The sequence below is a fragment of the Hylobates moloch genome, unplaced genomic scaffold (genome assembly GCF_009828535.3).
Source record: "Hylobates moloch isolate HMO894 unplaced genomic scaffold, HMol_V3 SCAFFOLD_4, whole genome shotgun sequence".
Taxonomy (NCBI): domain Eukaryota; kingdom Metazoa; phylum Chordata; class Mammalia; order Primates; family Hylobatidae; genus Hylobates; species Hylobates moloch.
In genome coordinates, this window is record NW_026652279.1 from 95,651,878 (window position 1) to 95,723,357 (window position 71,480).

The following is a 71,480-nucleotide window of genomic DNA, read 5'->3' on the forward strand; positions in this document are numbered from 1 at the left end:
TGACTAAATATCTGGTGTCCTGGCCACATTGACGCATAAAATGCACCATCCCAAGGCCTTCCTCAGCATGAGAGGAGGCAGCCACCAGAGTTGATCTCCATCGCACAGGTCTACTGAAGCAGCTGGAACACAGGTGACAAACACCGCAGCAGTGCTTCTGTGACTCAAAGGCATTCTTAGCTGGAAACAAACCTGGTGCCTAAGTCAGGTGGATTTGCCAGTCACCTGAAGAAGCAGTGGAGGCAGGAAGAAGTCGAGGTGTTTGTTCACTGCTAACTAACATGCTTCTGTGTTGGGCTCTGCAAAGGTTTGTTCGGTGAACTTCACTCAGGGCTGCTGAAAACTGCCCCCAGCCTGAACACAAGCATGTGAGGAGACACAAGGAACATCTGGTGAAGAAGCGCATGACACCACAAAGGCGATCGTTTGTTTACTCTTCGCCTTGGGTGAGTGAGTTTGAAGGCAGAACTGTGGCACACTGTGGTGAATTAAGGATTCTTTGCCACTTCTATCACTGAGAGGTACAGGCGAGTTCCCCTCCCCTTGCATCTGCACTGGCCTCGTGACTCGCTTGGCTGATAGAATGTAGAATCACTGTGCCAGTTCTTGGGAAAGCCTGGAAGCTTCGTGCTTGTGGAACCCAGCCGCCATGGTGTAAGGAAGCCCAAACTCTTCTCCTGGAGACAGCAGTGACATGGGGGACCCTGGAGGATGAGACACTACATGGGGACAGAGGGACCTGGGGTGGGGAGCGAACCCATGATCTTCAGTGTAGAGCCAGCATCCAGCCCTCAGATGTGTGAGACACCTTCATGGTCCTTCTGGCCAGCCCAGCCCCAAGACAGACACATTGGTGTGAGCAATCCATGGGGCACCCATGAAGAGCCACCCATGCAGGTCACAGAACCATGGGAAATCATGAAGTGTTATTTTGAGTCACTGTTTCACGGTGATTTGTTATTCAGCAATAAGTCACTGAAACACATACACATTGAGTGGCAAGATGAAAGCAATTTATCCAGGAAAACATCCTGCTCTCAGGAGACAAAGGAGAATCAAGATTTGATACAAAGAAGTGACCAACTCATGACTTACTCTGATGGGAACTGTGCAAAGAATGCAAAAGAGTCTAATGATTAGAGAAACAGAACAATTTGGTGACACAAAGTTTCTGGGTGCTGGAGAGAATCCCATCTTTGTCATAGCTGGCTGCAGACTTTGGGCTATAACTTTTCTGACTTGGGGCTTGGAAGGCACCCCTGGAGGTGTGGCTCTCAGAGCTCTGATGGAGGACAGTTTGCCATGTGGGGGACATGCAGGAGGAATGGCGTTGGTGGAAACCTGGAGGAATGGCGTTGGTAGAAACCTGGAAGAACATCTGAAATGAGAGCCCAGCCCCTCGATCCTCGTGGGCCTCCGAGTAGTGGCAGCAGGAAGTTTTGATGAACTAGGAAAGGATGAAAACAAAGGTGTTCTGATTGAACTTCATGCTCCTAGTGTGATGACTTTAGCAACCTGGAGCCCAGGTATAAAGAACTCAGAGCAAGGCGTGGTGGCTCACACCTGTAATCCCAGCACTTTGGGAGGCCGAGGTGGATCACCTGGGGTCAGGAGTTCAAGACCAGCCTGGCCAACATGGCAAAACCCCGTCTCTACTAAAAATACAAAAATTAGCTGGGTGTGGTGGTGCACGCCTGTAATCACAGCTACTCAGGAGGCTGAGTTAGGAGAATTGCTTGAACCTGGGAGTCGGAAGTTGCAGTGATCTACAGAGATCACACCACTGCACCCCAGCCTGGGAGAGAGAGCGAGATTCTATCTTAAAAACAAACAAACAAACAACGACAAAAACAAAAAACTAGGAGGAAAGTAAACCCAGGTCTGGTTATTGTCAGAGCCACATGAAACCACAGCCAGTGATGTGCCCTCCTCACAGGCAGCCTGGGCTTCCTGACCAGCTACTTTCTTCCCATCAGTAAGAGGTTAAACTCAGAGTGATGAATGCAGATGGGAAACAAGTGAAGTTATTAGCTGCCTACAGTGAGAAGCTATACCTGCCCTGAATCAAAAACAAAAAATGCCCAGAAAGCTCACTAATGCCATAACCAAAGGAAGCACTTTGTAGCAGCAGGCCCTTCCAGCCAGGACAGGAAAACCAACAGACGCTCAGACTATGACAGCGGAGAGGTGCTCTTCCTTCAGGATCCAGAGAACAACATGAATGAGATCTGAATCCTGCTAAGTTTCTTAGCTGCCCTCTCTATGGGGACATGAAGACCAGTTGATGTTGATGGTTTCGGGGAAAAGTTATTTGTGTTGAAGCAAATGTTGTGGGGTTGGGGAGATTACATTTGGAACAGTGAAAATAAATGTTATAATATTATAATTTCAATGTATTATGTTTTAATGTTTCTCCATTTTTAAATGTTTAAAACATAAACATATTTTAAAGTGTTATACTTTTCATTTCATTTTATTTATGGTAATATTTACTGAATAGAAATTATTAATTTTTATATAATCAGACTTATTAATCTTTTCCTTTCCTCACTATACATTTTTAGTAGACTATTTTTTTAGAGTAGCTTTAGGGTCACAGCAAAATTGAGTTGAAGGTACAGAGAGTTCCCATATACCTCCTGCTGCTCTACCCCCCCCAAACCTCCCCTTACTGTCAATATCCCACAAGAAAATGGTACATTTGTTACCACCAATGAGCCTACATGGACACATCATTATCCCCTAGAGTCCATAGTTGACATTAGTTCACCCTTGGTATTGAACATTCTATGGGGCTGGACAAATGTACAGTGACATGTACCCACCATTATAGTATCATACAGAGTAGTTTCACTGTCCTACCAATCCTGGGCTCTACCTATTCATTCCTTCCTCCTCCCATTTTTTTATTGTTTCATAGTTGTGACTGTTCCAGAGTGTCATATAGCTGGAAATCATACATTATGCAGCTTTTTCAGATTGGCTTCTTTCACTTAGTAATATGCATTTAAGGTTCCTCCATGTTTTTTCATGGCTTGATAGTTTAGTTCATTTCTTTTTAATCCTGAATAATATTCCATTGTCTGGAGGGACCACAATTTATTTGTCCATTCACTTACTGAAGGACACTTTGGTTGCTTCCAAGTTTTAGCAGTTATGAATAGAGCTGCCATAAACATTTGTGTGCAAATTTTTGTGTGGACATAAATGTATTGCTTTTGGCTGGGCGCAGTGGCTCACGCCTGAATCCCAGCACTTTGGGAGGCCAAGGCAGGTGGATCAAGAGGTCAGGAGATCAAGACCATCCTGGCTAACACAGTGAAACCCCGTCTCTACTAAAATGCAAAAAATTAGCCAGGCACCATGGCAGGTGCCTGTAGTCCCAGCTACTAGGGAGGCTGAGGAAGGAGAATGGTGTGAACCCGGGAAGCAGAGCTTGCAGTGAGCTGAGATTGCACCACTGCACTTTAGCCTGGGTAACAGAGCAATGCTCCATCTCAAAATAAATAAATAAATAAATAAATAAATAAATAAATAAAATGTATTGCTTTTAATTCATTGGATAAATACTAAGAACTACAATTGCTGGATTGTATGTTAAAAATATGTTTAGTCTTGTAATAAACTGTCCAATTGTCTCCCAACCTGGCTTTACCATTTTTCATTCCCACCGGCAATGAATGAGAGTTCCTGTTGCTCCACATCCTTGTCAGCATTTAGTGTTGTCAGTATTCTGGATTTTAGCCATTCTAATAACTAGGTAGTGGCATCTCACCATTGTTTTAATTTGCATTTCCTTGATGACATATGATGTGGAGTATCTTTTCATATGCCTCTAGAGTAGCTGGGACTACAGGCGTGCATCATCATGCCTGGCCAATTTTTGTATGTTTTTGTAGAGATGGGGTTTTGCCATGTTTCCCAGGCTGGTCTTGAAATCCTGAGCTCAAGCGCTCTGCCCATCTTGGCCTCCCAAAGTCCTGGGATTACAGGCATGAGCCAACTCACCTGGCCATAAATATTTGTTGACCAAATAAATTAATGAATGTGGTTATCTCTTTGTCAATTAATTCACTCTGTTTTGTATGGATTTTTTAAAGATTATATTTGTTTTCTTTATGAGATTGCACAATTTAAAGGCAGAGATCATGCCTCATGTGAACTATGTCCATTCATATATTCATACATTGAACAAGTATTTATTGAGTGACTACTATATACTTTACTGGGCACTGTGCAAGGCATAAAGGATACAGATAGATTTGATCCCTATTCCTGTGAAAGTTTCAGCTCAGTCAGGAATGCAGACAACTAAATAAGGAATAAAATTAAATAGAGTGCTTATTTTACTAGGAGATCTCTATGTTAATTCTCTAAGATTAACATAGTGCCTGACATACAATTGTTTTTGAGTCAGATAGTTCTTCAATATGAGCTCTACTGATATTGATGTCATATTACTACTGAGAGCTTATAAAGAAATTAATTTCATGCTTGTTTTCACAATTGTTCCCAGTTCAACCTCAAAATTAATATGGAAGTAAAAAATGTTATTCTAGTGACACACTTAAACCAAGCTAATATAAATCTTAAATCAGCTTAAGTAGTAATAAGATTCAAGCATCTGTTGTCTCCAGAAGACATTGTTATGTGTTAGCTGCCCAAGAACAAGCACTTGTTCTCAGCTCAGCAAATGACTCTGCCCACGGTGAAGTACTATGTCTCTCTTTGAACTCCAACCCAATTCATCTCTCCAAGCTCAATTGCGTTCTCCTCTTCTCTGCCTAGAATCTCCCTTGTTGTGGATTTCAGACTTTGAGTGTACAGCTCCCCATCTGGACTCACGTGAAGGTTGTGGTAAACAACACACAGAGCATCTCTTTGTCACGGGCTCAGCTGACGCGTCTCCCTCCCTCACCACTGCCCCGCCAGCCTCTAGCAGCACATCTGCGGTGGACAATGAGTCTCATTTCACATTTTGGCTCTGCGGTAGGCATCATCATGGGGACAGAATACACACCACAGGATAATAAACAAGGGACTGTTCAAGAACAAATATCAAAATAAAGACAAAAGGAAAGAGGAGCTGTTTGTCTCTCTGTTCTTCCAGTTTCCCAGCATTTCTTCACAGGTCATGAAAACCTCCAGTTCCATCCACTGTAATGTTTTCCACCTTCAAAGGCTTCTCTGAAGAGCGACTGTAGTGTTTGTCTTGGGATAAAATTTGCTTTCTCCGGCATGTCTGTCCTGTTGAGCTTTATCCAATGGCCTGGGCAAGAGACAGCAGCGTATAGGGAGGACATTGCTGCTGGGGTCACCAGCAGGAGGAGCCCAGAGTGGCAGGGGAGGCTGGAGTGGGGTCCAAGCAGAGCTGCCTGCTGTTGGGGGAGTCAAGTGTTGTGGGGTGACGCTTGGGAATCAAGTGTTACGGGATGGTGGTGGGGAGTCCAGCAAGAGAGAGAAGGGAGAAGAGTCAAAGGGTGCTCCCGGGGGGTCCTCCCAAAGCACTGCCTCTCATGTGGGCAGCTCTCTTCTCCTCCCCACCCACAGGGCTTCTGGAAGGTCTCCTGCAGAGCCTACCTTTCCCTGAGTTGGTCCTTATTCACCTGAGTCTTAGGGACCCAGAGCTCAAGGTATGCATCTTGAGCATGTTACTGAACCATGTAACTCATTCTGCCTCCGTGTTCGTGGGGTGCACACAGAAAGGTCCACAAAAGCCATGTTTTCTCAGACAGAGGCCCCACAAACAGGACTGTGTGTGCTGTATTTTCTTTCTTTCTTTGTTTAGAGACAGAGTCTCACTCAAGTGACCCTCCTGCCTCAGCCTCCCAAAGCACCGATATTACAGGTGTGAGCCACCATGCCTGGCCCTGTGTACTGTAACTTCTTTTCCACATACACAGTAATACTATTTACTTTTTAATTAGTAGAATAACCAACTCTTCCCGGTTTGCCAAGAACTTTCCTGATTTTGAAGCTGAAAGTCCCATATCTTGGGAAATCCTTCCGTTTCAGCAAATTGAGATGGTTGGTCACATCTTATTAAGGAAATGTGTAAATTACAAATTTACTATCAAGAAAACTTGTAAAATGTCCATATGTCCTCTTAAAGTAGGGTCTGTATTTTGCTGATTTTTGTGTCCCCTGGCTGGAGCAGCCAGCCTTGGGCATGATAAATAGGTGTTCACCATTCACTTGAGAAGTTACTCCTCTCCGCTAGTAGAGGTGGAGTGTGCTGACTGTCCATGCACTCTCGGTGGTCGCTCTGAAATGAAAACCTTGCATTTAGTACTTAGCTGAGGTAGAGGTAAAGTGAGAGGCTGTAGGACAGAGATTTCTCCCGCATAAAAGAATCTGAGGGCCAGGTGCGGTGGCTCACACCTGTAATCCCAGCACTTTGAGAGGCCAAGGCCAGCGGATCACCTGAGGTCAGGAGTTCAAGACCAGCCTGGCCAACATGGTGGAACCCCATCTCTACTAAAATCACAAAAAACTGCCGGGTATGTTGGTGCATGCCTGTAACCCAGCTACTCGGGCGGGTGAGGCATGAGAATTGTTTGAACCTGGAGGGCAGAGGTTGCAGTGAGCAGAGATTGAGCACAATCTCCAGGCTGGGTGACAGCGTGAGACTCCGTCAAAAAAAAAAAAAGTAGCCTAATAGTTGGATTAATACGTAAAAGATTTGGTAGATAAATCAATAAACTCCAAAGGGGGTAAAAGTGACTTCATTTCAGTTATTTGAAAAGGAGATAGAAATATTTAATAAAGAACACTCTTGATGGGAAGAAAAATGGATGGATTAAAAAGAATGACCCTTTAGCTTCAGGGTTTTATAGGCTTTTCCAACATCATGAAGATGTACGTGTCTCACGGAAATAACATGGTATAGTTTGAAGGCTAACCAGTGAATTTTCCTCGTTTGTAGAATGCGAGGCTAAAGGAGGGAGACAAGACTCGCTCTGCACTTACCCAACCTTAGCCTCTTTAGGAGACATCTGTGTGGTAACATTTATTATTCATGAGTGTTCTTTAAAGCAAGAAAAATTGGAGGATCAAATAGGATCTTTCAAGGGTAGGAACCATTGGGCATGACTTGTTTATGGCAGTCAGTAAAGGATGGTGAAATAGAAGTGTGATTGATTGTAAAAGCACTACAATTTCGCTTCATTTTAAACATTGCATTTGGCTAAGGAAAATCAGTTCCTTTCCCAAGCTTTTAAAAAAGGATATAAAGATGTTGCCTGGCTTACATATCACCAAAAAAAAGTGAAAAACAAAAAACAACCAGCACACATTATTTTTTCTCAGCACACATATGCCACAAAGTCACAATTATCTATTTATTCTGGGATTAGACATAGGGCTGCACCAAGAACAGATTAAAATGCTCTGACTTCATTAGTTTAATTAGGGAGTTCCAAATTAGATTTTTGCAGCTAAATTCTTTGGCCATGCAGGGTGAACAGCTGTTGCCCAGACACTAGCCTCAAAGGTAGCGCTCCCAACCCCACAGTCTGTAGAGCGCTTGCTCTTCCCAGGCTGGCCTCGGTTAGCCACCGTCGGGGAAGCCCATGGGGCCACATCCTGCAGTCTCAGCTTGCAGGACCTATAGAGCTACTTCAAACATTATTTCCAAGAGAGACCCCATTGACCTCTTCTGTTATTATTCAGACATATGTTAAGCTCTGCAGCAGGACTGGCTAGATCATATGCAGTGCCCAGTGAAAATAAAAATTCAGGGCTCCTTGTTCAAAAAGTATTAAGAATTTCAAAACTCACCAGCAGGGCATTAGCCCAGCATGGGCCTGGTGCAACTGATGCCACATGCCATGAAGCCGCCCTGCTTTGCAGTCTGAATCATGTATATGATCTGAGCTGGGGTTCTTTCTCTCCATCCCTCTCTCCTCTCAGGTTCTGCCATACTCTTCTACACAGGAAGCCAGGCTGAGGTCAAGAGTCATTGTGTTCTGTACACAATGCATACATGGTGGATTATTTACCAGGTGAGGGCCTCTTTATTTGTACATCATGATATAATCCCTAAAAGCTGCTATTCATGAAAGGAAATGTGCTATTCCTGACTAAAGAATACCAAAATGTCCTCCAGCCTAAGATTCAAATATTGTTGAATGTCTTTGAGATCCTCAGTCAGGAAGACAAATACTATTTATAGAGATCTGAAAGACTCACAATGCAGAACTATGGTCTGATTAAAAAAAAAAAAAACCTGAAGATGAACAAGCTCTAATTGTACAACAGAGATTTTGTAAAAGATCTTTCTCAGCAACAGTATTCTGTTACTTGGGCATCATAATGTCCAGAAAAGTAGAGACATGCAAGCTGGAGGTCATTTGGAACACTAGCAAGCCAGCTACGATGTCAGGGTGGCACCAAGTTCCAAACAAATTAAAGGTCTACAGAGCAGAGCTATCAACTAACCTCTTGATCACTCCCCTGCTTAACCTTCTCCTTCTTGACCCCTAGCTGTGAGTTTTCTACAAGACGATTCCTTTACCCCCTTTTCTTTCCTCCTCTCTGGTTCTTCATTATTTTTTCTCGACAATTGCATGCACTCCCATTGCTTTGACTGCTGCCTCTAAGAAGAAGGCTCAGAGAATTATTCCAGTTGGTTTTCCCCAGTGTTAGCTGTGCGTCTCCATGTGCCTGCTGGCCACCTCGACCCTCCTGTGCCAGATGTACCTGAAATTCAGCTGGAGAAAAATGAATAGCAACCCCCAACCCCCCTAGTCATTAAACTTCAGCATCCTTTAGTTCTCTTTTCTCTCCTCTGTTCACCCTTCACATTCAGCCAGGTAATTACAATGTGGCTCTATGCCCACAGCGTTTCTAGAATCTACTCTTTCTTCCTGTCTAGCAGCAGATGGGCAACTGAGCTCCATGCTCATGTCCTGGTTTGCCCCCAGTAATCTGCCTTCCTACAGATAATGATAAACTCTCTCCTGCCCCAAAACTTCAATATTTCCCTCTGCCCACAGAATAAACCCTTTAATTTAGCATTTACAGCCTTCCTTAAACTAATTTTAATCTACCTTCAAGCTTCCCCTCCCAATAACTACTCCTTTGTGAATCGTACCCTCCAGCCCGAATCAGCATTCACACCTTTTGAGGACACTGCACACTTCCCTATCCCCAGCCATTCCTGTCCTGCCCCATAGGCCTCTGCTGTGTTAGGAAGGCCTCCCCTCCACATTTTCTCACCCACACCAGGGAAGCACTCCTGGTTACCCCTGTCAAGAGTCATTGTCCTCATTAGGAGAGTCTGAATCCCACTGAATTGTGCCTTTCAAATGGCACTTGTTCCACCTGGTCATAGGCAAAATTTCTGTCCTAGATTCTGTAAGCTACTTTAGGATAGGGCTTGTGTCTTATGTTGCTTTCCTGAGCTCAGTAAATAGCATTGAATATTATTGACTAGATGCAGATGTAGTTATCACAGCTGTCACATCCAGCTATATAAGTGGCTCTATCAACATCGTGTTTAATGTTAACATCATGTTTAATGTCACTGACAATGAGGTCTGAGAATGTGGTCTGTTAACACCATCCCCACCTCTTGCTGTCTCTGTTGCTACCACCTTAGCCCAAACCACCAGGGACCTTCCTAATTGGCCTCCCCATGCCACCTTGCCCCTAGATCCAAACTCCACATGGCAGCCAGGTGAGATTCTCACCAGCCCATGTTTAGAACCTTCTAGAATTTCTGTCGAGAAAAGGCTCAGAGTCCTAACCTCATAAGAAAAGATAACTAGAATTGTTTCGGTGCTGTGTTTGTACACCAAATGCACAATGTCATTATACATTTAGAGGGTATAAAAGTCAGGGCTGCTTTGGGATGCTGGTGGAGAAGCTCAAGTATTTCCCGAACCACCTAAGCTGCTGGTACCTGGGTTCCAGCTGGAGCATGTTCATGTGGGAAGAATCAGAAAGGAGATGGGGATCCCTGCATGTCTGGGTCCTGCCTTGGTTTGGAATCTACTAGACAGCCAGTTCTTTCTCTCACGCCCTCTTCCACCCTAGCCACTAATCCCTTCCACACTCTCCGGTCCTGCCATCTCCCCACTTCCCCGCAGGGCAGGCTGCAGGTCTAAATGGAGCCATGGCCCTCTCCTTCCAGGAGAACTTTCCTGTCTCTGTAAGGAAGAGAATTCTTGCCTGCTTTCCTCGGGCTTCGTTCCTGCCTGAGAGCAGAGAGTGGGAGACACGGAAACATGCACTGGGGTGTCTGTTGTCTCCAGCCATCTGTGTATGAAGTGAGAGGACCAGAGGCTTGTACTCAATGTGAATACAATGCTTCACAAGGGCATGAGAAAAATTCTGTTTAGTTAGAATGACAAACATCATTTTCACACGTGTAAGAAGAAATTGTCAGCATACAGGCCGGGCGCCGTGGCTCACACCTGTAATCCCAGCACTTTGGGAGGCCAAGGCAGGCCGATCACCTGAGGTCAAGAGTTTGAGACCAGCATGGCCAACATGGCAAAACCCCGTCTCTACTAAAAATACAAAAATTAACTGGGTGTGGTGGCAGGTGCCTGTAATCCCAGCTACTCGGGAGGCTGAGGCAGGAGAACCACTTGAACTACGGAGGCAGAGGTTGCAGTGAGATGAGATCGCACCATTGCACTCCAGTCTGGGCAACAGAGCAAGACCCAGTTAAAAAAAAAAGAAAAGAAAGAGAGAGATAGAAAGAAAAGAGGGGGCCAGGTGCAGTGGCTCACGCCTGTAATCCCAGCACTTTGGGAGGCCGAGGCAGGCGGATCACGAGGTCAGGAGATCAAGGCCATCCTGGCTAACACAATGAAACCCCGTCTCTACTAAAAATACAAGAAAAAAAAAATTAGCCGGGTGTGATGGTGGGCGCCTGTATTCCCAGCTACTCTGGAGGCTGAGGCAGGAGAATGGCGTGAACCCCGGAGGTGGAGCTTGCAGTGAGCCGAGATCACGCCACTGCACTCCAGCCTGGGTGACAGAGCAAGACTCTGTTCAAAAAAAAAAGAAAGAAAGAAAAGAGGGAGGGAGGAAGGAAGGAAGGAAGGAAGGAAGGAAGGAATTGCAATGAAAGAATAGTGTCGCGTGGACCACCTACAAGAAACTTCTTGCACATTAGTAACAGGGAGTTATTCTGGTGCTTCAGGTTGTTGGAGGAAGGAAGGGAAGAAAGAAGCTTATTCAAGTACAACCCACCTTCAAGCTCCTTGTCTGTTCTCAGAGGAGCTGTGAATAGCTGTTGTGCTTCTGAGACCTTGGAAAGATGTGTGCGTGACCGCATGTCTATGAAATTTCAGAGATACCGCTTCAGATGGAAATATTAGGAGCCCTTCCCAGTCCTCATGAATTCACGTGTGTCAGCTGCAGAAAGGCTGCAGTGGGGTGATGGTTTCGGATTGATTAGTCAGAAACTAAATGTTTAACAGAGGTGGCAAGATGAGCACTTTCTGTGGGTAGCCCCCCGAGTTTTGCTAGTCTGCCAAAAGGGGAACCATCTGTGTTGGAAAGTGCAGTTCCCGGTGCAGGTCCTTGCTGAAGGTGAGTTAGGGATCTGTAGGGTGCCAGAAACCAGCATGTGCGCCCCACGCGCACTCGCAGGCCACAGGGTCCTCACTCATCCTCCTGGTGCCTTCTGTGCCCTTATAGAAATCCTGCCGGCGTGTCACAGAGGCAGTCTACCAACAGGACGAGGAGAAGTCAGAACACCGAGATCTGCCTTTTACAAATGTTTGAACCGTCCAGCTTCCACTTTGAGGTGGTAGTTACCAGCGCAGGGTAGGGAGGGCAGGAGCACCCATTGGCAGGTGCGCCACCTGTGCCTGGAGGGAAAAGGAAACTGTAGCTGCCTTTCCCACACTGGCTGCTCCCTGCTTTTTGATTTTTAAAAATTTTTCCAAATAGTAAAATTTCCATTTTCCCAGGCACCTGGGCTTCAAATATGCATTATCTTTACGTAATCTCTGAAGACTTGGTAAAGACAGCAAATTCATGTAGAAGAATACAAATCACCCAGCGTCCTATTCCAGAGGTGGCCACTGCTACTGTTGATTAAATTTCCCTTGATGCATATTGTTTTACATGGTTGACACTGTCCTGGGTGTAGTTTCAAGACTGTGTGTTGCTTTTTCCTTGCTCAGACGGGAGTGGGGAGAAATGTTATCATAAGCATTTTCCCATGTCATGAAAAAATTCTTCATACAATAATGCGAGGGGAAATGTATATTATTAGCAACTGATATGAGAATTCCTTTTAGGGGAAAACTTGCCTTTTTTAAAGAAAAAAAGCTCTGAGGAGGAGCTTGGGGGAATCATTTGTCAGTTGCTCCAGGGAGTAAAGGAATCAAGAGTGAGTGAGAGACAGAGCCGGACTGCGCAATCCCAGCCCCGTCCAGGAGCCGCACAACCACAGCCAATCACCCAAATCATGAAATACTCGAGGGAAATAGGAGCTGAATTAAAGCAGCCCTGGACAGGGCATAGCCAGAAAAAAGCACTTGAAAAGAAGCTCTTGGTTATCTACAAAGTTAATGGGAAAGATTTGCATTTCATAAATTGTGGAAGGGAGATTCAGGGCATATTAATCAGACATCTGAGAGACCACAGGGAGGGCCCCTCTGGTCCCTCAGCTGGCATCAGGTTGATGTTCACAAAATCTTGGTGGTTGCTCTGTGTTCCATTAAACAGCAGTATCATTTAACTAACACTTTGAATAAGTTTATGTTCAGATTATTTACTTGAACTTTGAAATCACAAGGTTGAATGGCACAAGCATTTTAAATTAATACCTGGTCATTTTGAAGAATGTCTATGAATTTCCAGATCTACAGGCAGCAAGTGGTATGAGAGCCATTTCTCTGCATCCTCGCCATCACCTACCTGCTATTTAGAATCTACTCCATATGCCACTGCCTCCATGAAGCCTTTTGTGACCTGCCCAAGTGTAAATAATATGTCTTATAAGCCCTGTAATGTCTCCTGTTCCCTGCACCCAGGCAGCAATTCTATTTTGTTTCATATTCTGACTATTAGCATGTATACCTCCTCCTTGAGCTATGCTGTAAGCAGCTTGAAGGTAGACTCTTGAGGCTTCTTTTGCTTATTGTAAAATAAATAGTGAAGGGGAGCCGAAGCCCATGTTTCTTAAAGAGTGGGCAGCCTTTGCTGCTCTGATTTCATGTCTCCTGACCCAGATTCATAAAAGGATCAGGTTCTAAGATCCTGCTGTTATGACTGATTTGGTGCCTGCATTACTGAGGTTATCTCTGGAGAACTCTGGAGAACAGAAAGCTGCAAATGGGTGAACAGTGTTGAGGCAGAAAGGGCATGAGGTGGGGTTAGATTCCAGCATGGAGTGTTAAAGAAATTGTTTGAGAAGGGAAGTTGTGGTTACCAGGAGTCAGCAGGGCCTCAGTAAGAACATCCTGGCCAGACACAGTGGCTCACGTCTGTAATCGCAACACTTTGGGAGGCTGAGTTGGGAAGATGACTTGAGCCCAGGAGTTTGAGGTCAGCCTGGGCAACATAGCGAGATTGTCTGTAAAAAACACAAATTAAAAAATTAGCTAGGCATGGTATTGCATGCCTATACTGCTACCTGGGAAGCTGAGGCAGGAGGATCACTTGACTTCAGGAGTTGAAGGCTGCAGTGAACGATGATCTTGCCATTGCACTTCAGCCTGGGTGACAGAGTGAGACCTGTCTCTAAAACAAACCAAGACACATCCAGACATCCTAATTTCTTTTACTGCCAAGATCATGGGTGAGCACAGTGCTGGTGATGGTTCTTTTGGCTCCTGAGTCAAGAAGTAAAAATGTGTGCCCACACAAGTTGGTGGATCCAGAATTGCCTGAACAACTCTGCCTTATCAGTTTGCATAGGTTGTAGATCAGTGTTTGGATTTTAATACGGAGGGAGGTTTTCCATGATGTTCCTCAGAGCTCCTTCTTGTATCTGAACAGGCCAATAATTTTATCGATGACTTCGAAGAAGTTGTGGAAGGAGGAGGGAAGTCATGAGTCAAATGCAGGTTTAACTGAAAGCTGAGTGGACCATGACTGCAGTGAAAGCCGAAATCAACGAATAAGAGTGCTAGGCCAAATTTTATAAAATATAATTTAACTTTGGTCTTTCAAAGCAATCACACGATTACAGGGTGGGGGGGCATCAGAGCTTCAAGTTAACAGAATTTCTGTATGTTGGTCAAGAATTCCTGTTGATTCAGTCTCCATATTTAAAGACAGGAGATGATGGGCCTTCTGTTCTCACCAGGCCGGGCATACGTTGGAGTATGACATTTAGTTCTGGAACACATCAGAAGAGAGGGACAGTACCATTCCACATTTTATAAGAAACACTTGAAGAAAGAAGAAGCTTGAAGAGCAGGAGACTTGGAGATACTTGATAGATAGTTTTTCAAATACCTAGAGAGATGTCATTCTGTGTATGCATGAATTAGTTTTCTAGAGGGGCAGAATGGTGTTGAATTTTCTGGTTCTTGCAATTTCTGCACATGGATGCAATAATATATGCCATCCAACATGCTCTTTTTCGTTCTCCAATAAAGAGGCAGACTTAATCACCCTCTGCTTGAATCTGGTCTGGCTCTGTGACTTATTTTGACTGACAGAATATGTGAATGTAATGTGTATAACTTCTGAGGCTGGGTCCGAACAGATATGCAGTATTCACCTTTTCTGATTAAAATGCTTGCTTTTGAGGTCCAGCTGTCATGAAAAGTAGCCCAAGCTAGTTCTTTGGTGTGAGCCACATGGAACCTCCCAACTGTCCTTGCCAGATGTGTGAGTGACACCATCCTGGACATCCTGGTCCTAGTGGCCATCATACTGCAATCCATGAAAGACCTCAGTTGATGCCATGTGGAGCAGAAGATTCACCTAGCTTAGCCCTGCCAAAATATCTGACCCACAGAACCGTGAGCAAATAAAATGATTACCATTTAAAGCCATTAAGTTTTGGAGTAGTATGTTACTCAGTAGTAGACAATCAAAACAGTGATTAAGAAGATGTATTATGAGGCTGGGTGCAATGGCTCACACCTGTAATCTCAGCACTTTGGGAGGCTGAGGAGTGCGGATCACTTGAGGCCAGGAGTTCAAGACCAGCATGGCCAATATGGTGAAACCCCATCTCTACTAAAAATTAAAAAATTAGCCAGGTGTGGTGACACGCATCTGTAATCCCAGTTACTCAGGAGGCTGAGGCATGAGAATCACTTGAACCTGGGAGGCAGAGGCTACAGTGAGCTGAGATCATACCATTGCACTCCAGCCAGGGCAACAGAGTGAGACACCATCTCAAAAAAAAAAAAAGAAAAAGAAAAGAAAAGAAGAAGGTATACTAATGGAGCCAGAGTGCTTTGCCACTCACTAGTTACTGATCTTGAGCAAATCATTTAATTTCTTTGTGCCAGTTGCCTGATCTGTAAAACGGGAGACCCCCACCTCATGTGATGACTGTGGGGTTAAATGACTGAATGCATGAAAATCACCTGACACTGCGTCTGGCCCATAAAAGTTGCTCAATACAGGAGTATAACCAGAACTAAGGGAAGAAGCTGTGAAGATTCAAAAAAAAAAATCAGCTCTAAAAAGAAATCTCTAGAGGGATTGTCAAGACATGGAGTAAACTGCCTCTGGATGCAGTGAAGTGCTTTCCATGGAAGCATTCCAATTGTGAATGGCTGGCTGCTTATACAATTTTGGGATTGAGGACCCTGCTGACCTTGAGATTCTGTGTTTCCGTGGTGCTGCGGATGAGGTAGGTGTTTAGTGTGCTCAATAGGCTTTTCTCGAATTGACTTAAGTTAGATATATAAGAAAGAAGTACTCACCCAGCTAAATCATGACAATTTCAAGATTACCCAACATATTTTATTTGGCATAATGTTTTCTCATCAACCATTAATGTTCCTGAACACATCCTTTATCTGTAAGATAAAGGACTTGAAGCAGAACTAAGTGGCTTATTAATTATTGAATGGACTGCTTATAGTACCTTCCCGCCTGCGAATTCAAGGCTGGAACATGAGGCAAAGTCACTCCGCCTCCCTGCCCAGAGAGGGACTGTCCCAGCCTCCCCAATGCAGGGGTGAAAAGGCACAAAGACACAGATCTCACTTCACTCTTCTGCAGCTTCTGAGAACACTGAAAAGAAAACAGCCCCAGTGTAGCCCCTGAAATGCAGAGGTTCAAGAAAGGAGAGGTACCGATTTCTTCAACACTTAACAAAGGAATAGGGAGGTCTGAAATGGAAATCTTTCTGTCTGTGACAGTCTCATAAAGTGTCCCCAGACTGTTCCCAAGGGCCCTGGGCAATAACAACCCTAAAATCACTTGGAATTCAGCTGAATATTTCTTACCAGGTCAGTCTAGGGCAGGGCTCCAGATAGGGACAGAGACTCAGGAGAGCAGCGCTTCTGGGCCAGACAGGGGTGGGGCCCCAGCTTTGCTTCCTGTGCTATTCAGTTTCTCCACACTCAGACATCAAAGATAGTGATCTTCAGACTCTAAACGAGGGCAGACTGACCCAAGAAACAGGGACAGGTGGTTACTTTGCTACTCACTCCGAAACCCCACATGGGGTATTTTAATAGTGTTCTCCATCTGTCCAACCTCAGGGGTTAATCCCTTCCTAATCTGAGCTGTAATAATTGGGTAATCAGACAAGACACTCCAAAAAGCCCAGGCCATAGTTTTGCTGTTCTTTTTGGCTAGACTTTTCTTTTATTAGAGTGAAGTATAGCTGACCTAGAAATTTCCTGTTTCAGCTTCAGTCTTCCACTAAACAAAAGCAGACACTGCTAAGAAGGATGCATGTTTAGAAAGCACAGCTCTCCTTCTTGGGGGGAATTTCGGTTACTACTCACTGAACATACAGGAAGGAGAGCTGCTATGTGCAAACCACATGATCCCGCTTTTTGCTACAAACTGAAGGAAAAAAAAGGAAAGAAAAGAAAAAGCCCCCAAAGGCCCATAGTTAGCCTGGGCTAATGAGCTCACTGGTGTGAGTCCAGGAAACATCCCAGAATGAATACATCTGCTGAGATTTCTGTCTTTTGAAAAAAGTAACCTTGCTGTGGTGGATAGCAAATGAAACATCAATGAAAGCTGCATGAAACCGGATCAGGGACTTAACCTAAAATCCACGAAGAAAACCTGGTAGGTGGTTAGGATCCAGGGCAGAGTAAGCCTGACTATTTGAGGATTAACCATTAAGGAGGAAAACATAGATTTTTTTTTTTTTAAGAAGGAGAAGAAAAAACTAACACCCAAGCTGCTGAGGCCTGATCACACTGACCTACAACCCGGGATGGAACAATGGTACTGTTGGCCTGATGAGCTGGAAAGTTCACACTGAACCAAGTCTCATACTGATGAGCCTCCTGGTCACCATGCAGGGCAGGCATTATGGTTTATTCATGGTAGCACCCAGCACACGGAAGAGACTCTATAAATGCTCATGGAATGGAATGGACACCATGGAGGTCCTTCCTAAGCTACTCTGGAGATGGGAATAACCACAATCAGGTTTTTAATCTAGTGTATTTCAAACATTTACTAGACGTGTTTGCTTTAACCAAAAAATAGATTCCCCTAAGGGAAGGCTGAAGGGTAGGAAGAGAGCTGGGAGCAGGTGATAGAGATTGGTACAGGAGGGTCTTGAGAGGGAATGCACTGTCTTGTGGGAGGGGGAAGCATGGAGGAAAGTGAACCCACCAGGGAGACGGAATGCTTCCTTTCCCCAGCACAGCTACCGAGTAGGTTGATTTGTAGCACATTCTGCCAGCTGCCTGCTCTTATCTGTTCTCTCCTTCTGTAGTAACAGGAATGTGGCCAGGCACGTGGTTAGACCATATTTCCCACTCTCTAGTAGCCAGATGTGGCCATGTGACTAGATGTCACCAACAGAAGTGACAGGAAGTGATTTGTTCCATGTCGGAGTCAAGCTTCTTAGAAATGGATGTGCTTCTTCCGGGATCTCTTTCTCCTTCCACCAGCTAAATGCAGATAGTAACAACACCACAATGGGGACACACAGAAGTGAAGCCTGGGACCCTGAATGGTCACGTGGAAGAGACTCACCCTTCTGGTTTCAATGTTTGACTTATAGGTGAGTGCTATGATCTGAATGTTTGTGCCCTCCCCAAATTCATATGTTGAAATCCTAACCTCCCAGGTGATGGTATCAGGAGGTGAGGTTTTGGGGGAGAGGATTAAGTCACAAGGGTGATGCCTTCATGAATGGGATTAGTGCTTTTATAAAATAGGGCCAAGGGAGCTCATTCCCCCTTCTACTATGTGAAGACACAGGTAGAAGGCAACATCTGTGAACGATAAAGCAAGCCTTCGCCAGACAGCCAATCTGCTGGTGCCCTTGACCTTGGACTTTTCAGCCTCCAGAACAGTGAGAAATAAATTTCTATTCTTTATAAGCCATTCAATCTATGGTATTTTGTTATGGATGCCAAAATGGACTAAAACAGTGAGTAAGAATAGACCTCTATGGAGTTGACCTGTTTTATTTTGGAATCTATTTGCTACACAAACTAGCACAATCTTAAGTAACATATTTGACTACCAAGGGAAGTAACCCACCCTGCCATGTGGCTCAAAGGGGGAAAGGAGGTCATGGCCCAAGAAAAGGAGTCATCCACCTCTGATAGAGATGATTGAGCCACTCAAGTGCAGCTCTGCTGGTTGGCTGATGTGCCTGTCACAGAGGGGAAGAACTATACTTCTCACTCTCATCACAACCCTCTTTTGGTAAAAGTCAGAGCCAACTTATGGGAAGTCAGCCCTGGAGCACCATGATGATTGACACTGTATAGAAATTGGCCTGAGCATTTCTGTGATGTATCATGGGAATATGCTGGGCCTCTGACAGAAACAGAGGATCTGGGGTCCCAGCCATTACATGAGAAATGCATAGGAATTCATTAGCTGCACAGAGGGGATAACAGCATCCCAGATGATAGCTGCAATGTTTAGAAAAGCAAGAGGACAATAACATGTTCAGGAAATATGCTCAAAATTGTTGGAGCATAGACTGTGAGAGCAAGTATGTTTGTGTATTGTTTGTAGGAGGTTAGGGATGGGGCAGGGCTGGGCAATTAAACTGGAATAGGTAGGCAAAGATACAGAAAAAATGGTGAGACTCAGCTTTCAGAGTTCAAAATATACTTTTGAAGTCCATTATATCTTTGGGGAAAAAAAGGTTTTTTTGTTTGCCAAAGCTACGATCATTTGAACTTCAGGAGCTGAGATCTTGACCTAAGTGATAGGTTTAAAGAAATACGTAATTGCTCTGAATGTGGTTTTGTCTGCTATGTAGACGAGTTAAGATCCCAAGATTTTAGGAAATGGAAGAAAAGAAGTTGCAGAGCAGGAAAGTGCAGGACAAGTCCCCAGATGGCCTTGGATAACCAGCTCTTCCCCCATTACTTCCCTGTAGTTCTCAGAATAACTGTAGAATGTGCTGGGAATACAACATCCTGAGAAAAGGAGGAACTGGCTGGGATAGCCTGGGCTCTGTTCCCATCACCCCGAGAACAGGATGTTCTGCAATACTTTATCCCAGCAATCCATGGGTCCCCTGGCCATAAAACCTAAGGCAGAGTGTGCTTTCATGGTCCCTCAGCTGTGGTGCAACATAGGGCACATGCAAATGGGACTCCATGGGGCCTGGGCAGAACTACTGAGCCTTGGAGGATTGCTTCACTTAACTTGCTGTGTGAGTTCTCTGTCTCACTGCACTTGTGCAAGTGGATTGCTACTGGTGCATGGTTATTGGTGAAGTGTTTAGAGTCCTCCCCTGGGATTTATACCTGTGAACTGTGAAACTGCTCCACAGAAAGAATGCAAGAGCCTGCTGAGGGTCTTCAGGAAGGGGCTCTGCTCCCTGCACCCTCCATCCAGATTAGCTCCTAAGGAGTGGGGATAAGACACCCCTCCCCTAATGAGCTTAGGGACCTGAGAGTAGAGAGGACCCTGCTATTGTCTGAAACGCTTATGTATGCTCTCAGTGCTGCCACTGCAGGGCCAGTGGAGGGGATCTTAATACAAGGGGCAGGGGCAGACCTGGAGTGGCATGAGAAAGCAAGAGAATGTTCCCATGTCTTTTTGATAGAAGTTGAAGTAGCTGGGAAAAGGGGCCATGATTCAGAAGGGTCGCATGGTTGTGATGTGGGGATGCCACAGCAGAAAGCAGCTTGCTCATATGGCTGGACACTGGGGGCAATGAGAAACCCAGGCAGAAGGCCTACCTTAGCTACACAGGGTGGTTCATGCTGTGTGTACGTGCTGGGTGGGCTGGACCAAGGCCTGAGTGTGAGGCCAGCTTTGTGTCAAGAAGCAGATGCAGAGTAGAGTTTCTTTAAGAGGAGCAAAAGTACACCCAAGGGGCAGGGGCTTGGGCTTCCTATCGGTGTCCCACTGTGGTGCAGATCATTTCTGCAGCCCCCCTGCAGCTTCCCAATCTCTCTGAGCCTGGCCTCCTCATTAACAACAGAGGGCCCTCATCTTGGGCTCTGGTTCTGGTTTGCATCCCTGCTGGGGTTAGATGATTCCCACTGTTCATTTGGCTGCTCTCTAACAGGGCATCTATCCATGCCCAAAGCCCTGGCATCCGGTCCATGCACCCTCTGCTATCTGACCTCATTCTGCCCTGTTTTTGGCTGCACTGCACCCACCTTGGTGCCAACAGCTGAAGAAATCCCACCCCCTGTGCAATCTGAGATACAATGTTTTCTAAGAGTAGCTCTAGCTAAATGGCAGAGCCAGAGAAAAGGGAATTATTGGGAGGAGCAGTTATGGTGTGACATGTTTCTCAGGCCATTCTGGCTTCCATGCAGGGACTAGAGAACAGGAAGAGCAACAGTAGTCCTCTTGTTCTACCCTATCCACTACATGGGAACTTTGATACCCGTCTTAGTTTCCTCCTAGAAAATCCTGAGAGACCTCAGGGTGTCACGTGTGTACGCCAAGATCTACCCTTCTTGGTCAACACTGTTTTCCTTCTTGCTTCCTCTGGCTGGCAGTGGTACTGTCCCACACTGCTGGCAACCCCAGAAGTGCCATCAGTGACCCCGAACTCTGCTGAAGGCCTACACCTGCTGAAGAAGCTCATGCCCAGTTTGAACCCACTCATGACTGAGCCCAAGGACAGTCTTGTCTGTGCTAAGCGTCCTGGCGGCTGCATTGAAGGACTGAAGGTGAGGCGGATGCTGTCACCATTGCTGGTGATGTCGTTTGTTGTGGGTTGAATTGTGTCTGCCAAAAGATCTGCTGGAGTCGTAACCCTGGGTCCCTGTGAATGTGACCTTATTTGGAAATGGGGTCTTTGCAAATGTAACCAAGGTGTAAGTTAAGATGAGGTCGTACTGGAGTAGGGTGGGCCTTTAATCAATGTGACTAGTGTCACTCTAAGAAGAGGGGAAGAGACACAGACAGGCATGCAGAGGGAACATAACATCTCTGCCTCAGACCAAGGCAGAGATTGGAAAAATATGTCTCGAAGCTAATGGACTCCAAAGATGAAACAACCGGAAGCCTGGGGGGAGACATGGAAACTGCCCAAATACCAGTGCTGTCAGCTGCCGCATGGCCTGTGCCCCCTTGGTGCCTACCACCATTACAGGGAAAAGCTCATTTTGCCTTTTTTGGTCTTCTGTGGCACTCCCCTTGCCTAGAATCCAGGTACAAACCCATGGGAGGTGGGCCAAGGTAATGTCCTATGAACCCGGAACACCTCCCCTCTGAGCTGCTCCTTTACTCTGCAGGCTACATGGGGTTGTAGCTCCTCCTGGGATGGGCTGTTTCCCCTAGCAGCCTTGAGTGTGCACCAGGGTTAATGTGGAAAATCATGAGTTGCAGTGGGCTTTTCGATCACATATTACTAATTAGAAATAAATTTATCCTCTTAATAAGCATATATCCAGAACAGCTATTAACTCATAGTGAAAGCTGATGTTTGGGGAAATCGGAAATCAAAATATGCTAAAGAAAACACAAGAACTTCAATTTAGCTCAGGGCCTAGTGTTCTCAGACCTGTAGCCCTCATGCTGCTCGTCCTAGCCTCCAGCCTCATCTTCCCAGGCAAGGGGGGCACGGGAACATGCCGGCAGCATTGCACCTGGGGCCAGGCTTTCTGCAAGGAACATCCACACATTTCTCTCCTGGCACCTGTGCACTTCACACTGTGGTCTCAGCTTCCATGAGGCCCACGGAAGGCAAGGACAGGCCTCAGATACAGGAAGAGAGTGGACAGCAGGGGACTTTAAGACCAGTGTCTCTGAGCTTTTTTCTGTTCGTCTCATAAAGAGGAACTTGGGTTGGACATTTGGGGGTTCTCACTGGCAGCACAGCTTCTCAAGTCCACTTTGGAGGATAATCCCAGGTGGAAATGGACATGAGTAGGGAGGTAGACATTGCAGCCTGGGGTGAGGTCAGGAGCCGGCCAAGTGGTCTGCAGATGGGAGGTGGTAGTCTCAATTCAGGTATTATTTCCAAACCGTATTGATGAACCATTATCCCTTTAAAGATCCACAGCAAGTTTAAGGTAAAGCTAGCAGCTTCGTTAAGCAGAAATGCTATGACACATGAGAAGTCCCTTAGCAGCAGCCACACAGCGGCTCAAAGGGAAGCTCCTCGGTGGCTCACCTAGGATAAAAAATTCCACTCAGTGCTGGCTGTGGTGGCTTATGCTTGTAATCCCAGCACTTCGGGAGGCCGAGATGGGCAGATCACTTGAGGTCAGGAATTTGAGACCAGCCTGGCAAACATGGTGAAACTCTGTCTCTACAAAAAAAAAAAAAAAAAAAAAAATTAGCTGGGTTTGTTGGTGCACACCTGTGATCCCAGTTACAGCTGAGGCAGAAGCAGGAGAATTGCTTAAGCCTGGCAGGTGGAGGCTGCAGTGAGCCCTGAGATCACATCATTGCACTCCAGTCTGGGTGACACAGCAAGACTCTGAGAAAAAAACAAAAAGAAAGAAAGAAAAAGAAGGAAGGAAGGAGGGAGGGAGAAGGGAAGGGAAGGAAAGGAAGGAAAGGAAAGAAGAAAGGAGAGGAGAGGAAGACGAAAGAAAGAAAGAAAGAAAGAAAGAAAGAAAGAAAGAAAGAAAGAAAGAAAGAAAGAAAGAAAGAAAGAAAGAAAGAAAGAAAGAAAGAAAGAAAGAAAGAAAGAAAGGAAGGAAGGGAGAGAGAGAGAAAAAAAAAAAGGAAAGGAAAGAAAAGAAAAGAGAAAGAAATTCCACCTAGTAAGCTTTGGGCAAAGGGCTGGACTGCTTTGAAGGCACCCTAAAAAAGGAAATGATGATGTGATGATGATGATGATGATGATGGTGATGATGTTAAGTTCTCAAATGGTTCTTCTTGTGTTTCTCTTCTGTTTTTTTTTCCTCGTTTTGAGTACCATCCTCCAGAGAAGCTCACTACCTAGAGAAAAAAGCCTCAACAAAACGACAAATACTTCCTGGTGCCAACAAAGAAAAGCCCACACATGTCTTCCAGCAAAATCCACTTGCTGTTTGCATTTGTGACACGTCTTATTGTTTTGGAATGGCCTTTCCCTGAAATGTTTCCCCTCGGTCCTGTTCTCCATTCCTTTCTACTCTAATTTTCTGTTCACTCCCAAGGTGGGGCAGGATGGGGGAAAAGAATGAAAGAAGAAACTATAAACAAAAATGAAAGTGCTTATGGTAAAATTATCTTCACTGTCATGTTCTCTCAGGGAAAAAAAATCACCATTTTGCTTTCTCCACTCTTGACTGTGAAGTTCAATATAAGGTATGGCTCAGTCTTTGTGATGGTTCATAACCTGGCTCTAACCATCAAACCATTGGACCATCCTGTGCCTCATCTCTCTCCCCTACAGACTCTCTCCTTACCTGTCTGGCTTTTGGGGTAAGTTCCTTTCACTGGCCTCACCCTCCTTTTTCCCACTGTCTCTGTAACAAGGACATTGAGTAGGACGTTGGAGGGTCCTCACTCACACCACAGCCTCTACAGCTTCCATGCCCAGTGCCTTCAGATGGTTCCAGGGATCCCTGCTTTCTTCTGTCTCAGGGCCAGTAACTCACAGGGCCTGGGCACCTTCCCCATTTGAGTGTTGATGTCCCGAAGGAATGATATCCATCCCAAAGTCCTCTATCAGATTTCTCCCAGGAGGCCCAAAGATTCTCATGTGAATTAGAGTCACATTTGACCTGTCCTGATGGGTGAATAAGCAGACCACTTTCTCCCAATGGAGAAAGGGAGATTTTTTAATAGGCAACTAACTTTTCCTTGATCCCAGTCACAAACTCTTCCAAACTGACAGAGCTACATAGTAACCCACAAATCTAAGCAACTGTATGGGTGTGTGTGTGTTTGTGTGTGTGTGTGTGTGTAAAATTGAGAGACTTTCTATTGTTCTTCAAAAGGTTGTAAAGATGTAACAAATGGGTTTCTCTTTACAGTTCCTTACACCTGGTCTCCCCAGAAAGCACTGAGGACACTGATTCATCATGTCAAGCGGTCAATTAGAATCTGGGAAAGCCTCTTTCTGGCCTCACCTTACTTCCTGTACCAGGAGAGATGCTCATTAAAGTGTGAGAGAGTTGATGGGATTAGAGTCTGGAAGTGACAACCTCTCCTGAACCCGAATTCATTGATTTCTTCGTTTTACGAAACGGTGTTCTTGAGAAAAATAAACAAAAAAAGGAAATAATACAACTAATAACTCCAGGGTCTAAGTTTAAACCAGCTGTATCTCATAACAACAGAAGCTGCAATGGCCAACATACGTCATTAATAAAACGCCAACTTATGTGGTTGGGGATTGGGATTTCTTGGCATAATGCAAAGAGCACATAAAAAATGAGTAGGGAAAAGACTGCTATTTGTGTATCTATGTAATTATTACATATATTCTTAAATGATCTTTAATAAATAATCAACTGATTAAATCATATATACTATATATACACGTTATATTAATATATGTATATGCTTCTCCAAATTTCTTCTTTTTGCTAAAAAGCACTCAGCTGGGATTATGAAATCAGATGTCAAGATTAGAATATGAGCAGTCACTTTTTAAATCAGAACACAGAAGAGAACCCTAGACTGAACTGTTCCCAGAAAAAAGGTTTTCCCTCTCCCCAGACCAGGCAGGTAGGAATGTCTGCAGAGACCCCTGGACACACAGGGACCCCAGCAAGCTTTTCCTGCTCTGTAGATTGGGGAAGGGGGCTACAAGTCAGCCCTGGTGGTATGGGGGAGGAGAGTGGTACAGCAGTGACAGGAATAATGCCACTGTCCTGCTGAGTGGGAAAGGAGAAGGCAGAACCCGGACTTGAAGGCCCACCTGTGGAGTGGGTCTGAGATTCCCAGCCTGTGTTCTCAGTCAGCTTGTCTATTGTTATCAAATGTGGGCTGGGCAGCGGCATCTGTGACTTCATCTCGTGATGGCTGGAGTCTGGGATAAAAGTCATGGTTGTCCCAAAGGTGCAGGCAAACTCCACCCCGGGGAGCTGTTGTGCTTGCATTGCTGGGCTGCTGATAGACTGATTGAGTGGTGGCGTGTACTTTTGTCACAAGAACCATAACCACAATGACAGCCACACAGCATGGACCTAGCGTGTGCTCAGCTCTGGACAAGACGTGGATGTAGGCAGACATGCTTCCTGCCTGCTGGGCTTAGTGCACTAATGCTAAGGACAGACATGAAAGGCTTGGGAAAGGCATGAAGATACATGGAGTCTAGGGGAGAGGATAAGAAAAACAAGCATTTTGTGGTGGGTTGAATTGCGTTGTCGTCTTTAGAGGCACTTCGTGATCCATGGTTGCGCTCCCGTGAAGAGCGAGTCTAGAGAAGGAGTCGGAAGGTGGGTGAGAGTTGAGGGAATTTGAATTCCATAATTACGACTCGAATTTCTGCAATCAGCTCGCGGCTGTGTTGCCTGCTCCTGCCACAAAAACGCCATGCAGCGCCGAGCCAAGTCGGATGGAAGTGGGTTAGGGTATTATATAAGCCCTTGCGGGAGGGAAGATGGTCTTTTATGTGTGTTTCTTTTGCAGCGGCGGCGGCGAGCGCGGCTCAGGTTGATTTAGAATACGGGTGACAGTGGCCTGGCGCGAGCCCACTGCTGACGAAAGCGGCTTATCCCGCGCGGTTTCCATGGAGACGAGCCGGAGCCGCGGCGGCGGCGGGGCTGTCAGCGAGCTCGGCGGAGCTGGCGCGTCCGTGGGGGTCTGCAGGAGGAAGGCGGAGGCCGGGGCCGGGACCCTCGCGGCAGACATGGACTTGCATTGTGACTGTGCCGCCGAAACGCCGGCCGCGGAGCCGCCGTCGGGGAAGATTAATAAAGCTGCCTTCAAATTATTCAAGAAGAGGAAATCGGGTGGCACCATGCCCAGCATTTTTGGGGTCAAAAACAAAGGGGACGGGAAAAGCTCGGGTCCGACGGGGCTGGTGAGGAGCAGGACCCACGACGGACTTGCCGAGGTGCTGGTGCTGGAGAGCGGCAGGAAGGAGGAGCCGCGCGGCGGGGGCGACAGCGGCGGGGGCGGCGGGGGGCGGCCGAACCCGGGGCCCCCCAGAGCCGCAGGGCCCGGCGGGGGCTCCCTCGCCAGCAGCTCGGTGGCCAAGTCGCACAGCTTCTTCTCGCTGCTGAAGAAGAACGGGCGCTCGGAAAACGGCAAGGGAGAGCCTGCGGACGCGAGCAAGGCCGGCGGCAAACAAAAGCGGGGGCTGCGGGGGCTGTTCAGCGGCATGCGCTGGCACAGGAAAGACAAGCGGGCCAAGGCGGAGGCCGCGGAGGGGCGCGCGCCCGGGGGCGGCCTGATCCTGCCCGGCTCGCTCACCGCCAGCCTGGAGTGCGTCAAGGAGGAGACGCCCAGAGCCGCGCGCGAGCCGGAGGAGCCCAGCCAGGACGCCCCGCGAGACCCAGCAGGTGAGCCCGCAGGGGGAGAGGAGGTGCCCGCCCCCGCCGACCGCGCCCCAGCGCGGAGCTGCCGAGAGGCCGAGGGCCCCGCTCACCCCGGCGACACCGGCGCCCGGGGAGAGGACGCCGCGGGGCATCGGCGGGCCGAGAAGCCCCGGGCACCCCCCGAGCCGGGGCTCGGGGAGGTCCGCACGGCAGAGGACGCTTCCAGGACGGGGGCCGTTCCCGTAAAGACGGTGCCCCTTGTCGACTCCGAAGGCGGCAGCGGCCGGGCGCCCGCCGCTCCGGACCCTGCCTCTGTCGATCCACCCTCAGACCCGTCGGCAGATCGTATTTGTTTGATGTTTTCTGACGTGACTTCACTGAAAAGCTTTGACTCTCTTACAGGCTGTGGAGATATTATTGCAGACCAAGAGGAAGAGGCAGGTCCCAGCTGTGACAAGCATGTCCCCGGGCCAGGCAAGCCGGCTCTCTCTAAAAAGAACCCCGGCGTGGTGGCCTACCAAGGAGGCGGGGAAGAGATGGCCAGCCCGGACGAGGTGGACGACACCTATCTACAGGAGTTCTGGGACATGCTCTCCCAGACCGAGGAGCAGGGACCCGAGCCCCAGGAGGGCGCGGCTAAGGTGGCGGCTGCGCTGGAAACCAAGGTGGTGCCCGAGACCCCCAAAGACACCAGGTGTGTGGAAGCGGCCAAGGACGTGTCCTCGGTCAAGCGCAGGAGGCTCAACCGGATTCCCATCGAGCCCCATCCGAAGGAGGAGCCCAAGCACCCCGAGAAGGAGCAGCAGGAAGGCGTCCCCAACAGCGATGAGGGCTACTGGGACTCCACCACGCCAGGCCCAGAGGAAGACAGCTCAAGCAGCGGGAAGAAGGCGGGCATCCCCCGGGATAGCTACAGCGGGGACGCGCTCTATGATCTCTATGCTGACCCGGACGGAAGTCCAGCAACCCTTCCTGGAGGGAAGGACAACGAGGAGACGTCCTGCCTGTCCCGGTTAAAGCCCGTATCTCCAGGCACCATCACCTGTCCACTGCGAACACCAGGCAGCTTGCTGAAGGACTCTAAGATCCCTATTAGCATCAAGCACCTGACCAACCTTCCATCTAGCCATCCCGTGGTGCACCAGCAACCCTCCAGGAGTGAGATGCCCAGAACAAAAATCCCGGTTTCCAAAGTGCTGGTCCGCAGAGTCAGCAACCGGGGCTTGGCTGGGACCACCATCAGGGCAACGGCCTGCCACGACAGTGCCAAAAAGTTGTGAGGTCTTCCAGGCCAAGGTAGATGGGCCACATGTCAAGGAATACAACTTTTCCCTGGAAACCACTAAAGTAAGTTTTGCTTTTCCTAAAGAAAGTCTTTTAGGACACCACCTGTCCCCCACCCTGCTCCAGAGCGTGGACCGAGGAGGTCTTTGTGCCCTGAGCAGGGACAGGATAACACCAGAAAGAGGGATGCTACACTGGGGATTCTCCTCTCAAAATAAGTCCCTGAGAATTATTTTCAAGCACTTTTTTCTTTTTTACCTTTAAGTTTTTCTTCTTTTTTCTTTAATATACTGAACACTTGGAAGTCACCTTTACTTGCCTTTGCAGAAAACAGAACTTAGCCAAACCTAAGTAAGAGTCACGCCTGGATATTGGGATGAGCCAGTGTCCAGAGGCCTGAAGGAACCGCTGAAGAACCAGAGGAGATCTCCTCTTCCAAGACACATTTCCTTCCCTTCTTTCCTCTTTCCTTTCCAGTTAAAAAAAAAAAAAAAAGACCCTTTGCTGTATCACTGTGTGGAAAATACCTCCAAAGCTGAAAGAGCCAGGTATTTACCTGATGAGCAGAGGGGACCACTGATTGGCAGAAAACTTCCCTACGTTCAGTTGTTAGATATGCAAATTGATAAGGATCTAACACTAGGAAAATAAAGGCGAGTTTTGGTTTGGTTGGTTTTCAATCATTTGTTTGGGGAGATATAAAAGGCTCAGGAGAGCAGGCTTTTGCTTTTGCTTTTGTTTGTTTCTTCCCCCACCCAGTGCAGAAATCAGGATCAGGGAAAGATTGTACTAAATGCCCATAGATACAGTATTTAAGCATTTATAAGCTGAAACCTTCTCATGTGAAAATAATGCATATTTTACGGTTTATCCAGCTGTTAACATTTTGTAATCAGTCAATTCAATAGACTTATTCTAGATAATTGTATATCTAGAATATAAAATCTGGTCTTATAGCTAGACATGATGACGGTCCCCAAACCATTGATGTTCTGTTATGTACTGTAATGGGAAGCGATTCTGGTTTTGTTTTATATGGGTTCTCTGGTTCTCAAAAAAAAAAAAAAAAAAAAAAATCTATTGTGCTGGTGTCCCAGAGGAATGGCTCTGCCTTGTTCTGGGTAAGAGTCTGTTTTTCACCCCAAACCCTGTTTTCAGATTTTTTTTTACCTTGTTTATAAAATTTTGGATCCAACCATTCCTCAATATAGTGAGTGCAAAATGAGGAACACATAAAGAAAAACAATAGAAAGATACAGTTTTTCACATCATTTGCCTTTTGCTTTAAAGACTTATGACAAAGACAAGTGTGTTCAGAATATGATACTGGCAAGCTTATGTATTGTAAACACTTTATGCCAAGATTTTTTTTGGAAAGTGGTTTGCTTCTATGTATGTTTTCTAATATTTCAGATGAAACATTTATTTCAGAAAGGGTTATTATATGCCTAGATAGTTTGAATGATAAACTGAAGCAGTTCCTAGAATGCTATTAGTGTCTAATGATGAAATTAATATCCTTTTTGAAATACACTTCAGTGTATTTAATCGAAAGACCAGAGCTTCTACTAGGAGGTGATTCATCATACCAGGAAGATTATGCATATTCAAGTGAAACTACACATATGTAAATGACATGAACACTTCTGTATAAGTCTCATTTCCAGAGAGATTGCATTAGTAATGAACTGTTATTACATGCTTTTTAAGTTTGTTTTCTGTTTCATAAATGAAAGAATAAGGCAAGTTAAATATATGATAACCTATTTTAATAATATGAAGAAAGTAAAAAAATAAATGGGCATCAAAGGAAAGCAAATTGAGCCAGTAGCAGAAAGTAGGCCATTCCCCATTTTAAATTTGCAGTGATTCAATTAGGAGAGGTTTGCTGAATTTCTTCATTAGTCATATGACTGGCTCTTATTGCATTGTCTCAGATCCATAATGTTATTTCAAAGTAATCTTTTAATATTTAATTTATTTATGTGTGTAAATGAGGCCCTATATGCAGTCATAGCCTTAAGCATTCTGAACACACTACCAAGAATTCATATAAGCATCTCATACTCACGTGCTCATGCACTCAACTGTGTACAGACTAACAGACAAAAGACATCTACTCTAGATTTGGAAATTATTTTTGAAATTATTTCTGTATGAAACAAGAGATTTACATTTGATTTCATGCCTATAGCACTATTTGGGCTCAAAATACATTCATCTTCCCTTAGTGAATGGAGAAAATATAAATTTTCTTCCTAGCTGTAAAACAAAGGATCTTGATTTCCTTGTTGTACATTTTCCTGCAAGGGTTATATTCTCCTTTGCATGAATCCATGGCGAAGTTTTGTTGGTTCATTTGTTCAATTGTACAGGAAAGTTAAGAATACCTGAAAAACTTACAAGAATATTGTAATAGTAAAGGCAATCTATTTCTTAAGCAGTAGAAGAAAAGTTTTTGCTTTCATAATTTTAGGACTTATTCCTCCATTTACACCGTTATGCTGTGTCTCCTCTTTATAAGAAAAGGAACACGTGAGCAAAGTTTATCTTAATTTCCACTGGCCTGTCAATTAACCAGTTATAAAAGATATAAAATATTTTCTTTTTAAGTTTATATTTTCCACTTTTTTTACCTTATATTTTTAAGAATTGCACCCACACCAATCAAATAAAGGATTTGGGCAATGAATTAAACAGCCTCAGTCACTTAATGGGAAATCCCTGGAGTGGCAGGAAGAGTCGATTCTCAACTTTTTCCAACCATAGAAAAGGGATCATAGTTGCTTTCTTGTGCCAAGGGCTACTTTCTCTCATTTGTGTTCATGGAGATTGTTTTTTCAAGAATTTTCCTAGATTTATATTCCAATTTTTATTAATACATTATGTCTAATGACCTTGTGAAGATTATTCAGGCCCATATTTGCTGACTTTTTAAGGGAAGGATTGGATAGAGGCTAATTATATCTTTCCCATGTATGTATATTCTAAGATACTTGGTTGATTGACTTCCTTTAGTTGAAAAGCTGGCCAAATTAGACAGGAAAAAGTCAAATCAATTGTTGGGCAAAAATTTATCGGTTGGTTTAATAGCTCTGCACAAAGACAGCCTGACTTTAATGTCTATATTACACATACACTGTTATTTGAAACACTCTGCTTTAGTACAGATGGTGGTTGATGCGTTTATCCTGCCATTAGCACCAATTGGGAGAAATTTTACTACAGCATTTTAAATAATCACAAGAGGAAATAGATTTTTATTATTTTATCTAATAACAACAATAGAATATAGAATACAAAGGACTTCCTCTAGATACATTTTATTTTATCTAATAACAACAATGGAATATAGAATACAAAGGACTTCCTTTAGATACATGTTCCACAAATTATCTGCTTATTTAAATACAAAGGGTTTAAAATCTATGAAGGTAATAACTCACTGTGTTTAAAGGATTTATTTCTTCATCTCAGAGGTAGTCTTCAAGTATTCGCAGTTAAACAGTATGCAAATAGCCCTTTGCTTACACAATTATCCGGGTAAAAAGACTATGTCAGGTGTTGAGATTTCTTTGAATTTTCCAAGAGTTTTCATTATTTATGCCTTTGTCAGATTAATTTTAAAGGTGACTCTTGACTGTTAGCTTGGTGTGAAGAGATCCACTCAGGCAGCTCATGTCTCCTAAGTGCCCTCAGACAGCAGTGACAGGACACTTCACATGACGCTAGCATGTTGGCTCCGTCCGCATGGCGGAATGCATTCCCTGCTGTTAGTTACCTGAATTTTTCTCCTGAATTACAAATATATGGATTTGGCTCCCCTGATGCTGGGCTTCTACTGAGATCTGTTCCAGTACATTCACATGTGCTTTGCTCCCCTTCATTGTTAAGAAATTAATTCAAGAATGTTTTTGCTGTTAAACATAAGGAAAAAGCATCACAATTGCCTCGTCTCATCAGTGAGGAAAGCCAGTTTAAAGTATCTGAGTGAAATAAGAGGAAAACTCCAAATACCTCACCTAATCCAGTTTCCCTTTCCCCTCCTCCAGGCAGAGCAAGGAAAAGAACAGTTCTAATTTGTGTAAACTCAGCCTTAGGAAATTTCAATTCATTACACACGAAAATATTTACGAAACAGTTTGGGACCAAAGGGGTAGTATGGTAGACGAGTGTCTTACAGAGCCTGTGTGGGGAAGCAAAAGGCAAGGGTGTAGTTCACAGGCAGAAGCGAGCTGTGACATTGTCAGTGCAGCGTGTAAGTGGGGCTCCTCACAGACAGCCATTGATTGTGAGACCTCATCTTGCTCTGAAGATTTCCCGGTGGCTGTCATGCATTGCCTCTCAAAAGCCTTGCACTGTGATAAGGGTTTGAAGGCGACAGACTGTTGCAGCAATAGCCACTTCTAAGGAATGTTATTATGTCACTGCAGATGATGTTTTTAAGAGGTGATTCAGAATGATAGTTTCATGATTACGGAAAGGAGTTCATTCTCAAACTGCAAAAGGAAAGATGAAAATAGTCATGAAGCCTCCAGAACTGAAATTGGGCACCTTTTATGACTGATACTTACTTTAATTCAATGCAACACATATTTATGGGGCATAGACTGTATCTAATACTTAATAAAACCCATTCAGTTTGGAGCTCACACCTAAGCTGTGCTGTAATTGGATTTTCTTAATATTCATTAAAAACACAAAACAATATTATTTTACATTTTTTTGGTATTTGCATTTGTTGCTTATAGTTTGTGGGGTGAAGTAGAGTGGTGTGAAGTTGAGGAAGGGCACTATGAATTAAGCCACACAAATGCCTCTAAAAAAATAGTAAATATAACAAGGGTTAACATTCGTTGAATACTTACTATGTGTCAGGCGCTGCAAGGAGATTTAGAAATAATTACTTAGTCCTCTTAACAGCCATATGGGGTAGGTAATATTATCTCCCCAGTATGACAGCTTTAATTCATCCTTTTTGTTTCTATCCCTCTCCATCTCTGTCTCTATCTCTCTCTCTCTTTTCCCCTAGTCTCTAGGACAGGGATATAAACTCTTTAGTGATTTTCAGTAATAGAAGAGCTAAGTCCTGTTTAGTGTCATTGTCAGCTCACTTGTAATAGAAAGAGCTAACCCATGTCCATGCAGCTGAAAATTAGTTTTGTGTCTGAGATGATGGTGCCCACAATCATATACAGGGAACCCTGTCACTGTGCTACGCTGAGTAGGCAAACATTGGCCTTCCCTTGGAGGGATCCTCTTCTCTTAGGATTAACGTGGGAAGTACAGGCAGAAATCTCTTCTGTTGTCATGGCGATACTTCTTCCCTGATAGGGTATCATTCATTCCAAGCATGTTTGTTTCATTTGTTTTTATTCCTACCTTAAGCCGTCTTGGTGGGTTCTGGGTGGTCTATGCATATGTGTGTGTGTTTTAATTGCAGTAAGAATATTGAATATGAGATCTACCCTCTTTAATTTTTTTTTTTTTTTTTTTTTTTGAGACAGAGTCTTACTCTGTCACCCAGACTGGAGTGCAGTGGCATGATCTTGGCTCACTATAACCTCCAACTCCCAGGTTCAAGCGATTCTCCTGCCTAAGCTTCCCAAGTAGCTGAGACTACAGGCATGCACCACCATGCCCGTTAGTTTTTGTATTTTTAGTAGAGACAGGGTTTCACCATGTTAGCCAGGCTGGTCTCAAACTCCTGACCTCAAGTGATCTGCCCACCTCCACCTCTAAAGTGTTGGGATTACAGGCATGAGCCACCATGCCCCGGTTACCTTCTTTAATTTTTCAGTACACAATACAGTATTGTTAACTATAGCCACAGTGTTGTACAGCAAATCTCTCTAACCTATGCATCCCGCGTAACTGAAACTCTGTGCCCATTGAACAGCAGCTCCTCATTTCCTCCCCATCAGCCCCTGGCAACCATCATTCTACTCTCTTCTTCTATGAGTCTGGCTATTTTAGATCCCTTATAGAAGTGGAAACGCGCAGTATTTGTCCTTCTGTGACTGGCTTATTTCATTGAGCATAACATCCCCCAAGTTTAGCCATGTTGTTGCTTATGGCAGGATTTCCTTCTTTTTTCAGGCTGAATAATATTTCCTTATATGTATATGCTGCATTTTAAAAAACCCTTTCATCCACTGACAGACATTTAGATTATTTCCACACCTTGACTATTGTTGAGTAATGCTACAACGAACAAGGGAGTGAAAATATCTCTTTAAGATCCTGATTTCAGTTTTTTTGAGTAAATACCCAGAAGTGGAATTACTGGGTCATTCATATGGTAATTCTAATTAAACATAGAATTATTTTTAATTTTTTGAGAAACTTCTGTGCTGCTTTCCACGGTGGTTGCATCTGTTTACATACTTACCAATGGTGCACAAGGGTTCCAGTTTCTCCACATCTTTGCCAACTTGTTATCTGTGTTTGTTTAAATGACAGCTGTATGAGTTGTCCCTTGCCTCGATGCAATTCTGAACTTCAGAAATAAGCACGTGGCTCCTTTAATAGCTGTCCATCCTATGTTGTGTCTACAGCCACTGAATCCTGTCCTACATTTTCTGATTCATTAACTCATTCAACTAATAGCTATTGAACACCTTCAATAAGTCAGCCACCATGAAGATGAGTATTTTATATTGAATTCTACTAACATTTCCTGTATGTTTACTATGGTGCCAGAGAGGATGCTGTGTGCTTTTTTTACATTGTTATCTTTACTATTCACCAGAACCATGTAAGGTAGGTATTGGTAAAATGGGGTAATTTTGGAAATGCTTCAGTAATCGAGTAGAATAACTTTCTGCTCTATGTGAGAAGATACGTTTTAAATAAGATATGGCTTAGGTTTCTGGTTACTTGAGACATACTATACCTTCTCAGATACTCTCAGACCTGAATCATTTAATAAACTAAAGCAGAAATACTAAAAATATCTGGTTCAATAGCATAGGGGCACGGAGTAGACATGCAAAAAATGCTTGTTCACTTGCCTTGAAATGGCTCCAGGTGGCCTGAAGGAATCGATGAACCTTCTCAAATATCTACATTACAACCACTGGTCCCCGCTACACATTTATTTCTAAATAAAGGAGGAGAAACTCTAGCAAAGTAATATTTAACATTTTCATTGCTTCCAGAATAAATCGTACTGAATATGGAGGATCTGATAGTGGTAGGTGTATCAGGAATATCAGGGAAAATGCTTTTGATGAAGGCAAAGTCAATTCCTATCATTTGTACTTGACACCAGCTACCTAGCAGGCTCATTGTGAACTTCAGGTTTTGCCCACGTTATTTATATAAAGTATCTCAGTGTAATATAGGGAATTGCAGGTTATTTGAAAATAGTAACAAAGAAAACCCAAACGAGAAACTCCATTTCTATAATTAGTTTTCCTGAAAGTCAGGCATCTTTGAGGACAGGCTTTTGGCAGTATTATTTTTGTGCACAGGAGGAAAATTGTTAGTAGGCTTATAGATATTATTTTTATAATAGAATGTTAAACCCCTGAAAAACATCAAAAATTGTCTCCTAGAACTAATTCTATGTTTTAAAAAGGGATTCTAAATAGCAATAGGATCTTTTCTCCTTTCTTTACTCCAATGGTTTAATGGGATAGAGGAATCAATGTTTATATTTTTAAACCTGTAAATATTTTATTTTGGGTATTTTGTATATTTGTTGATATAATTCCATTTTGTGCATATGTACCATTGTGCATGTTGCTGTTTTTGATAGTCACTCTTTTAATGAATGTAAGAAGCTTGGGCTAATAGCACTTTTCTTGTTCCATTCGAACATCTGAAAATGAAACTACAACACTGCCATTTTAACTGTTGTGTTTAATTCAGTCAATAAATTTTGTTGCTCCTTTGCATTTAAAGTGAATTCTGTTGGTTGCTATTTCTCCAGGATCAATTTTATTTCCAGTCTTTTCAACTTTTATAAATTATGCTAATGATGGTGATGATGAGGAAGTGATGTGTGTGTGACTGTCTCGTGGAAAGACCAATGGGAGGCCCATATTTCTCTCCACACTTTGTAAAGAAGTGAAAAATTCCTTGTTTGGTTTGGGCAGCTGCTTTTTGAAAAGCTCATTTGTTATTCTGACTCTGATCTGAATTCTGAGCCTTTTACTCAGAAAATCTCCATTCCTTATCATCTCTCATGAGGCTGGCTAATCCGCGCTGACTGTCAGGTAGCGGCAACATTTGGGCCACTGGAGTCTTTCTAAAGAGTTGCTTTCTGGTTTTTGTTTATTTTGTTTTTGGTGGTATGTTTTCATTTTCTATGTGTAACAGGTAGGGAAGCCTCTCAAGGAAAGGAGGCCGGAAACCACAAGATGTAGCTACTGATCCCTGGAGGCCGACAGCTTTCCATTCCGTGGTCCAAGAATGAGCTGAGAACCATAAGGGGAGGTGGACGCATCCACAGTAGGGCGGCGAGGACTGTTTCTTAGACCTTTTTTGGTAGCTGATGGTCAAGCACAGAAAATCAGTCAGGATAAAGAGATTTGGGCAACACCTTTGGCCACATATTATAAACCTGGACCAAACAGTTAGAGAATCCATGTTCTTTTCAAAAGCAAATGAAACATTTGTGAATATTGATTACATCCTAGACCATGAAGTAAGTCATGACACATTTCAAAAACTAGTTCCTCACAGAATGTGTTCTCTTACCACAACACGTCTGTGGTAGAAATTAGTATTAAAAAGATAATTAAAATCACTCCATACATTTGGACATTTGAAAAATGCATCTTTCAATAGCTCACGGATCAGAGAATAAATGAGTAAGGATCTTAAAAAACAATTAGATGTGCATAATTATGAAAAGGATCGATATTAAGACATGAAATATAACCAAATCTGTACTTGGGAGAAATTTTATAGCTTCAAATAGCTTCAAATAGGTTATAAAAGATAAGGAACTGAGGATTAACAAGCTGAGAATCCATTTTAATTAAATGTAAGAAGTTAAGAAAAGAATAAAAGAATAAACATATAGGAATTGTAATTAACAACTGGCCAGGTGCGGTGGCTCACGCCTGTAATCCCATCATTTTGGGAGGCTGAGGTGGGTGGATCACTTGAGGTCAGGATTTCGAGACCAACCTGACCCACATGGTGAAACCACGTCTCTACTAAAAATCCAAAATTAGCTGGGCATGGTGGCTGAGGCCTGTAAATCCCAGCTACTTGGGAGGCTGAGGCAAGAGAGTTGCTTGAACCCAGGAGGTGGAGGTTGCAGTGGGCTGAGATCGGGCCATTGTGCTCCAGCCTGGGCAACAAGAGTGAAACTCCATCTCAAAAAAAAAAAAAGAAAAGAAAAGAGAATTAATATTAATAAGAGCAGAAAGCAATAATACAGAAAACAAAGATACCCTAAAGTAGATCAACAAAGATAAAAATTTTTTGAAAACCATCTAACAATATTTTTAAAGAAAAAAGAAAAGATAAAAAGTATGGTTCAAAATTAGATGGGCATAACTACAGTTGCAGTAGAGATAAAAAGTATAATGAAAGAATGTTATAAATATTATGGCAATAATTTTTTTTTGAGACAGGATCTAGCTCTGTTGCCCAGTCTGGAGCACAGTGGCATGATCATGGCTCACTGCAGCCTGGATGCCTTGGGCTTAAGCGAGTCTCCTGCCTCAGCCTCCCAATTAGCTGGGACTACAGGCCCACACCACCATGCCCAGCTAATTATTTTATTTTTTGTAGAGATGGGTTTTCACCATGTTGTCCAGGCTGGTCTCAAATTCCTGGGATCAAGCAGTTTACTGCCTCGGCCTCCCAAAAGTGCTAGGATTACAGGTATGAACCACCACGTCTGGCTTATTATGACAATAGATTTTTAAAACTAAAGTAGAATATACAAATTCGTGTGTGTGTGTGTGTGTGTGTGTGTGTATAAAACATAGGAATATATGAGTATATATATATTATATATATGAGAATATATATTATATATTATATTATATATGAGAATATATATATTATATATGAGAATATACATATTATATATATAATATATGAGAATATACATGTTATATATATTATATATGAGAATATATATTATATATATGAGAAAATATATATTATATATATGAGAAAATATATATTATATATAAGAATATATATAATATATTATATATATGAGAATATATATTATATATGATAATATATATATTATATATTATGTATGAGAATATATATTATATATATGAGAATATATATAATATATATGAGAATATATATGTTTTATATATATATATATATATATATATATAAAACCAAAAGTGACTTGAGAAGAAATAGATAACCTAAAGAGTCCTAGAACTGTGAGAGACAGTGAATTGGTAGTTAAACTCTTTCTCTCCCCCTCCAGACAAAACAAAACAAAGCAAAGCAGTAAAACCAGATAGCAGAACCAATGTTTCAGCAAAATCTAGTGATCAGGCAATTCCAAATTTATAGAAATTTATAGAAATTAATAGAATTTATAGAAATTTATATAATTATTAAAAATTATAGACACATCTCTATTGTGAAATTCAACATTTCTATATAAACTATTAGAAAAAACTGAATTTAGTAGTCTGTAAAATCAACCATACATCATGATTAAGTTGGGTTTATTCCAGGAATACAAATATGGCTTCCTGTTAAAATGAAATCCCTATAAACCGGGCACGGTGGCTCACGCCTGTAATCCCAGCACTTTGGGAGGCTGAGGTGGGCGGATCATGAGGTCAGGGGTTCAAGACCAGCCTGGCCAATATGGTGAAACCCCATCTCTACTATAAATACAAAAAAAAATTAGCCGGGCGTGGTGGCGCATGCCTGTAGTCTCAGCTACTCAGGAGGCTGAAGCAGGAGAATCGCTTTAACCCGGGAGGCGGAGGTTGCAGTGAGCTGAGATCGCACCACTGTACTCTAGCCGGGGCAACAGAGTGAGACACTGTCTCAAAAAAAAAAAAAAAATGAAATCCCTATAAATATTATTTACTACTTTAAGAGATTGAGGGAGAAACATATGATATCTCAAAGTGATAGATTCACATGACTGAAGCAGTTCTTAGTGTCCTCTAACAATTCCAGAAGTTGGATACCTAATTCCTGTCATATTCCTGAAGGGTACTTAAGTTCTTCAGGACAGTGGGTTTCTTTAAACTTTAAATACTTTGTCTAGCAACATTATTTTAAGCAATTGCTCACATTTCATTCAATTTAAGGTACTATAGATGCGCTCTTCTTTCATGTGTCACAGAAAAAGGCTGCCAATTATAAGATGCACCCAATTTTAGAGATGTAAAATTGTGAAAATGTGCATCTTAGAATGGATGAAATATTGATGTATTTGTTAAAAGTTTTAACAATAATATTTTTCCTTTTCCCTTAGAGAAAGGAAGGTTTTCTGTTTTTTATTTCTTTTTGAAAAAGACAGTTATCTACAGATACCAAATGTCCAGACATTTGGACGCAATTAATATTTAGTGAAGAATATATGAGGCAGACACAATCAAGATCTCAGACTTTAGGAAAATTGTATATTCCTTTTTGTATAGAATTTTACATACTTTTTGTGAAATGAGAAAAACTCACTTGTACTCAGGGTTATTTTATAAACTTCTCACTTTGAAGAAAGTGAAGGCCTGCATGCCTGACATTTTTACCTCTTATCTTTCTTCATCAAGAAGATCTCCCAAGTTGGCAGGAAGAATACAGTGATCATTATTTTATCTTTCCCTGTCAGCTGCTGGCACCTCAGTGTTTCCCAGAAGACACCAATTTCTCACAGATATATGTCTGGTACTTCTTTCCAGATGGTAATGTGTTTCTTAACAAGCTTCTAATTCTTTCTTTTGCCCATGGGACTGCATTTCAGAAGACTCGCATCACATCTTGTTTTCTCAGTTCTTTCAGAAATGCACCACCAGGTCTGATGCCTGTCTACAACCAATAATAGTGGCTGCCTGGTAGATGTCAGGTGGATTTCTTCTCTCCTAAGTGGAGTGCCCCATCCATTGGTAAGTCTAAGCCCAACATTTGGTTCAAGGAGTGATGATCCACCAAGATTGATATCCCAACCTGTAGGTCTTTAAATAGCAATAAAAGATGACACTGTACTTGGCTGCACTCTTGCAGATGGTCTATGGTGCCACCCGCCCAAGGACTTGCATTTTTTAATTGATCATTTCTTTTCAGACTTTTGGTTGTAATCTTTCCTTCTCATTAACATCATTATTTTTTATTCTCTTAACTGCCTTTCTTCATACTGACCTTTAGTCCAACATTATCTTCCCAATAATTCACTTATTTTCCTTGGGGGAAAATCCATACAATTTTTGCTTTTGGGGGAAATTTGTTCTGAGAATCATGTTGTGATGAACTGGTGTTCTTTGGGATTTTTGTAGAATAAGTAATTTGTCTGGTCTTTGTTCCTCTTCCTGGGAGATAACCTCTAAATCCTTGGAAATTCCTGAGTGATAAACTTGTCTTCATTATTCACGGGGGGCTCCTGGACCACACCTGAGTTTATGCTAATGAGATGACTTAGGATTGGGGCTAGCCACACCAGAAATACCAACCCTGTGATTAAAGGGTTGGGGCTCTGAGCCATGGCTTCCTGACTCCTGGATTCCAGAATGGGGAAGAGGGCTGGAGATTGAGTTCAAGTACACGGCCAGTGATTCATGGAATTAAACCCTAATAGAATCTCTGGACGCTGGGGCTTCTTGGATGAGCTTCTTGGTTGGTGAACACATTGATGTGCCAAGAGGGTGACATGTCCCAATTGCAAGGACAGAGAGCATGAAGCTCTGTGTTCAGGACCCTCCCAGACCTTGCCCCATGTGTTTCTGCATTTGACTGGCCCTGAGTTGTATCCTTTATAATAATTGTAACAGTAAGTTTAGCACTTTCCTAAGTTTTCCACGTGGTTATAATGAATTATCAAACCTAAGGGGGTCATGGGAACCCCCAAATTGTGCAAGTGACCTGGGACCCCTGAATATGTGGCTGCCATCTGAAATGAGGACATTCTTGTTCCCTTCACCTCATGGAATCTATGCTAACCTGAGTGGCCAACATCAGAAACGAATTGCAGTATTGCAGAATACAGTGAAAAGAAAGGCTTAACTTTATCAGGTCCACACAAAGTATTTTAAAAAATCATTTTCATTATATCTTCTATAAATAAAGAAGTAAAAATTGATAGTATGTTCTTATAGCTTGTATGTCCAATTGCTCTGCCAGCTACACTTGTTTCCCAGCTATTTCATGAAACTTTGTCTCTCTGAAGAGATCCTTTTCCCCTCCCGGCTTACGGTTTTCACTGGATACTCCTCAGAGGTGTGCTTTGAGGAACTGATCTCAGCCTTCAGGGCAGCCTGGCGGGGCCTGGATGGGCTGGCCAGCATGCTGGCTTGGCGTTCCTCTGAGATTGGCTGGAAAGGAGGTGGAGGACCCAACACTGTCCCATGGCACCCCCAGGACTGAGCATGGATGAGGAACACTGGGACTCCCTGCAGCATTAGGAGGGGCAACCAAGGTGACCCAGCACCTGGAGATGGACTTCAGCCGCCTGCCCCTTATTTAGTGAACAAGCAGGTGGAGCTGCTGGTGGAGTTTATGTTGGAAATGTCCAAGGAGCAGATCTCCATGGCTCAGTGTGTAGCCTTTTTAGGGGTGGGAGTGCCAGGTGGGCCAGGCCCCAATCTCTGCCTTCCCATTCACCAGGCTTGCCTGTTTCTGGCTGATGGGCACTTTGAGTGGAGTCCCTGTCCTCAAATAACTGCTCTAAAGCAAGTAAGATAAACATGAAAAAGGGAGAGCTTTTTCATTGCAAAATGTTTGATGCCAAAAAGTCAAATTGGAGTCAAAATCTATTTGCCACTATCGTAAGACCTTTCGTCATGAAAGAAAAGAAAGTGTTGTTAGATTCTTTAAATCTAATTTCAAGTGCTGTAAATGTTTGGAAGATTTGCAAAATGGTTCCCAACTTATCACCCGTTCGCGTGAACACGTTTTCTCCTGGATGGCGGCTATGGAGAGTTAGAAAAAACATGCAGAGCCACTTTTGGCTCAAAACCCAAGAGACAAGCTATGCCCAAGACAGCAAGCCCACATTTCTCAGTAAAGTTCTCAAAAAGATTTTATTGAAAAATTTTAAGAAAGTTAATATTAAATATTTCCCTGGATACTTATTTTTCTTGACATAATTATGATATAATATGAAGAAAATGTAATGCGGTTTACCAAGTCCCATATGGTTGTCCCCAGATCCCCACTGTGCTGTATAAATATTGTCATTTTCTATGAGCGCCATGACAGGAAAAGCTTGGGAGGACCCTGCCCTTCTCAATGTCGTGAGGTCTCCAAGCTCATGTGAGATTCACTCACCTTTTAGGGAAACTCCAGACTGCAGTCAGTCACTTCAGTTATTCTCCCCGTTTTACATCAGAAGAAAATGACTTTCTATTGCTCCCTCTCCCAGTAGCTGTTAAATAATAGCAGCAATAGCATCAACGAATAACATAATGAATCTCAGTGGATTCTAGTATGAAATTCAATTACAAACATAAGTACACAGGTTTAATAAATTTTTCATTTTAAAAAATCAGAAAGCAATAGAAATGACAACCTGGTCCTTTGAATTTAAATGCAGTCCTTCAAATGGTGGATGTCTGAGTCCATTTTCTGTTGCTTAAAACAGAATATCAGAAACTGGGTCATTTATAAAGAAAAGAAATTTATTTCCTACACTTATGGAGGCTGAGAAGTCAAAGGTCAAGGGGACACATCTGGTGAGGGCCTTGCTGGTGGGGATTCTCTGCGGAGTCCTGAGGTGGCACAGGGCCTCACATGGCCAGGGGGCTGATTGTGCCCACGTCCTAGCTCAGGTCTCTCTTCCTCTTCTTATAAAGCCATCAGTCCCACTCCCACGATAACCCATCTATCCATTAACCCATCAATCCATGAATCCATGAATGGACTAAGCCATCATGAGGGCTCTGCCAATCACCTCTGAATGCTGCCACGTTGGGGATGAAGTTTCAACATGAGTTTTGGAGGGGACAAATATTCAAACCACAGGAGTGGGCAATTCAGTTGAGCAAAACTGTGGGTTCAGAGGAGCTCTGGAGCATATATTTCACAACAAACCCCGAACCACCTTGACACAAGTGAGTGGGCCTTTTCTTCTCTGTGCCAGCCAGCTTTTAGCTTTTAGACTGAGCATCTTTTTCTATACTATTGGCCGTTTGGGTTTCTTTTTCGGAGCACCACCTGCTCATAGTTTTCACTTTGTTTCCTCATCTCCCTAAAGCCTCTGCTCTCAACCTGCCCAGATAACAGGACAATACAAGTGTTTCCCTAAACAGGTGTTTCCCTAGTAGGAAGTCTGATGCCAGCTTTAAAAATAATTTCTCCACCCTTGCTACCTAGGTAATTACATAAAAGAGAAAACAGTGAAGGCAAATGGAATGGAAGGAAGGAGGAATTCTGCTGCAGACAATAGGGGAGCCCTGCCCAGGTCTCCAGGGAGGCTTAGGTGCTGGTGCTAATAATAACTTGAAGGAAACAAAAACGTTTCACCCAAAATATCCTTTGGCATATTTTGAGATGGCCGTTCAGAGGACCAGTGAACAGAACTAGCCTTGCAAAGCTGCCTTTTGTGAGGGAGATTTGCATCTGTAGAGAAAACCCGGCTTGAGGCCACCCTGGTTTCTCTGAGGCCTTTCCTTGTCGGCATCTAAGAACAATGAACTGAGTGGCTGACAGTTGAACACTGCATGTTCTCACTCGTGTAGAAGCCAAAAAAGTTGATTTCATAGAAGTAAGAAGTAGAACAGAGGACACTAGAGGCTGGGCAGCCTAGGGGGAAGGGGGGACAGGAAAAGATTTGTTAAAGGATACAAAATTATAGCCAAACAGGAGGAATAGCTCCAGTGTTCTGTAGCACTGTAGGGTTACTATAGTTCACAATAATATATCAGATAGTTTCAAATAGCTAGAAGGATGATGCTGAATGTTTCCAACACAAAGAAACGATTAATGTCTGAGATGATAGATGTGCTAATTGCCCTTTTCTGATTGCCGTACATTATATGTATTGATACATCACTGTGTGCCCCGTGAATATAATTATTGGTTGTCAATTTAAAAAATAAGAAATAAATAAAAGGTGAATCTAAAGAAATAAAAATAGAGGTCTAAAAAAAACATTTACCATTTGTTCTCTCTGAAGGCTGCTTTCGCCTATATAACAAGACCACCTTTGCTGCCAGGCCTCCTCTTCTGCCTGCTCCCATAACCTGTTTTGCCACAATTCAAGCCCCCATTCTTTCTGTAACCTCAAGATGGTATACAAGCTTCTGAACCCCATTGGAGGTGGGGCAATGGCTCTCTGGTTCTCCCCTGTGTGTATTTAATAAATGTGTGTTCCTTTGTGAGTTGATTTTTCAGTGAACCTTCAGAGGGTGAAGGGGAAGCTTTCCTTTGGCCCCTACAGACTCATCTCTGCGACCTTCTCTTGGCTGTAACTCCCCCTCCAGGTGTGTCTGCAAGCCGCCGTCATCCCACCTCGTGCCTGGAAAGGGGAGACAGAGGCCCTGCTCCCTGGACTGAAAGCAGGTCAGGCTCTCAGGTGAAATCTCTGCTCTGGGCCCCCGTGGGGTCTGGCAGAGGGTAGATCTCCCCAGAAACCGCATCCTTGCTAGCCCTTCCTCTAGCCTTTCCCCACCCTTTCAGGATGCTCCTAGGAGCCCTCCTGGAATAAAACACAGGCCCAGGGGTCCCACCTGGCCATGCTTTTGGGGAACTCAGCCTGACATGGAGGGGGAAGATGGATTTTTCCTGAGGTTGAGATTTCCCGAGTAAGATTTGGAATTGGAGGACACAGAGAGAGGGAGTGGTGAGGACAAGGGAAGCAGTATGAGTACACGTGAATGTGAGAGAGGCAGTGTAGCTGGAAAGCAGCAATGTGGGCTGAGAAAGGAGAGCAAAAAGGAAATTAGGAGAGGCACACATTCTGTGTCTCTTACGGGGAGGAATAAAATTGCCAAGAAACTGTGGTTTCCCGAGCCCAAGGAGGTGGCCGGAAAGACCTCTGATGGAGCCTGAGGCGTTTGTGGCTATGTCCTTGGTCATTTGTGGGTGGGGCACTAGTTTCAACCCCTGGGGACCTGGTTTCTGAAGGCTGCACACCAGGTAGGGTGCCTGCTCCACTTGTCCCTGACAGTCTGTGGTCCTGCTGCTGTACAGACATTCTCCTGGCAGTTTTTGTTTCATCTGCTCTGACTTCCTAGCTCTGCTCACCTAGGGATCTAGTGCAGTGAATGTGGCTTATCTGATAACAGGTAGACCACATTCTAAGACCTGGTAAGTGATGACAGAGTTCCCTTTTTATGTGAGTTAATTGAATAAGATAATGAGTGCAAAAGGCTTCACAAAACACCAGGCACACAGTAAGTGCTCAATACATGTTAGCTATTATCATACCTTTAGCACCAGGTGGAGATGACAGTGATGAATTAAGGGTAATTAATCACACGCCTAGAGATTTAAAACCTAATAAGTCGGAGGTTTCCAGCAGGCTCACCCATATTACCTCTTGATTTTCACAATAACCCAGTGAGATGGGTAGGGCGGAATTGTTGGAACTAGAATTCCAGGAGTTTTGAGCTGAAAAGGGCCTCAGACATTATGTCTCCTAACTCTTTTATTTTACAAATGAAGAAACTCAAGTCCAAGGAGGAGAAATGACTTTTCTCAAGATTCCATGGGAGTGAGGGGCGGTTCTAAAGTCAGATATGTGTCTGCTTCTCTTTTCCAGCAATGGGTGGAATGCAGAAGGGCCAGACTGGAGGGGAGAAACCTGTTCTCAAGCTTTTGCTGTACCTCCAGGCCTTGTGAATTAAGGCAGGTAGAGAGGAGGAGGGGAAGATACAGATTTAAGAGAGATTTAGAAGCTGGTAACAGTACTTGACGAAGAACTTTGTATGAAAGGAGAGAGAGAGAGAAATGGCAGATGACTCTGAAGTTTCTAATTTGGGTAAAGGGTAGAAGGTGATTAATTGAAACAGGAAAAATTTTGAATGAAAAGCAAATATTGGAAGGAAAATTAGTTAACTAGGGTGTGTTGGGTTGTGAGCCTTCCTTACATGAGATGAAAGAGTAATTGAATCATCTGATTTGGAGGTCATAAGGATTCACAGTTCTGTTCCTGGGGAAGCAATAATATGTATATATTTTTTAAAAATCTTCTGTGGACAGAAATGTCTATGCCCATCATTCTGACAAAGTGAGCTGGATTATTCAACAGTAAACAATTCCATTTTCAGTGGAAAAACAGAAGGAATGTGAGTCACTTCAGAATATTGTTTACCACTCTGAAGGAATGGATGAGGAATAAAAAGAGAGTGCCTCTCCTTCTAGAAATTTCCTTTCAGCTGGATCATGTCTTCAGGTGACCTTACATTTCTGTTTCACTGAATGGAAATAATCAAAGTAAGATTTACGTCCAATAAGTCATGGGGTAAGTCAAGGCAGTAGCTGAAATCACACTACTTGTTGAGAGTATCCTGGTATAATGGATGGTCTTTTCTTTTCTTTTTGGTAGAAACAGGATCTCCCTGTGTTGCCCAGGCTGCTCTTGAACTCCTGGCCTCAAGTGAACTTTCTGCCTCGGCCTCCCGAAGTACTGAGATGACAGTGTGAGCCACCGCATCCGGCCTATAACAGACAGTCTTGATTTGCCTTCGCAGCATTCAGCCTCCGCCTTTTGGTGGCTCTTGGTCCCCAGTCCCTGCAGGGAGATCCCGCCTGAGAGAAAAGTGGTGGCAAACAGAGTGGAGAGATGGAAAGAGAGCCAGGGAGTGGGAAGCAGATCCTGATCCCACGCTCACCTGACATGAATGTGACCAAGCTCTGCTCTTGAATTTTTGACTATCTGAGCCAATTGATTCCCTTTCCTACTATAGGTGATTTGAAGTGTAATTTCCAACACTTGTAACAACTGAAATCCTCACTAAAGCACTTAGGAGCATTAACCTTTAAAATGTGATTATTGAACTTCATTCCCTGGATTCTGTGTTTGTGGGTAGATGGTGATATAGTAGATGGGTTAGTAGCTCCTATTCCAGCCCTTCCTAGAGTGCAGAAGTTGGAAAGTTGGAAAATACATTCCCACCCCCTTTGAAGCTGGGACTCTGGACAAGGTTTAGATTCTGCCAGTAAGATGAGCTTGTGCGAGACCTTGATTAGAAACAGGGTCACCTGGAGACAGTGAACCTCAGGCGAGATTTGATCTGGGATGGAGTTACACAGGAGGAGAGAAGAGTGGGCTGTGGGGCTCCCGTTTTGCTGGCACAGATCCTGGTGGAGGCGGATCGCTTCTGTGCCAGTGGCTGGTGGTGGCTTTTGATTTGGAAGCTTCCTCGCTGGGCAGAGGCAGAGCAGTTCTACTGTAGGGCTGCAGGCTCCCCACCGTTGTGTGAGCGATCTGTCCTCTGAGCAAAGCCCCTTCTGGTTAAACTGCTGTACTGTATTGTGCAGTTTGTTACTAAGAGCCTTGAACAGTGATATGCAAAGTACATGTTTCTAAGGAAACAAACTGTGGACTTTGTCACATTTTCAACAAGTTTTGTCATCCAAAAAAACTGGTTGGGTTCAGGGATGGAAAGGGGTGGAAGGGACACTGAAAAGGAGCATAAGATCCATGAGGGAGCCCTCACGGATGCTGAGGAGGATAAATCAGCAGAACCAATTGTGAAAGAGGAGTGAAATGCTGAAAGTAGGCCACTGCACTTGGCAGATTCGGAGCTCTCCAATTAGGATGCGGAGGGGCAGCATCCTAATTGCCGTGAATGATGGGAGAGTAGAGCGAGGACAGGAGATGTTTGAACAAAACATGTTCTGAAGCAAAGAAAATAAAAGAATGAGAGATTGATTTTCTGGAAGAAGAAAAGTTGTTTTTTCCGCCCTCCCTTCCTCCCTTTCTTTCTTCTATTTTATTTTTATTTATTTTAGAGAAAGGATCTCACTCTGTCATCCAGGCTGGAATGTAGTGGCACAAACAGAGCTCACTGCAGCCTCAGCTTCCTGAGCTCAAGAGACCCTCCCACTTCAGCCTCCTGAATAGCTAGGACTACAGGCGTGTGCCATCATGCCCAGCAAATTTTTGTTTTTATTTTTTAGAGGCATGGTCTCACTATGTTTCCCAGCCTGGTCTAGAACTCCTGGGCTCAAAGGAATCTGCCTGCCTCGGCCTCCCAAAGTGCTGAGATTATGGGTGTGAACCACCGTGCTGGGCCTTTTTCTTCTTCTGACAGTGAGAGACATATGTAAGTTCATGTGCTGAAGATCAAGAGCCATGCGGCAGGAGAGACTGAAGCTACACAAAGAAAAGGGAGTAACTGATAAAGCTAGGTGGAAGAGGAGGGCAGGCAGGCGGGGCAGGAGCAGAGGTGGCAGGCTTTCCTTGGACAGGACACCTTTTCTGATATTGCAATAGTGGCGGAGGTGCAGATAGAGGAGAAGTCAGAAGAGAGAAGCTGGGGGCTCTGTCCCTGATGGCTTCTCTTTTCTCAGTGGCATAAGAGGCAGGCCATCAGTGGAGGGTGTGAGGACAAGGTCTGCCTGTAGCCTGGAGAAGGAATGCAGAGGCTGCTTTGGAGAACGGAACAGGGCACTGGGTTAGTCAGGATTTCCCAATAGCAGGTGACAGAAAACCCTGCTCAGACTGACTGAAACAAAGAGGGCAGTCACTGGTTCATGGAAAGGCCAAGGGCACAGCTGGTTTCAGGGAGGTATGTATCTAGGAGTTCAAAAAGTGCCATCAGATCTTGGTTTCTTTTCCTCTCTGTTTCATTGGTTCCAATTCTCAGGGGCCACTGCTTAGTCCCTGGCTCATCCTCTTAGGATCCAGCACAAGGAAAGAGAAAGGAGGTTTTCTCCTGGAGGTCAAGTGCAAATTTTGGCATTGACCTGGATTCCAGTGATTGGGGTCTTAATCTCATCTTTAAACCAATCATCGTGCCCAGGGATTTGTCTTACTGTGATTGGTCAGCCCCTGGGACATGTGATCACCTCTGATCCAATCATTGCTGGGTGCTGAAGAGCCACATGTGGGTCACGTGTTCCATCCCTTAGCACAGGGCAGGAGCCACACTCAAACTAAATTTCCCCCAAGTGGAAAGAAGATGAGGAAATCCACATAGGACAAGCAAGGGCGATCAATATGAACCACAGGCATTGCTTCAGGTCCAGGAGGGCTCAAGTTCTTAAGGTAGAAAGGGAAGCCAGAAAGTGGGAGGGACTTAAGGTGACTGCCAAAGTCTGAAACAGCACCGTGGGGACTGAGAAGAGATAGTTTGCACATGAATACAAGATTATAAGCACCACTCCACCCCCAGGCTAGATAGCACAAATACATAGATGAATCATTCAGCACAATTCTGAGAGTGTTTTGTTTTGTTTTGTTTTTAAGCAGCACTTGGTAGCCAACCCCACAGTGTGAAAGCAGAAATGTCCATAGACATATACCCAACGTAGACAGAGTTATAACTAGAATGGAAAGTGCTCTAAATCAGTCACAATGTACTGATTTGTGGGAAATTCCTGGGGCATGCACAGATCATGCAACAAGTTGACAAGTTATGGCTAGGGAGCGAGTGTGGGTCTTCGGCTTCTCCTACAGGTGAATTTACTCTTGGGAAAAATATAACTACATGCTTTGGAATGATCCCTCAGCGGGATAAACACGGTGCATTGCTGTGAGGACTGTGAGTTGTGTGCCTTCTTGGATTTGATGTGCTCATGTTAATCACATGTAACTAAGCCAGTACTTAAAATAGATGGGCCACCAGTGAATTAGCATGTGATTTGCACAAAATCTGCTTTCAGTTTTAATTTTATGTTGCTCCCCTTAGGGTATTCTTAATAGAAGCAATAATCTTTTTTGATTCCTGATTCCCTCCCCACCCCCAGTCTCAGTTTTTCTCGTTCACTCTTCATAGTAATCAAAATATTTTCCACAAATCTACAGTTGAGTCAGAAAAAACGTTGAGCCTGATGGTGAGATGGGACAGCGAGGGCTCCAATAATCCCTATAGGACAACTTTTGAGACTATGACCTTCAAGTACAGAGATGGAGTTAATTATGTATCACAGGAATTTAAAAGCAAGAGATTTGCTTATATATTTTAAGCAAATATTTGTATATTTTCCAAGTAATATAGGTTGCACCATATTTCTTATAATAGAAATTTCACAACAACTTCCTAATACACCTCTTTGCTTCCGACTCTTCTGTATATCTATTCTACGAGGCTGGGAGAGTCATCTTTCTCCAGAACAGCTCTGACAAGGCTTTGCTTTGATCAAACAGCCTCATTGCTTTGAAACTAAAGGTTGCATCTTTATGGTCTTCTAGATCCTTTAAAATCTGTCCTCAAACTTCCCTTTTATTATCTTAATTTTTGTGTTTAAATATTAAATGTTTCAATACACTGAAAAGTTGACAGAAAGAATAAGAGACATCCAAGTGCCCACGACCAAGATTAGACTGTTAATTGGTTTGCCATATTTGTGTCCTATTTTTGTTTAAAGAAGGTCTTACAGATAATCTTAGAGATGGGGAGAAAATCCCAACCAAGATGTTTGGTGGAGTTTCATATTAAAATATTTGATAGTTTTCCTAATCTCACACACCACTCAACACAATACTCCTGATATAAGATGCGTAGGGTTTTTTTTTCCCACACACCAAACAATTCTAGAGTGGACACCAGCTGGGTATCCTGTAATTCAATTCAATTCAGTTCTGACACTATCTCCTTGGAGATAGCCTCAGATGCCACAGGTTAAAGGTTCAGTTCCACAAGACTGCCCCCGCCCTCCCTGCCCCCATTTCAGATGCCAATCATAAGGCTCATCTGTGACCCGTGCTTCTGTACAAGCAGCTATAAATTGGGGTTCCCATGGCTCCTCCTCATATTTGACTAATTTGGTAAAGTGGCTCACAGAACTTAGGAAATACTTTACTTACCATTGCCTATTTATTATGAAGGATATTACAAAGGATATTCATGAACAGCCAGATGGAGAGATGCATAGGGTAAAGTATGGGAGGAGGGCCCTGAAGCTTCCATGCCCTTTCTTGGGGCACCATCCTCCAGGAACCTCCATGTGTTCAGCAACCCAGAAGCTGTCCAAACCCAGTCCTTTAGGGGTTTTTATGGAGCTGTCATTATGTGAACATGACTGATTCAATCATTGGCCATTGGTGATCAACTTAACCTTTAGCCCCTCTCCCCTCCCTGGAGGTTGGGGGATGGGGCTGAAAGTCTCAACCCTCTAATCATGCCTTGGTCTTTCCAGTGACCAGTCCCCACCCCGAAGCTTTACAGGCCCCCAGCTACCAGTCATCTCATTAGTGTACAAAAGACATTCTTTTTTTTTTTTTTTTGAGACAGAGTTATCACTTTTGTTGCCAAGGCTGGAGTGCAAGGGCACGATCTTAGCTCACTGCAACCTCCGCCTCCCAGGTTCAAGTGATTCTCCCACCTCAGCCTCCCGAGTAGCTGAGATTACAGGCGTGCGCCACCACACCGAGCTAATTTTGTATTTTTAGTAGAGACGGGGTTTCTCCGTGTTGGTCAGATTGGTCTTGAACTCCTGACCTCAAGTGATCAGCCTGTCTTGGCCTCCCAAACTGCTGGGACTACCGGCATGAGCCACCACGCCCGGCCAAAAGCCACTCTTATCACTGGAAATTCCAAGGGTTTTAGGAGGTTTTATCAGGAAATAGGGACCAAGTATATATTTCATAATATCACAGATCTGGTGGAGGGTCTCTGCGGCTCTGCATCCCCATCTGGCATTCACAGTGTGGCTGCCACCAGATTCCACTCTTTGCTGCCCTGGAGAGAATCGCTATCCTGAAGTTATGTAGCATTTTTATCCATGTTTATATATATTTGTTAATCATATGTGGATGTATACATATGTAAAATGTATATATTTTTGCTATATAATCTCCTTCACTGACCTATTTTCTTACTGTTGTAATTTTTGCAAAGGTGGTTTCACTTTTTATTTAATGTTTTTGAGATTTATCTATACAGATCTAACTTATTTATTTTAACCTGCCGTATTATATCCCATTGTATGGATATATCAAAATTTATAGAGCTATTCTTGCTCTCTCTTTTTTTTTTTTTGAGCCAGGATCTTGCTCTACTGCCCAGGCTGGAGTGCAGTGGCATTATCACGGCTCACTGCAGCCTCGACCTCCCAAGGCTCAGGTGATGCTCCTGCCTCAGCCCCACTAGTAGCTGGGACTATAGGGATGCACCACCATGCTCAGCTAATTTTTATATATTTTTAAATTAGAGATGGGGTTTTGTCATATTGTGCATGCTGGGAGCCATTCTTCTACTGATGAAAATTTAGTCTGTAATAAAACAATGCTGTACAAATGTCTTTATGCATGTTTCCTTATGCCCGTAATATGAGTTTCTTTAGGGTAGTGTTTTTTCAAAATTGTGTTCTATTAACATATTTCAAAAATGATATAGATAAGCGCAGAAAGTAATGAAACAGAAAACAAAATTTACTGTCATTTAACAAATGCTTTGAGAACTTGCTGTCATGAGACACAATAGAAAATTTTCCAAGTCTCACAGTCAAGAAATGCTCTACTTCTGAAAAATTTTGTTTTCTGTGAACCTTGCAATAATTGGGGTGCACTTTTTGCTTTCGCTGCTAAGAAGCTTGGCACCAAATTTGTAGCTCAGTCTGGGAACCGTAGCTCTGCATGGCTTGAATTTTGTGTGATAGTCTCTCCCTGGCTTAATTCTTTGTCATCTCAACTATTCTCTATGTGTGTGTATTTTATGTATGTGTGTGTGCTTCCTAGAATCATTTGTGGAGTGCAGCATAAATGTATCAGTGAGCAAATAAACAGATTAGTACAGCAAGACTACACAGGGTAGAACGGGCAGATCAAATAAGCTGTACCCATTACAGAATTCTGCCTTTAAACTAATTTCTGTCAGGACACATTTCTCTTTCATAAATAATGTAGTTTATAATTTTATAACTTTGGGCCGGGCGCGGTGGCTCACGCTTGTAATCCCAGCACTTTGGGAGGCCGAGGCGGGCGGATCACGAGGTCAGGAGATCGAGAACACGGTGAAACCCCGTCTCTATTAAAAATACAAAAAATTAGCCGGGCGTGGTGGCGGGCGCCTGTAGTCCCAGCTACTCGGAGAGGCTGAGGCAGGAGAATGGCGTGAACCCGGGAGGCGGAGCTTGCAGTGAGCCGAGATCGCGCCACTGCACTCCAGCCTGGGCGACAGAGCAAGACTCCGTCTCAAAAAAAAAAAAAAAAAAAAATTTTATAACTTTGGCATTTCTCCTGGGGAACTAAGCCCAACCCCATACTATATAACCACTTCAATGGTTAGATTGTCATGCTTTCTTGTCTTGATCAGAGTGTTAATATGTAAATCAAAAGGACAATTTATGAGCTTGCTAATATTCAGTGGTTAGAGGCAGGAACAACAAAAGCTGGAAAACTCTAACATTATCTAAAAGAAATCCATTAGTCAATGGCTCCTTCTCTTTAAAAAAAAAAAAAAAAAAAAGATTAGACTTGTGAACGCCGTAATCTGCCTGCAAAAAGATTAGATGTAAATCATATGCAAATTATCTCCACTGTGCTGACAGTGACTAAAAGCATTTATTGTATCTCACATGTTCGGCTCACAAGAAGTATGGTGAGTAACTCATTCTTTAATAGTACAGTATTTTGGGATCTAAGCCATTCTCTGGCCTCAAATAAATAGGACTTTACGCATTTTGCCGTGATGAACCTTTAGGGTTACGTATTGGGGTCTTTTTCCTCCTCATTTTAATTACATCTTCTGATGTTTGGCCACTTCATTTCATTATAAATGTCATATTTTTTCCTTCATTATGATGGAAGCTATAGATCCTGTAATAATGTAAAAGGTATTTTAAGTGCCTGCTTTTTTCTCTGTGCCCCACTGTTCTGCTTTGGCTCTATTTGTACTCACAGATTGGCTTGGAAGTTGTTAATGACTTGGCAGGTCAAAATAGTTTCTGGCAAAAAAATAATAATAATTTAAAGAAACAACCAGTCATACCAGAAATTTTTTGTCTCGACTGACCTAACCAGTCATGACAATTGCTGTCATTTTCTGGTTTAATGAAGAGTGAAGTAAAAATTAAATGAATGTAAAAGCCCTACTTAAATTATTTTAACGTGGATGGTTTTCTCACCCCTCCCAAGGCTGATTTTGCTCAGTTTGATTCTATCTTAGGTGTTTTCAAAGTGCACTGGGTGTGGACAAATTGGCTTATTGGGTGAATAGGGTTTGAAGGTTGTTGAGTCTTTAAGTGCTGGTTTGCTTGTTTAAATTACCAGCTGAATCTTGTGCCACATCTTAGAATGATTTTTTTTTCTTTGTTTGTTGCCCAAATAACATTAGAGGAGGATTTAAAATACAAGAAAAATCATCTGAGATCTTACTCTCTTGATAACAATTCTTATTGTCCTTTTCAAAGGATTTGTCCACAAATGTATTTTTTACATGGTTACCTCCAACCACTTATTCCCCTACTTAAGAAAAGAAAGTCCTTGTATTATATACATTCTGGACACAGATGACACCAAATGACCTGTTTGGTTTGGTTCAGGGTTTTCCACCTCAGCGCTGTCAGCCTGTGGGACTGCATGGTTTTTGCTGTGGGGCTGTCCTGTTCATCGCAGGATGATCTGCGGCACTCCTGGCCTTTGCCCACCCATGCCAGTAGCACCCTTACTCCGGTTATGATGGCCAAAAACGTCTACAAAGGTTGCCAAATGTCTCCTGGGGGTGGGAGATGTGGCAAAATTGCCCCAGTTGAGAACCACTGGTCTATTTTTTTCTTATCTGAGGAAAATAAATGATGAGAATGAAATCCCACGGTCTAGGCAAGAAGGCAGAATGTGGGTCCAAGTGGCAAGGCAGCCGGCCCCTGAGGTCAGCATCCCAGCCTCCTTGGGCCGATGCTTACCATGAAGCCAGCCACGTGGGCACAGAAACACCAGACCCAGCTCTGCCGATGTTAGAAACAAATCACAGCTCTCTGCTGGGAATATGTGTCATGCCAGGCTCTGGGTCTTAACCATAATCTTCCGAGGAAGATAATATTATCTGTGTTCTGTAGATGGGGAAACTGAGGCCCAGAGAGGGTAAGTGACTTATGCACCATTAAGTGGGGGAAATCCAAGATTCAAACTCCGAGCTGTGGGATGGTAAAGCTTACATTCTACCTCCTGTCACTACACAGAGAGGGGTGATGTGTGATCCAGGCCTCCGGGTGGAAGCAGGGTAGGGCCCTGCGGAAGTAAGCTGCCCACCCATTTCTGGGAAGGAAGAAGGCTAGAGGGTTTCTGTTGTGCCAGGTAACCATGCCTTTTGTTCAATTCCTGAAAGGATGTCAAGGACTTTGTACTCTGGTTCGCTTAATTTCATGGCTGATGAAGGAGTGGAGGTGGGCATCTCCGATATTCTTGTTAAACTGCACCAAGGTAGGATGAGACAGTAACACCTTTCATCTGCATGAGGCCCAGGAGAAACACATGTGGAGGATGGAGAAGGATGAAGCCTTGGAGTCAGAGGTTCTTAAATCCTCCTGGCTGTGCAAACTGGAGCATCCCAGAGAAACAGTAAAGGAATGAAACTTGACGTTATTCACACCGGGGTTGACTTGTCTTGTTTCCTTCCCCAAGGACCGGGGAGAGGAGATAACCTGAGAGAGATGATTCAGCCAAAGTTGTGGAGCTTCAGAACCACACCAGCTGTCAGGCCAGGCAGGCATTTGCTGACCCCCGCCCTGTGTTTTTCAGTATGGGGTTTGAAGCTGAAGGTGTGGACTGCACTGCTCAGAGCATCAAGCAAGATATTTAGATTCTGTCTTGTGGGGAGATAAGGAAAAGGCGTGGAGTTGACAGGCAAGGAACATGTTGGAAGAGAGAAGTGGGTCTTTAATGGGGAATTATATTGTTTCCACTGTGGGTTAGGTGTTGTGAGTCCTCTCTATGGAATCCTCATGAAATCTTGAATAAAGTATGGATTTCCCATCATTGCATCATGGAGTTGGTTAGCCACAGATGGGAGTTGGGTCCAAATGCTAAGCCTGCTCAGGGTAGGCACAGGAGAAAACAGAGGCTACTCATGTGGGGCTGGTCCGTCCAGGTTGTTCTGATGATGACAAGAGTGGGAACAGAGTCACCAGGGTCTTCCTAAGCACCAGACACTCCATGCTCACCGGCAACCAGTCCTCATCACAACTTATGAGGTAGCTGACTGCTTCTGCCATGTTACAGTTATGGGAATTGAAGGTTAGAGAAGTTATGCAACTTTCCCAAGATCAAGCAGGTAGTAAGTAGCAGAGCAGAGATTGAAGTCCATCTGTGATGGGCTCTAAGCTGGGGCTCTGACCTACTCCATCAAACTGCCTACTGAGAAAGAGCAGACTCTCAAATATTTCCGTTCTTAGGTTTCTTTGCTGGACAGAAGTGAATGCTCTATTGAGGTAGAGGAGCGACGGTCCTCACAGGGGGTCCACACCAGCCGGGTCCTATCAGCCTCACTTTGGGGGAGATAGGGCAGGTTTTGGGAGAGACAAGCATCGCCATCCACCCACATCTTGTGGAGTTTCTTATTGCAATTTCTTTTTTTTTTTTTTTGAGACGGAGTCTCGCTCTGTTGCCCAGGCTGGAGTGCAGTGGCGCGATCTCGGCTCACTGCAAGCTCTGCCTCCCGGGTTCATGCCATTCTCCGGCCTCAGCCTCCTGAGTAGCTGGGACTACAGGCACCCACCACCACACCCGGCTAATTTTTTGTATTTTTAGTAGAGATGTGGTTTCACCGTGTTAGCCAGGATGGTCTTGATCTCCTGACCTCGTGATCCACCCACCTCGGCCTCCCAAAGTGCTGGGATCACAGGCGCCTTGTTGCAATTTCTGTAGTGCCTTCTCAGCCTCTCTACTCCAAGGTCCCAGCAAACACATAATTCTGCTCCGGCCTGATAATCTCAGGGAGGTATGTAATTCTTACAGAGAGAAAAAAGCAGGGTTAATAACTGCCTCCAGGGGGCACCTGTCTGGGAGCTACCACGTCTGCAAGCCCATCACTTTAGCCCATCCCCAGCCTTGTGGCCAGTCTTGCCTTTGCTGCCCATGCCTTGGTGTGCAAAGGGACTTCTCCAGCAGCTGATTTTGTTCTCTGAGAGCTGTGGGTGGCATATGGTTGAATATCAACCATTGGCATCAAGGAAAAGCTAGTAAGGATGCTGCCATGCTTGGAAGAAACCAGAAGACAGTGACGTCCCTGTCAGCTACTATTTGGAGGCTGAAAGGAATATATTGAGGTGAAGCAAAGAAGAATCAGGCGCTCTTTCCTAGTTGAGCTTGGGGACACAGGATCAGGGACAGAAGCAGCACATAGGGCCAGGCCATGAACCTGGTAGACCAGAGTCAAACTGGAGAAGCCAAGTGCAGCAAGCTGGGGAGCACTTGTCGAATGTTAGGAGTCTCAGAGCCCACAGAACTGTGACCCACGGTCACCACCTAACTGGAGCACTGGTGACATGTGAACTCCAACATAGAAAGCTCACGAAGAAGATCAATGAAAACTTTTTTGAATTCTGAGAGGGAGAGAGTCTTCGTATTCACTCGTGTGTGTGTGTGTGTGTGTGTGTATGTGTGTATGTGTGTATGTGTGTATCTGCAGACTATATAGATACTGGAAGACTAGGCCTGCTGTGGTAGCTAGGCCAGGCACAGTGGCTCACGCCTGTAATCCCAGCCCTTTGGGAGGCCAAGGCAGGCGGATCACCTGAGGTCAGGAGGTTGAGATCAGCCTGGCAAACATGGTGAAACCCCGTCTCTACTAAAAATACAAAAATTAGCCGGGCATGGTGGTGAGTACCTGTAGTCCCAGCTACTCAGGAGGCTGAGGCAGGAGAATTTCTTGGCCCAGGAGGTGGAGTTTGCAGTGAGCTGAGATCGCACCATTGCACTCCAGCCTGGGTGACAAGAGTGAGACTCTGTCTCAAAAAAAAAAAAAAAAAAAGAAGGCTATACCTGTATATAATCTTACATATGCCTATCACTTTTCTAGGTGCTTGGATAGAACAATGAAAAATGTAAAGAAAACACCCTACTCATATGGAGATTCCATTACATCTACAGATCTATGTTACATCTACAAGTATATGTATGTGTATGAATATGCATATGTATGTATTCGTCAAATCATGTCTACCTGAACCCATACTGTGGCTAAAAAAGTATTAATAAACTGCTATTATTTCTTTAAAGAATAGATGACAAACATAAAATCTAGAACATTTTTATTAGCTTTGCAAGTTGTGTCGCAAAACACAAAAACACTTTATTCTTGTAATTAGATCAGATATTCCCTACTATTATTTTGTTTATACCACTAATTGATTTAACAACCTTTTTATGAAGAGCTTATGCTGAGGAAGGTAAATGTCAGTTCATTATCTGCTCAAATGCTCATGACTTAGACATTAGTTTTGAATACAAGGTTTTACTATAGTCATTTTCAGCAGAATTTTCTAAGTTCGAACTAGAGTTTATTGAAAGTACCATGGCAAGGCAGGTGGATCACTTGAGGTCAGGAGTTCAAGACTAGCTTGGCCGACATAGTGAAACCCCATCTGTACTAAAAACACAGAGATTGGCCCGGTGTGGTGGTGGGCACCTGTAATCCCAGCTGCCTGGGAGGCTGAGGTGAAAGAGTTGCTTGAACCCTGGAGGCAGAGGTTGCAGTGAACCAAGATCTTGCTGTTGCACTACAGCCAGGGCAACAGGGCAAGACCCTGTCTCAAAAATAAAAATAAAAACAAAGAAAGTACCATGGATTACCTTAAGGTATTGACAGTCTTTAAACAGAATAAAATATGTATGGAAACGACCCATCCACTGAGGCAGAACTTTCTCATGGGTGTTAATCTATTTTCCTATTTCAAGGCTTGGGAAATCATCCACTGCAGTTGAAAATAAAAACTGTGTGTCATTTGACAGCAAAACTTCTTTATTCCTATTCTGGTTTTTGTTGTTGTTGTTGTTTTTGACTTGGAGTCTCTCTCTGTCACCCAGGCTGCAACGCAGTGGCGCAATCTCGACTCACTGAAACCTCCGCCTTCCAGATTCAAGCGATTCTCCTGCCTCAGCCTCCCAAGTAGCTGAGGTTACAGGCATGCACCACCACGCCTGGCTAATTTTTGTATTTTTAGTAGAGGCAGGGTTTCACCATGTTGACCAGACTGGTCTCTAACTCCTGACCTCAAGTGATCCACCGGCTTCGGCCTCTCAAAGTATTGGGATTACAGGCGTGAGCCACCACGCCTGGCTTTTATTCCTATCTTGTTTCCAAGAAGCAATAGCGCTGGGCTATACTAATCCATTCCTATAATATACTGCATTTTTCAAGACCCTTTGCAAATCTCACTAACGGGTTTAATGAACCAGAACTTGATCGTGCAGATATTACCAATCAGCCAGATCTTGCTCTGAAATTGCCAGTGGGACAGGTAATAAACTTGTATGGAAATGTCTGCTGGGGGGGCTTCACAAGCTCCCTGGGCTTGAGTGTTGTTTTTTGCCCTCAGCAAAATTTGCTGGTGCAGCAATGGTGCATCCCCTGTTTTTATGCCCAAAAAGCAGCATTGTGTTAAGTTCAGCCCCTGTGCTGTTGGCAATTTTCACAAATTGTTTACAGTGCTCTAATTTTTACACTCTCTTTAAGGGATCTTTGTGTATGCTGATTGCAGAAGGTAATATTTCTGGCATCAGTAACCATGGTAATGAATTATTCTCCTCTCCGAATTGGTGCCAGCTGCACTAGTGTCTAGATAGTAGCACCCTGGTGTTTTGCTAATGAGCGACTTTTCATTTGCTGTAGGAGGACATTTCTACTTCTTCACATCTTTGCTTGTGTCTTGTTAAAGGCTCTTCCTTGAGACCAATATTTGAAAAAATAAATGCCATTTGGTAAAATCTTGATCTCAAAAGAAAAACATACCTAGTTCCAGAAAGCAGAGCAGGCTGAATGAAATCCTTTGAAGATTCTATGGGGAGGCCATTCCCCTGCCTGCCACGGTCCCTTTCCTATGCCCCCAGGATCGATCTTGTTTCTTTCAGTCACACACAGAGAGCTTGCCATCAGCATTCTCCTTTGACTGCTAGGGAAAGGAGTTTCAATATTTTAAAGATTTATGGTATGAATAATTTAAGAGAAATAAAGAAAGCTTCTAAACTCTCTTTGAATTATGTAATGGGAGCTTTGAAATATGTTAGCATTTTGCCTTATCAGATTTAATTTTTTTGTGTGGGAAGGCTGAAGTGGAAATGTAACCCACTGCTGCCCTTTATCCCTTGCTAATGATGAGACCAGGAGAGACAGAGGTCTCCTTACCCTCGCAGGAGATAAGATCCTGCAGTGACGGATGCTCTTTCCAGCTGTGCGCTATTTCCACAAACAATTGGCAGAAGACCCTCCGCCGCTTTTTAAACATTTGAATCCAAAACCACTGCTACTTCCAGCCTGGGTGGCATTTCAAAGAGAGTGAGGGGAAACTGATATCCAGAATCACTGCTGAGTTTTCTTTTTTCCTAGTCGTTTTGATATGGACCCCAATTCGTATGACTTTCTGGTGTGGCCACTGACTTTTATGACAAACACTGACTGGCAGTCACAGGTCATCAGGGCATTCACAACATTGTGACATTCACAACAAGGCAAATGTATGGTGCTTTCTGTGCGGGCTTACACACTTCACGTGTGTTCACTTACCTTATTCTTATAATGACTCTGTGATGTCGCTATTATTATTTCCATTTTACAGATGAGAAAACTAAGATCCAGAAAGGTTAGGTAACTGGCCCAAGGCTACCTAGGTGGTAAATTCGGGGCCAGCATTCATATCCAGGAGGGCTAAGTAAAGAGATTCATTTTTCTCCTCCCAGAAATGATAACCTGAGTCTGATTTTCCCCTTGAATATTTCTCAGTAGATAAAAGGATCACAAGAATATAAAACATACTTACATGATTCTCTCAAGTGGACTAAAATAATCACTTCCATTAAATGGAGATTTGTTTTTTGAACCTAGTTACTTGTAGCCAAAAATGGTAAATCTTTCATTGTCACAGCTGTATTCCAGAGTTGAATTCACAAGTGGAAAATATGGAGGCTTTGGTTTTTTCAACAGTCAGTCACAGTCAGCGGCCTTATTGATACTGTCCTTTAAGAGAGCACAACTATATGCTCTTAAAAATGAATTTTAGTGTTGCGTTGATGAGTCACAAATGCTTGCACTTCTGAGGAGCAGAGCACAGGGAAGAACATCTTTGTTGGCACCAGTGAGGGTGGGGAACAGAACAGCCTTCCTGGCAATGGAGCATTTTTGCACACATTTATCCCACATCAGAACCTGCAAATGTCTTGGAAGGGATCCATTAATATAAATTCAAAAGGACAGATGGTGGATGAAGGCGAGAGAATGCTACTATAGAAAAGGAGATGAATTCACTTATTAAGAAATCAGCTACTTGATATAACAAGGCAAGTTTCCACGGAATACTACAATTTTCAATGAGAAATGGGATTTCCCGACAGCTTGCTTTGAAGGAAAGATTTGCCCTTGGATCACCATGAACCACAATGATTGTACAAAAGCCTTCTTCATCAAGTCTAGGATACTCAGGCTAACTCCCGTTCTCACTTCCACAGTCATTCCTCGAGGGCATTGCTTCCCACCTGCTCTGCGTTTTGCTCCTCCTCAAGAATACAAAATGTGATAAGCATGGATCAGCAATCCAGCTGATTATTCCAGGCACAATGCTGGGTTCAGGGGGACACTCATGACTAGAAGACATGCATTCTTTCTTTTTTGTGTTTTTTTCCTTTGAGATGGAGTTTCACTCTTGTTGCCCAGGCTGGAGCCCAACGGTTTGATCTTGGCTCACCACAACCTCCGCCTCCTGGGTTCAAGCGATTCTCCTGCCTCCACCTTCTGAGTAGCTGGGATTACAGACATGCTCCATCACGCCTGGCTAATTTTGTGTTTTTAGTAGAGACAGAGTTTCTTCATGTTGGTCAGGCTGGTCTCGAACTCTTGACCTCAGGTGATCCGCTCGCCTTAGCCTCCCAAAGTGCTGGAATTACAGACATGAGCCACCATGCCTGGCCAAAGACATGCATTCCTGTGGAGCTGATAGTTTATAGGAGGAGACAAATGGGAGAAAGACATCATTTTGTGATGGAGGCAGAGTGTGAACAAACGTAGCTGCCAGAAATAAGACCTCAGAATGTGGTGGGTACTGTGGCAAGCCAGAGAGAGCAAATGTGATTATATAGATTTTTGTGTAAAAATTTCTGATTTTTAAAACACCTGCAGTGAAGCAAAACACACCGTGGGCTAAATTCAGCCCCTGGGCTGCCAGTTTGCATGCTCTGGTGAAAGATAACTGGACAGGAGACCAGAGGAAGGGACAGCCTAGGACACACCTGTCTCTGCCTCTTATTTCTCTTTAGGACTGTAGAGTTAGGAAAATAAAATCAAATAAACAAACTCAAGCAGACACTCTAAGCATCTTAGTTCCTTTGTGCTGCATGGACTGGGTAATTTATATAAAAAAGAAATTAATTAATTAATTTTTAAATTATTAATATTATTATTTTTTAAGACAGGGTCTTGCTCTGTCCCCCAGGCTGGAGTGAGAAATTTATTTTGTGCTGTGGTTTTAATGTATCCCTTAAAGTTGATGTGTTGGAAACTTAATCGCCAATGCAACAGTGTTGAGAGGTGAGACCTCTAAGAGGTGATTAGGTAATGAGGGCTCCACCTTTATGAATGGATTAATGTTGTTATTGTGGGAGTGACCTTCTGAAAAAAGGGTAAGTTTGACCTCCTCTCCGCTGTCTTTTGCCTTCACTTACCCTCTCACCTTCCACCATGGGTTGACACATAGCATGAGGGCTTTTGCCAGATGTGAGACACTTGAACTTGGACTTCCCAGCCTCCAGATCTATAAGAAATAAACCTCTTTTGTTTAGAACTTATCCAGTCTCTGGTATTTTGTTATAGCAACACGAAATGGACTAAGACATTTGGCTTATAATTCTGGAGACTGGGAAGTCCAAGGGCATGGTGCTGACATCTGCTCAGCATCTGGTGAGGGCCTTCTTTGCATTTTCGTAACATGGCAGAAGGAATCACATGACAAGAGAGCAAGTGAGAGACTGAACTTGTAGCCTCAAGTCCCATTGTAATTGGCATGAATCCATCCATGAGAGTGTAGCCCTTACACCCTAAACACCTCCCATTAGGCCCCACCTCCCAACACTGTTGCATTGGGGATTAAGCTTCTAACACATGCTTTCTTGGGGGACATATTCAAACCATAGCACCAAGGAAAACAAAAAGAACAAAATGCAAATACAAACAGCTTAAGATCCTGCAAGGCACAAGAGCATGGTGGTAAAGGATGGCACTGCCTGGGTTTGAATCTTGGTCTGGTACTTGGTAGCTCTGTGGGCTTTTAGGGGAAGTCACTTCACCTCAGTGCCTCAATTTTCTCATCTGTGGAATGAAGAGATTATTCATAACCCCTTATGGGTTGTGAAGATTGAATGAGTTGATACAGGTAAAGTGCTTGGAAGAGTGTCTGGCACCATCAAAGTCTTAGCTACTATTGGTTTTATTAAGGCAGATGATTTCAGGTTGTAAGGAGAGGTCCCAGAAAAAGCAGTGAGCAGTTTATTCAGTACAAGATGTGCTCATTCCCTGGGCAGTCCTCTGTAGCAGCACCCTCTTGAGCTTCTTTGCATTGTGCCTACTCTGTCTCCTCCAACTCTTGTCTCCATCCTAGGCTGTATCTTTTTTCCAGGTCTAGACTTCTGAGATAGGCTGTAAGGTGTACCTTCTTTCCAGTTGTAGATCAGCACTTCTGAAACTGTTATGTGCTTAGGAACCATCTGGAGATTTTACTGAATGCATATCCTAATTCTGGAAATCTGGGGTGTAACCTGAGATTCAACACTTCTAACAAGCACCTAGTTCTTGCCAACTTTGAGGAACCAGGAGCCAAAGAACCAGCTGCCTCGACGTCTTCTTCCAAAGCAAGTTTTACACCAAATATTGCTTTCTAGAGTCTTCATTCTCCTTTAGCACCCGAGGTCCAGTCCATATACGGTCCCCTCCCACTTCACAGCTCACTCACATGGCAGTGACGAAAGATGGACCCTGCACCTACAAGATATTCTGGCTCATGATATCAGCTCCATCTGCCTGCTCAGCTTCTCTATGGCTCAGGAACACACCTCCTCCCATGAGAGTGGTCTGGTAAGCATCTAATATGAACAGAGTTTTCAAAATTGTTTTCTAATTTCACAACACCATAGATACACTGTGAGGGGAGCAGTTTTTCCCCAGAATACACACAACAAACAGAACTTCTGTTGCAGCCTATTTTACTTGCCTGTTGACTCCTCTGTCTTTCTTTTGAGAAAATGATCTCGGAAAGGCCAGGATGTCTTGTTCACTGTTGGACTCTCGCCACCCCTCTCTGCTAGACCCCTGCATGTAGTCTATAATATATGAGGAGGAAGTGAATGCGTTTACACACTGTGTGAGTGATTTGGCCACATTCCACACCACACTTTTGTTCCAAAATGCCCAAGTCACAGATAGCTCATTAACGTATGAGGATGGCACAGTTCTCTTGGCTCAGATGTCCCCCAAAACCTGGTAAAATGGAACCAAAGGGGCTTTCTTTATGTTGGCACCAATTAACCGGCTTATAAGCATCTCAGCTGCAGAGTAGCAGAAGAAAGTATTCTTAAAAGAAAGAATAACGTAAGCTGGAGAAATGACAATAGCTGGAAGCATGATAGAGTTACAGAGTCTTTCCAAGTTGCCATGTAAGTAGTCCCTGGTGCCATTTATACTTTGTATTTGGCCACCCTTAGAGGCCACCCTCAGTGGAGTTTTGCTCAGTCCTTACCCTGGCCCACACAGCCCCAAGAGTTAGCTGTCACACCACTGACTCTCTTGTATCTGTATCACTTATTTATTTATTGATTCACATTCATTTCATCCTGCTCACTGGCTGACAGGCCCGAACAGAAGGAACAGTACAGCTTATTTGAGTTAGAACAAGAGGAAAGGATGAGAATTCGATAAAGCACAGATGATGTGTGTGTGTTGGGTGTCGGGGAGTTTGGGAAGGACAGAACTGAGGTCCGTATAAACCCCACTCCCCAGCCAACCCTTGGGGCTGGTGCCTCTGAAAGACCAGTGTGGAGGTGTAGCCCTTTGTCATGTATTGAGGGACTGTTAACGGATGGTATCAGCAAAGGGTCAAAGAAAGCTTTGGACAGGGAGTGCAGGAGCAGTGAAGCCAGGAATAAAAGCATCGCCAACCAAAGTTGGACCAAGTCCCAGGGCCTGGGTAAAGTCTCACGGTATGGCTATGACGTCCCAAATCTGTCACAAACCTATGCTACTGACAGCTCTGCATCTGCGAGTGATTTTCATGACAAGATTGACAGTGCAGGGGCTCGAAGAGAATCTGTGCAAATGAAATACAACTGGATTAAGACTGACTGACAAAGATCATATAAAACCCAAAACTCGAGGAGGCCTTGGACTTTGGGGCGAAAATGGAGAGGAAAAAAAAACACATAAAGATGGTGAAGGTTAGAATGCAGAGTGTGACACAGAAATCATAAAAGACTCTGTGCCCAATATACCACATACCCAGCAAAGAATCTGGACTATTTTAGTGGGGAATACAAAAGGTTTTATGGGGAATAATGGAAGTTTTATTCACAGAACATTCTGCAGTTGTATAGTATCTTAAGTTTACAACACTATTTTATATAGATTGTCTTTTTTTCTGCTCACTGAGACCTCAGGAGAAACACAGGAAAAAAATTATTCTAAGTTAACTCATGAGACATCAAAGATTTTCTCACATTATAATACATAGATCATCCATATCAGAAGCATTTATTTAAAAATTGGGTTTCTGATCTCTGCTCCCAGCACAGGAAATAAGAACTTCAAGGATTAAGCTCAGAAATTTGCTTTTTAAAAAATCTTACTCTTTATTTTCCTCTCTACTGAGGTATAATTAACAAACAAAAAGTATATCTTAAGGTGCACAATGTAATGTTTTGATATACATCTACATGGTGAAATAATCACCACAAAGAAACTTGCATTTTTAACAAACTCCTCAGGAGACTTATAAAGACATTCAAGTTTGAGAATGTGGGCCCCAGAGATTAAGGAAATTGCCCAGAATCACACCCTCCCCCACTCACTCTCACACTTACTCACACTCACGTGTGGAGCTAAGACTGGAATTCAGCTCTTCTAGTCTCGTGTCCTTCCCACGAAACCCCTGTCCCACTAGGCTGACATGGTTACCCATCACCAACCAGTCTGCACCACGGAGTTTCTAAGATGCTTATCAGGAACTCAAATTCTACCATTTTCTTTTCTTTTTTTCGTTCCTTCTTCCTTCCTTCCTTCCTCCCTCCCCTCCCTCTCTCTCTCTTTGTTTTTTTGTTTGTTTGTTTGTTTGTTTTTGAGACGGAGTCTCGCTTTCTCACCCAGGCTGGAGTGCAGTGGTGCGATCTCGGCTCACTGCAAGCTCCGCCTCCCGGGTTCACGCCATTCTCCTGCCTCAGCCTCTCCGAGTAGCTGGGACTACAGGCGCCCGCCACCACGCCCGGCTAATTTTTTTGTACTTTTGGTAGAGACGGGGTTTCACCGTGGTCTCGATCTCCTGACCTCGTGATCCACCCGCTTCAGCTTCCCAAAGTGCTGGCATCACAAGTGTGAGCCACCGCGCCTGGCCTCTTTCTCTCTTTCTGTCTTTCTTTTCTTTCTTTCTTTTTTGAGACAGGGTCTTGTGCTTTCACCCAGACTGGAGTGCAGTGTCAAGATCATAGCTCACTGCAACCTCGAATGCCTCCGCCTCCTGAGTAGCTGGGATCACAGATGTGCACCACTACACCTGGCTAACTTTTGTATTTTCTGCAGAGATGGGATCTTGCCATGTTGCCCAGGCTGGTCTGAAACTCCTGATCTGAAGTGATCCTCCAGCCTCAGCCTCCCAAATTGTTGGGATTATAGGCGTGAGACACCACACCTGGCCTAAATTCTCTCATTTTCTTTGGGGAGCAGGATTCAGATGATTTTTTTTACTCATATGTAAAAGGTGAGTTTCTCCTAAGACAAATCTGTTTATTCGGGATGCTCCTTGTGGACTTTGTCATTTGATGCCTCAGAACCTGCTCACCTGTTGTCTTTCACCTCAGAGTGAAAGGGCCTGGCCTAACATAGATGTTAAACTATAAGTTTGTGGTGAAACTCTTGTTTTCCTTATGAAACCTGTGTATTTATTATAAGTTGAGAGGAGGGTCCATCTCACTGGGGATGTTCCATGTTTTTGTGGAAGAAGCACCATAATGCAAGCCCCATAGCTCCCCGGATTCCTAATAGGTGACTTAGGAAGCAGCAGCCTAGCCTTCTCTCTTCCCTTATCCAACTTGTTCCAAATTATTATGTCAGTAGTGCCTGTGTACCTCAGATTTGTTCCCCAAATTGACCCCAACTTTTTTTTTTTTGAGACAGAGTCTCGCTCTGTTGCCAAGGCTGGAGTGCAGTGGTGCGATCTTGGCTCACAGCAACCTCCACCTCCCTGGTTCAAGTGATTCTTCTGCCTCTGTCTCCTGAGTAGCTGGGATTACAGGTGTGTGCCACCATGCCTGGCTAATTTTTGTATTTGTAGAGACAGGGTTTCACCAAGTTGGCCAGGCTGGTCTCGAACTCCTGACCTTGTGATCTCCCCACTTCAGCCTCCTAAAGCGCTGGGATTACAGATGTGAGCCACCTGGCCAACCCCAACTTTTTATTCCACGTAATTACCTGACCACCTCTCACAAGGACAGTAGTCTTTTAGCTAGACTCACCACCACCAGAATTTCTAGAATTTCTGCTCTAGAAATTTCTCGAATTTCTGCTCCTTTACATTGCTATCCAAACAGTTTTTCTAAAAATAAATCCTAATTGCGCCATTTTCTTTAAAAACTGTAGTTGATGTCTAGCTTTTATAGAACAAGTCCACATTTCTCACTAAAATCTTAACCTTTTAAATATCACTTTCCACTTCTCCCCATCTCATATTTTATTCCTCATTATAGCAAACTTCTCACCAAGGTATAAACTAGCCCTCACAGCGCCTCACAGCCCTGCACATGCTATTCGTGTGACCTGGAAATGCCTGTCCTGCCGTTATTCAGCTGCCATCTCTCTTCCAGGAAGCCTTCCTGAACTAGATTGCAAATCATCTCTCCAACCTCTTGGACCCCGAGCGTGTAAATTCTACTTGGTTAATTTGCCAATGCTTTTAATCTGTGATACATGCTCATTTAATCTTTTATTCACAGATACTTATTCAGAATCTACAGTGTGCAAGCAGTGCCTGTGTTTTGATTACAATCCCTTCCATGAAAATATTAATAAAACCGGGCATTGCCTCAACTCCACAAATGCAGAATAGTCTGCAGTCACCCATAGTGGTGTGGAAACAGGATTCCAGGTGCACTTCTCTGATCCTGCTGGTCTTTCTCCCTCTTTCTTTTCCTTGCCAACCCCTGCCTGACCATCACCTTTATTTTTCAGCTCAGGGAATTGGGGAAAGTTGACTCAGGACCCAGGGAACATAGGTCCTGTTCTATCTCCTGCTTATCTTCTTGATATTCTTGAAAATATGATCTCTGGTCAGGCATGGTGGCTCACGCCTATAATCCCAGCACTTTGGGAGGCCGAGGTGGGCAGATCATGAGGTCAGGAGATCGAGACCATCCTAGCTAACACGGTGAAACCCCGTCTCTACTAAAAGATACAAAAAAAAAAAAAAGAAAATTAGTCTGGTGTGGTGGCGGGCACCTGTAGTCCCAGCTACTTGGGAGGCTGAGGCAGGAGAATGGCGTGAACCCGGATGGCGGAGCTTGCAGTGAGCTGAGTGAGCCACTGCACTCCAGCCTGGGAGACAGAGTGAGACTGTCTCAAAAAAAAAAAAAAGAATATTATCTCTGAGATAGTATTCTTGATATGCATTGGCTGGCGTGATGACAGTGCTTTTAGATGGCAGGTACCTTCAGAGGACTCCTGGCCCCTTGCCTCCCCATCTTCTTCTTTTTTTTTTTTTTTTTTGAGATGGAGTTTTGCTCTTATTGCCCAGGCTGGAGTGCAATGGCACAATCTCAGCTCACCACAACCTCCGCCTCCTGGGTTCAAGCAATGCTCCTGCCTCAGCCTCCCAAGTAGCTGAGATTACAGGCGCACACCACCACGCCAGGCTAATTTTTGTATTTTTAGTAGAGATGGGGTTTCGCCATGTTGGTCAGGCTGGTTTCAAACTCCTGACCTCATGATCCGCCCTCCTCGGCCTCCCAAAGTGCTGGGATTACAGGCGTGAGCCACCATGCCCGGCCGCCTCCCCACCTTCTGAACACATCCTCTGAGTGCTGCCTCAGATGGGTGCTGGTGACATGGAGGATTCAAGGGGCTGTTTCCTTGGTCAGCCAGGAATGCTGGGACCAAGGCTTTGAAAGATATGGAGGATTCAGGGTTGCTGTCAGAGAACTCCAATCCTAAACAGTTCCCTGGAAGAACACCTCAGGGCTTAGAGAGCAGGCCAGGCTCTCACCTTCGGATGCAGAACAAGAGACATCTATAGTGTGAACTGAGTTCCAGGAGTCTGACTCGGCTTTGAAGGTATCTTCACAGGTGATTGCAACTGTCTTCTATCTAATGGTGGCCAAGTTTTAAATTTGTTTTTCTGAAGAAACATGTTCAGACTTAACTTTTATTATTATTTTTTTTCCTTATTGATACATAATGATTTTACATATTTATGGAGCATATGTAATATCTTGATACACTATGTATCAAAATATGTATGTTCATACAGTATATGATGATCAAATCAAGGAAACTGAGATAGCCTTCACCTCAAACATTTATCATTGCTTTCTGTTGGGAACATTCTGAATATTATTTTCTAGCTAGTTAAAAATATACAATAAATTATTGTTTACTATATTCACCTAACTGTGCTATCAAACATTAAAACTTATTTCTTTTATCTAACTATATATTTGTATCCATACACCAACCTCTCTTCATCCCCCCACTCCCTTCCCCTTCCCAGCTTCTGGTAACTGTCATTCTATTCTCTACCTCCATGAGATTAGCTGATTTTTAGCTCCCACAAGTGAGAACATATGATATTCGTCTTTCTGTGCCTGGCTTATTTCGCTTCACATAATGTCCTCCAGTTCCATCCATGTTGCTGCAAATGACAGGATTTCATTCTTTTCTTGGCAGAATAATATTCCATTGTGTGTATATATACCACATTTTCCTTACCCATTCACCTGTTCATGAATATTGGGTTGAGTCCGTATTTTGACTATTGAGAATGGTGCTGCCATAAACATGGGAGGGCAGATATCTCTTCGATATGTGGATTTCCTTTCTTTTGGATACATACCCAGTAGTGGGATTGCTGGATTATAGGGTAGTTCTATTTTTAGTTTTTAAAGAAGACTCCGTACTGTTTTCCACAATGGCTGTACTAATTTACATTCCCAACATTGCATGAGAGTTCGCCTTCCTTGGCTTGTTTGCCAGTATCCGTTATTTTTTGTCTTTTTGATTACAGCCATTTTTACTGGGGTGAGATGGTATCTCATTGTGGTTTTGATTTACATATCCCTTATGACTAGTGATGTTGAGCATATTTTCATATACCTGTTGGTCATTTGCATATTTTCTTTTGAGAAATGTCTATTTGGATCATTTGCCTCTTTTCATTGTATTATTTGGGTTTTTATTTTCTGTTGAGTTGCCTGATTTCCTCATAGATTCTGTCAGATGGATAGTTTGGAAATATTTTCTCCCATTCTCTGGGTTGTCTTTTCACTCTGTTGATTGTTTCCTTTGGTGTGCAGAAGCTTTTTAGCTTACTTCCATTTGTCTATTTTGCTTTTGTCGCCTGTGCTTTTGAGGTCTTACTCAAAAAATCTTTGCC

At 43.7% G+C, this 71,480-nt stretch overlaps 2 protein-coding genes and 1 long non-coding RNA gene across 11 annotated transcripts; 2 read left to right on the forward strand and 1 right to left on the reverse strand.

The window, feature by feature from the left end:
• Positions 1-7,303: 7,303 nt before the first annotated feature.
• Positions 7,304-16,590, reverse strand: LOC116466397 (uncharacterized). The gene is made up of 3 exons (XR_004247524.1): positions 16,389-16,590; positions 11,206-11,381; positions 7,304-8,700 (listed from the first exon to the last, which is right to left on the reverse strand). It is a non-coding gene; the product is annotated as an uncharacterized LOC116466397 (long non-coding RNA).
• A 4,283-nt stretch (positions 16,591-20,873) lies between these two features.
• LOC116467454 (uncharacterized) lies at positions 20,874-24,949 on the forward strand. Its single transcript, XM_032151209.2, has 3 exons — positions 20,874-21,239; positions 23,759-23,931; positions 24,486-24,949. The coding sequence occupies exons 1-3, from the start codon at positions 20,874-20,876 to the stop codon at positions 24,550-24,552; spliced, it is 606 nt and encodes a 201-aa protein (XP_032007100.1). The 3' UTR covers positions 24,553-24,949.
• A 314-nt stretch (positions 24,950-25,263) lies between these two features.
• Positions 25,264-51,670, forward strand: AMER2 (APC membrane recruitment protein 2). Of its 9 annotated transcripts, none has more exons than XM_058437749.1 (5): positions 25,264-25,895; positions 26,089-28,286; positions 40,173-40,285; positions 44,712-44,891; positions 46,879-51,670. In XM_058437749.1, exon 2 carries the CDS (start codon positions 26,189-26,191, stop codon positions 28,217-28,219), a length of 2,031 nt encoding a protein of 676 aa, XP_058293732.1. In that variant the 5' UTR covers positions 25,264-25,895; positions 26,089-26,188; the 3' UTR covers positions 28,220-28,286; positions 40,173-40,285; positions 44,712-44,891; positions 46,879-51,670. The 9 variants fall into 9 exon arrangements, with proteins under 9 accessions (XP_058293732.1, XP_058293733.1, XP_058293736.1 ...); XM_058437750.1 differs by having other exon boundaries at positions 44,724-44,904; XM_058437753.1 differs by having other exon boundaries at positions 44,724-44,904; positions 46,885-51,670.
• Positions 51,671-71,480: the final 19,810 nt, after the last annotated feature.

Excerpts from the sequence above, each read along its gene's own strand:
- LOC116467454 (XM_032151209.2), top strand. The coding sequence starts at position 20,874 with ATGCAGGGACTAGAGAACAGGAAGAGCAACAGTAGTCCTCTTGTTCTA. Across the intron at positions 21,240-23,758 it reads GCTGCATTGAAGGACTGAAG|GGAAAAAAAATCACCATTTT; the intron begins GTGAGGCGGATG and ends ATGTTCTCTCAG. Across the intron at positions 23,932-24,485 it reads TTACCTGTCTGGCTTTTGGG|TTCCTTACACCTGGTCTCCC; the intron begins GTAAGTTCCTTT and ends TTCTCTTTACAG.
- AMER2 (XM_058437749.1), top strand. The coding sequence starts at position 26,189 with ATGGAGACGAGCCGGAGCCGCGGCGGCGGCGGGGCTGTCAGCGAGCTC.